Raw genomic sequence first — 72,089 nt, 5'->3', positions numbered from 1 at the left:
AAAGGTGGATTATATTTACCCACGATATGGAGAAATAAAATACTGTAATTATTTTTGACAGATATTGCAAATGTGATATGATTCACAATTAGTTGGAATGATCATTCTTGCATCACAATTTTCACCCAAAAAACTTTAAATAAATGATGATGTGACATTTGCTGGGGTCTGTACCAAACAAGCATGTTGTCTAACATCTGGAGAAAATTGTATTTTGTACTGTATAGTGATTTTGTAGGCCAGGACATCCCTGCAGCACTACAGTCCTTCATTATAATGCTGTTTGTCACATGTCCTTTTACCATATTGCAGTTTTGATTATATTTTGATTAAGTGTGCAGCCCACAGTTAAACATGAACATACAAACAACTCTCAGTCATCTTATCACTGCGCTGAAAATGATTTTTGAAATAAAACTTTAAATACGACTGTGATGCCACTGGCAAATTACACAATAATAGAAACTGATTACAGTATAACCTATCAACTAACATTTTAATTGTTTAAAGTAATTACCTACGACCTTAATGAGAGTATTTTGTCAGTTCAATGTCGACCCTTTATAGACAAGTATCATAGACATTTGTGCAGAGAAACAGCAGTCCATGAGTTCCTCCAGCTCTGAAATTGCATGTACTAAAAATAAAAGCACTTAAAAGGCAAGCGGCTCTCTGCTGTCCTTAAATGGATAATTACCATCCACGACAGTGAGCGGCTGGTATTGTTTTCAGTCTGTGTGTGTGTGTGTGTGTGTGTGTGTGTGTGTCATCATGGAAAAATATGTGACAGGAGCACATTTTGCAGGAACCAGCCCAGCAGCATTTTTGAGTACAGGTGCTTCAATGTCTGTCTGTCTGTGGAAAATACCACCACCAAACTTTACAGGTGTTTATCTGAGATCAAAATGGCGGCCACGTTATAAGCTTGCTGTGGTCCGACATATGAGTACTGCAACACATACACATAAAATTACAACTGAATCGGATGATTGCCTGTTACTACCAAAACGACATATATCACCGTTCCCAAAACAACACAAGCATGCAGCATACCAGGGACAGGCCAACTGGACCTTCGTTGACAACTATTTGGTTAGGTTTAGGAAAACATGGTGGTTTGGGTTAAAATAACTACCATACCTATGTAACTTCAGTTACAAACATTGCCTACGTAACTGAAGTGACGTTATGTACAACTTCACTATGTTATTAAGTTAAAATAACTTGCTTCACTCGTTTATTTTCCCGGTTTCATACTGGACACAAACAGCTGCCTCCTGGGTGCCAGTCCTGTTCTTGTATAACCTCACGATCCATCCTCGACCTCCTCTCTTAATAGACTTTGTCGCTCTTTGTACTGCTTTGCCTGACTTCCTCCTTTACTGTGGTAATAATTACTACAGCCATGAGAGGTCGCCACCAAAACAATAAACATGGGTCATAATAAGCAGCAGTTGACCATTTGAGTTGTAATTCTGATGAGGATGAGTACTCTTGTAATAATGCAGTAATGACCACTGAGTACCTATTGTTGGGCAGCTGAAGCTCAAGAGGTAGAGTGGGTCGTCCAGTATCCGGAGGGTCACTGGTTTGATTCCCCGGCTCCCCTGGCTGCATGTTGAAGTATCCTTGAGCAAGATACTAAACCCCAAATTGGTCCTGATGAACAGATCTGCCATGTGCTTGAATGTGTGAATGTGAAGCACTTTGAGCGGTCAGTAGACTAGAAAAGCGCTATAGACTTCAATATGTTGATGAGGGCAACACCAATTACATAAACCTCATTTATTTTGGATTACATAGAAAGAATACACTTTAATTCACAGGTAGATAAAACTCATTTCCTTTGCTAATAAAGTAAACAACAGTAGAAAGAAGCAAAAACAAAAAAAGGACAACAAATACAATATTTTATACCTTACTTTATGACCAAAAAATGGCAGACACTGGAATCTGTAGTTGCCACTGGAAATGTTTGTCTGACTCTCAATTGACGTACATACTAGTTTAATGGCATATGGTTATACTTTGTTTATACTTGCTTTGTATTCTCACATCATAATTACAACAGCCACTGTCACTTAGTTTCTTTTTAAATGCATGGGAGCAAACCAAGAGACAGAAAGAAAGTCTGCAGCAGCTACAGTTGCACAGATGCTAAAAAACCAAATTCATTGTCATTTCCATCCAGAACAATTTGCCCTGTAATTCTAAAAGAGATTTTTTTTTTGCCTCGGACTGCAGAAACCCTTGATTGGTGTCCACAGTCTTTGTGGGTACTCTTAAAAAGCTACTGTAGAGAGTGCCCCATCCCCCCCCATTGTTATCACACTGATTCAGTCCGTAGGAGGCCTAGTAATGACTAAATGGTGCAGACTCCTTCAACTCATGGTACCCCTGGTGGTTTGGCTCTGTGAAGAGACAGAGAGGTCAGTTAGAACTAGTAAGTACCACAAATCTCTCTCTCTCTTTTAGAAATACAGGCAGTTCAGTTTGGTTCCAAAAAGAAAGAACAAAAGCAAAACAGTGACAGACAGTAAAGAGAAAGAACATGACTAAACAATGTTTAAATTCACTGCCAACAGCTGCAAATGTTTCTCAAACTGCATTTGGATACTACCCTACTCTGTATTCAGTGGCTGTTCAGTGAGAACTGCTTATGCTACCTTATATTTAAAGCACTTGCTTTACATTCTCAGAGCCTGTTGTCTGGAGGTCACTTAATAATTTTCTGCACATCCCAAATGATGTAAACAAATATAGCCACTAGCAGAATACGTTTGAGTGTGTAAATAAATGTTACGGTACCAAGACTCATATTCTCCTCCACAAGAGGCCTCTTCTCGCTGCAGTTTACCACTCTTCCCTGCGCTGCTCCCAGAATAGTCATGATGTCCACTAGGCTGAGCTTCCCTTCCTCCTTGGCCTCCTCCACCTCTCCTGCCAGCTCCATTGCAGCCTCTTCACGCTCTTCCATCTCCTCTTGGGTCAGCATTGCATTCAAACCCTGCCCTGCGGTGGTTGTGCCCACTTGTGGTGGCGCCAGTGAGCACAACGCCCTCACCTGCCCATAGGACTTCAGGTGTGCTACGTTGGCCCGCAAGAAGAGCAGAAGGACATTGAGGTCATTCAGTGGGCAGCCTAAACTACGCTGGCTGATTACATCCAGTGCTGGGAGGACCTCGTAGACAGAGATAAAGGTGGTGTCCCAAACAAAGAGCCGGATCAGGCTGAAGAGGACTATAGGACCCAGCAGGACGTAGATGGCACCGTTGGCCACACTTATCACTTGAAAAACCAATTGGCCAATCATTTTACACTGGACCAATTCAGGAACCCAGTTCTGATCCCGCAGCATGCCCGTGCGGACGAAGCAGCTGAACTCGTCCTGCAGGAAGGCGGAGAGGTGGAAGTAGGCCAGGTAGAGACAGGCAGCAGTCATGAAGGTCAGGAGGAGGAAGCCCCGCAAGAAAAGCATGCTAACGAGGAAGTAGGAGTTTTGTTTGCACTTCATGTATCTCTCCAGTAGAGGGTACTCAAAGTATCGCTTCTTCTTGGCCCTGCAATTGGATAAGGAGAAGAATCTCAGCATCATGTTCTTCGTGTTCAAACAGCTGCACACATTCCCAGCTGGGAACACCCCAACCCAACCACAATCTCGTATTTGGCTACGAGGAACTGCCCACCAAGGAGGTGAAATTTGCAAGGATATATTAATGGTAGTTGCTGAGGGAGAGGAAAATATAACTCTTAACTTCCCCAAAGAACATTTTCTCAGTCGATCAAGACATTCAAAATAACAGCACAAGATCACTTCTGTAACCTTTAAGCAATAATTCACACTGGAAGATAAAGTTTAATTTAGCGAGATGTGTTCTGCTTTGGAGACAAATCAACACTTATAAAATGGGGTGAATCAAAACATATATAGGTATATGGAATTTTTTTTTTAAATGGACACAAAGAGGAATGAATATTCCTGCTACAATCCAACAGTAGCTGGTGTCTTACCTTTGCAGTTCGGCCTGAAATGTGAGGGGGTTCTTAGTGTTCTGGCGCATGTCCAAAATGTTCTGGGCCAGTCGGATGGAGCGGTTGTACGACTTGTCCAGTTCGTCAATAATGAAGAGCAGGTCTGAGGCCAGCGAGGGCATGACGAGCTGGCGCCAGATCAGAGCCGGCAGGTACATCAAGACGGCCATGGCCATAAGAGAGTACGGGAACATCTGGACGGACAATGAGAGGAAAGGGTGACGGAGTGGATGGCAGGAAAAAGTTAAAAGAAGCAGATGAGTCACATAAACAATGGCCTCACAACCCAGTATTACAAATGAACACATAAATGGAGAACTACTTTTTTGTGATTGGGCCTTTAATGTCTACTTGGGTCTGAATACTTTGCAAATGTTTGAGCAACAAAAAGATAATCTGCCTCTTATTGAGCGGTATGCAGCCATTAGGAAAAAAAACACATCAACTCACATCACAGAGAACAGCAGTTTAACATTGACAGCCCCTCTAGGTGAGAATTAAGAGTTATGCAGTCTTGATGAGAATCTCTCAACTTACTTTGTGTACCCAGAGTGAGCGCTCCTCAAAGTTCCCGTTGCTATCGAATTCATGATGCATGAGAGAGTCCCAGCAGTACGTGTCTACATAGCTGGCCTGCTTGATGGTGAAATTGCTGGGAGGGAAACAGCTGATCTGAGGCCCTGCAGAATAAACAAATGTTGATCTATAACATTATCGCGAATATGTGGAATTATTTTCTGGAGCTTCCTCTGATCATACTTTATCAATTTACCTGTAAGCTGTCTCGAAGCATTTACTCTCTCTCTCTCTCTCTCTCTCTCTCTCTCTCTCTCTCTCTCTCTCCCTCTCTCTCCCTCTCTCTCTCTCTCTCTCTCTCTCTCACACACACACACACACACACACACACACAGTATTGCAGGTCCAATACCAGACATGGGAGCTTCTGCATGCCCTTTTCTTTTCAGTTCTTTACAGAATTCACTGAACAAATCATATGTTTACAAATGGCAACCTGGCATTTAAAAACCCTGGGTGACTCCATCGGGCCCCTCCACCTTATATTTAGTTCACCTTGATATAACCACATGTAGTCTAACCACTTGAATTTATGCTCTGCACCCATCTGTCATTTCCAAAGGATGCCCCACCCTTAAACAGAGAGCTTGGGAAGAACACACGGAGGGTGTGCCCCACCTATTTCTGAGCCTTGCAACAGAAACATGGAGGATCTATTTTTTACAAGCCGCCTCCACATCTGCCCAGCTGTAAGTAGTAACATACTGTCTGTAATTTACTGTCAGGATGTGATTTCATCTGCCAGTCCCACTCATTATAGGCAACCATTACATGGTCCAATTATACGCGTTTGTGTGTGTAATTAATCAACCACATTCTAACATATTGATAGTGACACCTAAAATATAATTATGGCAGCTGTGGTTATGATGGAGTATATTCATTTTAAAAGTGACCTTGTATAGATATTTACAGAAAGAGGAAAGTACAGCCTGTATTTTTAGATTGACACAGAACTCAAACTTAACATGTGTATGTTGGTAGGTTAGCCATTTTAATTTTTTACTTTGATATTATTTCATATATAGCAGGTGAAAGCAAGACCATTCTTCTGCTTTCACCTAATCATGAAGACAGCTGCATTTTTCAAAACAGTGCACACGACATTTATAATAAATTTTGGGCTAATTTTGCAGTGACATACAGCATATTAAAACCCTACAGAGTGTGGCAGGGATGACGTATTTTTGTAGGCTAACCCGAAAGTTAGCATCACTTTGGTTCCCTCGACAAAAAGCCTTTGGAAATTTTCTATTTTGGATTACTGCAGAAAATAAGCTCTGTGGAAAACACCAGTTTATGATATGACACATTTTGTTCGGCAAGATAATTGTCACAGATGAACACCACGTTGATGATTTTTAAAATGTAATTGCAATCACCACAAGTAAAAGGCTAACGTTAGGGTATGAACAAATTACATCCCGATTGCATGAATTCAATGTCCCCACCACTAAGCTTCATACTACACTAAACTATACACACTTTACTGTAAATTGATCAATCTACAAGTTGAAAAGTTAGAGTAAGAATACTTTGCAGCTATAGTTGACCTGTTAAGACAGACCGAGAGTCTCATTTAGCCACTTGTTAGCAGCTGCCTTCTTTTTATAATTCAAATATGAGGTATTTACCAACACATTTTATTTTGTAGAAAAAAAAAAGGTCAAGAAAAGGTCTTAAGTTTGTGTCAGCCACAGACCTTATTTCAGGCATTTAACCGAAAACCCATTCAAAAATCCAGTGACTTAGAGAGGGAATTGGAAGTGCAAAAAAACATATTTGTGGGTTTTAGGACTCATTCCTACAGCACTCTTTTTTGAATTAAAAGTAGATTTATTTGGAGGCTCATCCATGATTTGCAGCTGCATAGTGAAATGTTAAACAGTAAACAGTATATCTTTTCTATTAAGGTTTTTTAAAGCTGTCGATCACTTTCTCTGTCCCCAAAGCTGTCAATTCACAACCCCCTGAAGAAATCACGGTGGAGCAATTCATATAACGTGCTTTCAGCTTAACATAAAATAAGTCAGTGTTAACTGATTTTAATGTGATTGGTACCTTTTTGTGACTTGTTACCAAATGAGCCAAGAGAACACAATGCTGCTGGTCTTTTGCTTTTAGGGCTTCCCAAGAAATCAACCTTAACATTGCTGAACTCTATAATGATGGGATCCTTGCTGGTACTTGCTTAGGTTTAAGTTACGCTGAGTATTACAGTTATAATACTAACTAACATCATTGTATGTTCTTGTCCTGCTAACTGTGGGAATCTATTTTTCCACTGTTAGTGCATGTGTGGGCGCATGTGTTGACAAGTCATCCTAAATACAAAACAAAAGCGTGCCTTTGCATGAAATCTTACAAAATATTCTCTCCCTCAGCTTCCCACCCCTGTGAGCCATTTAGCAAAGTGAGGGAACCTAAATTTCTGTCACTGCTCCTGTCTCCTACTCCCACTCCCCAATTAACACTGGCAGATCATCCCCACATTTGTGCTTTGTACAAGAATTCTTGGCTGAGAGTCCAGGTGCAAGGAAACCAGACTCCAGACAGCAGCGCAATCAAGAACTGTTGTGAAACTGACAGCCCAGCAGATAGGCAGCCAAGATCCATCAGTTGAGCCGCATACCCCGGCACCACATCATGTTCTACGCCCCCCCTCTGGTTAATCAACATATCCTCTCATTTGACTCAAATCGGGGGGAGCTGCCACAGAAGAACTTCGCCTTGTAATTACAGCGTGCCAGCGTTAGTGAATGCTGCTCTCAATCATCCCCCATGGCAATTAGCATCAGGAGCACCAGGCTGATTGCAGACCAGCTCAGAAGAGACAACGTTTAGTTCAAAGTCAAGGGAGTCAGCCTCCTCAGCAAAAGTCTTATGCTGTAGACTTGCCACGTATACTTTAGATTGTCAGCATTGCTTTTTGTGTTCTACAAATGATCACTGGCAGACAGGTTGTTGGCATGTTTCATATGAAAACTAACAAATTTGATTCAAAACTTGTTTTTTTCCACTCATGACAGAAAATGAAACACCACAACAGTCAAAGGTTTGAATGGAGTTGGAGCCAGTTGTGGTTCTGTGTTTTTAGTAATTTTGTGTTGCCATGTTATTGTTGTTGTTGTCGTATCTATTATGCTCAGAAGGTCTTAATGGAGTCAGCACTTAATGTGTTCCTTTTATGATAGGTGTTTAAATGTTTTGTTGTCTCCCTCTTGCTTCACAGCACCCTAATTTGGTTAAGGAAAGTGCAGTGTAATTACAGCTCTCATTGTTATTGCTCTTGATATTTAGTTTAGTCAAGTAGGAATTGTCAGGGATGAGGAGGGTGCCAAGATGAAAGCCTTCTAAGAAAGAGCACAGATATGCTCACTGTCACAGTTCAGGACTTTTAACTCAGCTTCACTCCTTTGTCTGGACCTGCGTGTTAACTTTGAATTAAATACCCAGTGCCACAGGAATAATGAGTGTCTTTATATTAGTATGTATGATATTCCTCAACTAAATGCAGTTTAGCAGGTAAATAATGAGAAATTCAAGGACAAACAGAAGACAATTACTTTCAGAGGACACTGCATAAAAATGCAGTTGAAACGCAGACAGTCCACAAAGCCAAAGCACAACCACAGAATAAAAGAAAAAGCACTCAGGAACATGGGGTGTAATTATGGACAAAAGCAAGTGGAGCACAAAAAAATGTCCTATCATAGATTTATAAAAAGGATAGGGACAGAGCGTTGCTCACCCAGGGAGATCTCGCGGGCGAAGGCCATGCACACCAGCATCAGCGGGAGTCCGACAGACACAAATTTGATGACCTTGTCCAGAGGAAGCTCCAGCTCCAGGTGGTGGATCCGGTTTATCCCGGGGCCGTCCTGCAGCAGGGCATCAGATAGCATGGCCTTGGCCGCCGCCTGGGCGATGGACATTTTGAACACCTACCCAGTGATAAGAAAAAGGTTTATTTTTTTTGACACAGTGAAGATATCGTGTGCTCTCACTGCTGTAAGAACAAAACAGAGTCATGACCTTTGTCACATGTCACTGCTTTTCTTTCTCTATCTTATGTTCGCTGTCATTCTTCACAACATGTGATACTGTAGAATAAGCTAGCATGCCTATTAATGCACAGTAACAGGACAGAACCTCTCAAGTACTGGATTGTTTTTTCCAATAAGCGGAAATGTCCTTAACATATAATGAAGCTATAACAACTTACCTTAAGTCTTCCAGCTTTCTTAGGTGATACTATTAGAAATACGTTTGCAGTGTGTTCCTCTAAAGGCCAGCGCTGTGTTGGAAAGCTTCTTAAGTATTCAGGGAGGGCCTCTGTAAATGAGAGGTTGGATTTGGGCTGGACCAGGCCGAGCCGGGTCTGGCTCTAATTACAGAGAGGACATCTGGGAGCATGTAGGCGCCCAGATGGCACTGACTGCAGCAGGACTCCAGTACCCAACACTGGGCCATGCTGTTGTGTGTGTGTATGTGTGTGTGTGTGTGTGTGTGTGTGTGTGTGTGTGTGTGTGCGTGTGTTTCTCTGGTCTGTCCACACTGTGAGGCTGTGGCCCGCTTCAAACAAGTGAACCATCGCCAGTGGCTTTTTCAGCCTCTGTCATTCTGAGACTATTTTTACTGCACTTCAGCCTCAGAGCTACAGCGAGCTGAGATACTGCACCATACAACAAGGGTGGCCGTGTTTCTGACCTTTGCAGTACATGTGTGTGAGAGAAAAACTAACAGTGTGTATAATTCTTTTTGATTGAGTGGATCCGACACCTCTCCAGCACGGTGTCTCTGAATCTGAAAACGAGCACAAATGAAACAAAGAACTTTTTAGCATTTGTCTACTGCATAGGATTTGTAATAATTTATCAGTAGTGCAGTTTGTGATATAAATCAAGGAGAGCCGCAGAATGTCCTCAGATTTGTCAGATAGAGTTCTTACAGATGATTTGTTGAATAGAATTAAAACATTTCGATTGCTGTAATCATTCCTCCTGTCCACACCAGCTTGTGAAGTGATCCCTTTCTAACCTGATGCAGATGCAAGTGATGCAGGACAAGATTTAGCTCAAAGAACAGGTCTATGTAATGATTCCTTGTATCTTGTATCTTGAAAAGCTAATTTCTCTTTTAGCTTTAAAGTTCTTCATTCTTCACAAAGGGAGATTTTGTTCTTCCATAACACCATAAACCAGCTTGAGTTGGCTCCCATTAAGTGTCACTTTGAACACTGACCACAGTCTTTCCCAAAACTTAAGGCGAGTAGTTTTAGTTTTAAACTTAAAGGTGCACTACGTAGTTTTGTTTGTTTAGGAATGGAAATCAATCAGTTAAGATTGTTCTCTTCTGATTAAAATTCCTCCCCCAAAAACTACATAGCACACCCTTAATTCAAAGAAACCTTAACCTGCGATAACACAACACAACACTGACATGAAGATCTTGTTGAATTCACAGTGGAGTTTACTGTTTCCGTGCACTGATGTCATTTTAGACAATAAAGTTTAGTTATAAAGTTAAACTGTAAAATATCCTGCCTTTCTTAGTGTTTGAGGGATCATTGCAAAAAATGCATGTATATCAGCCGATATACAGATAGTGGGATTTTTTTTACCCAAATATCAAATCTACATCAGCCCTAAACATGTCACCTTTTAAATGAATATGACTGACGTGCTTGGGGCGCCGCAGTTGCTCAGCTGGTAGAGTGTGTGCCCCATGTACAGAGGCTGTGTCCTCGCTGCAGTGGCCCACGGTTTGTATCTGACCTGTGACCATTTGCTGCAATCATCCCCTCTCTCTCTACCCATCATGTTTGTGTCCACCTAATCAACACAAGTCCTGATTCCACTGGGCATGGTTGCAACACTGAGGCTAGAGCTGTTACGGTCATTCTTGACAATACTTGTAATTCCACCAGATGAGACGCAGCTGTTTCAGAAGTGTCCTCAAAACAGCTCTCCACTCTGCAAAAATACGCAACTAGTGTATTTATGACGGAAACTGTGTCAAGATAGACATACCATATCAAGCCATGCAGCTAGTCAGACAAAGAATGACATAGAGAATCTGGTCATTTTTTTAAAAAAAACACACTTTGTGCAGACTGCCCATTGTATATCACAGCAAAACAGACAAAAAAAAAACTCCTGATCTGGCTCTTTAGCTAATAAATGCTCCACAAGCAACTTTGTCTGTCTGCTTATTGGACATAGATAGGTAGCATTCAGTAGGTTTTTGTTGAAAACACCCGCCTGCTATGGCTGGTAATGATGCTGAAGAGTGAAAAAAAAATATTCAAGTTGCGGGTCATAAAACCAAAACAGTGAGCTGAGAGATGTTAAAATGCTACGTAAAGTTTGTCACTATGAGCAAAACTTCCACAAAAAGTATAAGTGTTGTCAATAATAATTAAAAAAAAACAGAAAACAACAACAACAAAAGACTATTGCAGCTTTAGGGGAAGATGAGAAAACACCTGAATTGTTTCTGTACCTGGGATGGTTGGAAACAACAAACAAACAATCTGTCAGATCACACTGAAAGAGTTATGACATTGAAAGCAGCTCTGTATTAAAATAAACGTAAGGGGCTGTGTTGGATGTTATTTTGTGTACCAGTGAGATGATGAAATAGGATTCTTCAGTGAGTCCAGTTGAGTGATGGACCCATCAGTTTAACAGCTCATCTGATACCCAAGCAATACTATGAGACAGGATTTGGAAGTTTGAAAGTGACAACACTGCCAGACAAACAGCACAATACAACACTCAGGTCACATTTCAGTGACTCTCCCAGGAGTGAGAATGAGCCCTTGCATGTAGTTGATTGGACATCACAGCTTTTGCCTGACATGGTTGCAAATACCCGTTTTTGGCATTGCGTCAACAGAGTGGCCCCATTCAGATGAATGAGAATGAGTGTTTTTTTAAGCAGTGCTGTTGTCTGTCTGAACATTGCCCTGTGATCCACTGTTAGATACATAGATGAAATAACCTCTGTCTTTCGCATCATATTTCCACTTATTCACATCAAAAGTATTTTAGCTGACCATACTTGCATGATTAAGTATTGTATTCATTGAACTCTAAACTGGTCTGAACTGAACAACAGTATACAGCAGCAACCTGACTCTGTATTAATAGGAAATACACAAGTAAATGATTTACGACCACTCCTGCAGCTGTGGCTAGTGCCCTCCCATGATAAATGAAAACGCCTACCTTAGCTGCTGTATAGCATAGATTATTATATTCATATTTTATCCCACTTGAACTCGAACTGGCTACTAGTTCTCCGACTTTCTGCACAGAAAATCCTATGTGGAATAATGATAGAAGAAATGAAGTGTTGACTTCCCTCCCACATAAAATAACTTTTGAGCTTCGCTTCCTCATGGTAATATCAGTTACCTAATCACCTCATTGCATGTTGCCTACATCTAACATACAGTTTTCTTTTGAAGCCCTGCTTGGCCCTTGCGATTCAAATTTATCCTACTGGAAAATGTGTCTGAAGGAGGAGAAAAGTAGCAGAGGTCCTCTGTAACAGATATTTAATAAGTGTTGCTGCAATTAGAGATGAACCAGGGTACCAGAAAACAATGCAAGTGTGCAATTATAGACAGGCGTACAAGCTGTGTAAATATAATACAATGTAGCTCGTGCAGCAAAAACCCACAGGAGTGATTACCATTTAGTCCGAGGGAGCAGAATCCACATTTCAGAAGTTCAAAACCCCGAGCACTCTGTTGGGTTCTTTTATGGGAGCTGGTTGAAAAGGTGGGAGAGCATTTGGGTGGGCGTCTCCCAGCAAGTTAAATCACAGGCTAGCAGTAACCAGTGGGTGGGAGACTGCACATGTGACAGGAAAAAGAGGGAAGTTAAACCAATATTTAAACTACTAACTCTGTAATCTGTAAATATGTTACAATGGAGCAGAGCCTGAGAGGATCGGAAGTGTCGCACACACATAAGCCTTGCTCAGTTGTGTTCCTGGCTTAGATACAGCATGGCTTGTCAGGGAACAATGCTCATGTTAATTGCCTGGTGTTTTGTTCTTTTTGTCTAGTGGTGTCCTTGCAGTCCAATCACTAGAAACATGTTGGTTGTTGTATAATTCTGCAAACCACCGATATGTTGAATCTTTACATGTCTATGTTTCTTTAGGTTCAATCGTACATTTTATGTTGCCACTTTGTTGTGCCTATTGTCTGGAATGCTTAGGAGTAGATCATATTTTGGCTTAAAATATCTGCTTTGGTTGCCACAAACACTGATGAAGATGTCCTGACTTCACGTCAAAAATATCAGGGTTTTTTTCACCACAAACACAAACCAGAAATTGTCTCCTAAAAGTATCTCCTGAAAAATATCCAGTGTTGTCGCGCTTAAGAAGAGCCCGCCCTCATCAGAAAAATGACGTATAGATCTATCTACGTTTGTTGTTAGGCGATTATCTTGAGTGGCTACAGTAATTATTACAGCCGGATAGGAGCTAGTGATGAGTAGTATAAGGAATAAAAGCGTGTATAGGGAGGAGATCAGGGGTGGATGGTTGAGTCAAACAAGCACAGGTCCATCGTTCAGGAGACTGTTGTTCATGTCCAGTGCAAAAGCAGACGTCAACATTGAGTTCTTTTAACCTACTAATGTAGTGAAGCTACGTCATGTAGTTAACGAAACATAAGTTACTTAGATAACGTATGTATGTTTGTAACGGAAGTTACAGAAGTAACCTAGCGATTTAAACCCAAACCACAATGTTTTCCTTAACCTAACCAAACTGTGACCGTGTGAAGCAGGTCCAGTAAATGTGCTGCTGTTAGCTGCAATAGTCATGTTGTTTTCAGAACGGTGATATATGTTATTTTGGAATATGGTACGTAGCCTATGACACAATGTGACCAGTGGTTTAAAGAGCTGCTAACATGTTATCCTTCGACTGGGCTGTTTCTTTCCTTCTTCCCATGAATCAAACTGCCAACTTTCTGTTTTACAATTATATATGGTGCTGGATGTGTTCGCTCAGCGTAAACATAAGCAGAACTTTCATATCACAAAGTCAAGATCAGTACCTTTACATGTTTTAATTATTAAAATTGGTCTATTGAAACACAATAGATTATGACAACAAAGTGTACAAATGAAATAGAAATATTCCCTATTGTCTGTCACTTGCTCTGGAAGATCCATTTAAAAAAGTAATTGGGAAAAAAGAATATTAATGAGCAACATACTTCACAATGAACAATCAGAACATTCATTATAACATGTGTTTTCTTTTTCTAGACATCTTCACATTAGAAACGGGCGACTCCATTTGTGTGTTTTAGTACAAAACAGAGGGCTGAAATTGTTTCACAGTTTCTTCAAAAGCCTTCACATAAAATTGAAAGAGACGTTTCTACTGAGTTTTTTTTCCCCTCTTTCTCATTTTCTTCAAAATTGTCTTCTTCCTTGAAAAAGTTTGTCAGTAAATGACATTGGCTTTGTCGTGTGTTTCCAAAGTCTTGTCCCCTCCTCTGTGTGATTTCTCTCCATGTTGAGATGTGGGCGAGACAGTCTGTAGTGACTGGCAGTGCTTGCCATGCGTTTATTTTGTGACAGAATCATCCAGGGTCACAAAATACACAAGCAATCTTCTAATAGTTGATGGTTAAAGTCAAGTACGGGCATGGCCTCCAGCTAATACAATAGTCTTATTCAGAACGTTTGCAGAAACTATAGTAAATGCAGAAGCAGCTGTCATTGTCGTGTTGTTCCTTGAGCTACCCACTGAGGCCACACAAAATAAAAACTGAATAAATATGCAAACCTTCAACACCAGAATGCAAACATATGAAAAATCTAATATACATACTATATGTGCAGTCCGTATACACTGGTTTACTACAGATTTTTTTGCTCATGGGACAGGAAAAAAATAAACTAAGATCATTTCAAAAGTCATGCTGCAGCGATGAGTCAAGTGTTTCACTCATGAGGAAGAGACATGCCGAATGCGAGTGTAGTTCGACCTGAGAACCTATGAGTCATTTTAAAAGGCGTGAATGATGTCCCAGCAGTGGAAGCCAACATATACAGTCACTTCAGCAGATATTTGGAAAGCAATACACCTTTTTTTCCTCCTGTCTTTTGGCTCCTTGCTCTATTTTAGGAAGCAAAATGACACATTAACTGTGAAGTGAAAAAGCAGACTGTCAGCTGAACATTGAGAGACACATGAAATGAACAGTTAAAAAAAGCTACATCTGTTTTTGTAACTCATTTCATGTGGACAACATTTCTGGACAGATTCAGTTTCAATAACCATTCAGTTAAATCTCACATCAGTCAAAACTTTTCACTGCACAAAGAGTTTTCGGTCATCAGGATAAATGTTGGCAGTTAACATTTCTGCAAACCACTGATACTCTCACATGTGTACATCTCATAGGCTACGTACAATATTGACATTTCAACAAAATGTGTCTTACCACATTCGCATTTCATGTTAATGACTTGACTGAAATATTGGGAGGTGGAGGGGATGGTGGTGAAATTACAGGCGACCATGCTGGCAAAGTGACCACAGTTCGAGACTGTGTTTTCACATCTGTAAGCCTGACACCACTGGATATTTTTAAGGAGATCTCGGGACAATTTCCAGCCATGTCTGTTGAGACAAAAAACTAATATTTTTGACGGAAAGTTGGGACATCTCCAGCTGTGTTTGTGGCAAACAGAACAGGTATTTTAAGACAAAATATGATCTTTTTCCTAACCCTAACCAAGTGGTTTTCTGCCTTAACTTGACCCTAACCACCACAATGTAAAGTTGCAACATAAAAATATGTGTATTTCAACATCTGTGGTTTGCAGAAACATACATTGCCAACATTTCTTTGGGCGATTGAGTTGTTTTGTTGTCTTTAATGTTTGTGCAACTACCCAAGACGGCATTTCCTTTTTCAGTTAGACTGTAACGTGAATTCAAAACAATCTCAAAATGTCATCGCTCTCTGAAAGCATCAAACATAACCATCTACTTCTTTTAAACTTTTGCTCCAACAGTCCTGAATTTAAAACTGGCAATAATCTTCAACCTTATAGTTTCTGTGCCATTTCCTTCCACAAATGACAGGAGCACTGGAGTAAAAAAATGTGCTAATATCCAAATATTTCACTGCATGAAAACATACTATATCAAATGAAACAACACATATTCATCATTAAACTAATATTCGTCCTCTATAATCATGAAGGTCATTGTGTCAGACTCCATGGTGGCTCTGCAGGAGAGTCTCTGATGAATTTGGAGAAAACCTAATATGCCCTTAAATGCTCTCGAGAGTCACTAAGCATTAGCGTCGCGTTTAGATGAGGCCATACTGGAGGGACAACTGAGGTCAAAGTTCATACAGTCTTTTCCTCTGTTCCACTACTCCAGTTCCTCTCGGTGATCCATGCTCAGATCTCTCCTTCCTACGCTGGACATTTGCCTCCCCCTGTCATTTTCCTCCTCTCCATCCTCCTCCTCCTCTTCCTCCTCCATCCCTTCCTCCTCTTCCTCCTCCTCTTCCTCTTCATCCTCCTCCTCGGTGCCATCCATGGAGTCGTCGGCTCCCAGCATGGCTTGCTGCATGGCCAGGGTGGCTGAGTCGGACGACAGGGACTGGAGGCTGTCCATACTCAGCGGGTCTGAGAGGAGGCAGGGAGACAGCAGAGAGGTTGACACAAGATTATAAACCCATCCATTCTAACAAAACTGTATATAGCTGGATTAATACATTCACCTGGGCACTTTGGTAGTATTTATCAAGTTTTTCTTTCAGGCAACTAAGGTATAATGAAAACCAAACTGAAGAATATGCAAATATAGGGACAAATATCTGGGACCTAAAGTGGGCCTCGATATGAAAAACTAGGCATTTCCTTTGCATGACCACAATTTCTTTATCTAACTGTTCTCAAGAGAGTTGGACATGTCGTTTTAAATACACACTCAGATTGAATTTATTCCTGGAGGGAAAATGCAGAGTTTCTTCAAGAATTTGAAACGCTCCTTCTCTTGCTTTTATGTCTTCTCGAGTGATAAAATAAATGGGTCAATAGTGGCACCTAGTGGTTAGAATTTAAACATCCGGGATTAAATTTTACTTCTGACCCTGTCCATGCATGCATTTAAATAATATGCATAATCTTGGAATTTGGGGAATATCATTGGTGTATCTGTGTTTGTTATTTCTGGAGAAATGTTGGTGCTGACTTACTGTCTGAGTTGTTTCCTGTTTGAGATCTGTGTGTCTGCAGAACTCCAGCCACGATGGAGTCAGGCCAGAAACGTTGTGTTGGACGGTGCTGGGACTTCATCTTCTTTGCTTTAGGAGCTGGGTCTGGATTACTAGCATCCAACATAGGCTGGAGGATACGCCGACGAGCGTTAATGAACCTGTGAAAACGAGAGCGGGGTTGATGTCAAGATAATCATTTTAGCAAAAATTTACCTCATCATTTATTTTCATAAAATACACTATTTAATCCTAGTAAATACAGGAATTTACAATTCCCATTCTTTACCAAATACAACATCTTAACCTATCAATGGATAAAAAGGTAGCAAAGAAGCAAATTCTGCTCTTCATTTTTTGAAAAATTAGTCAGATCTCTTCCAAAAAATTATCCGTTCCTATATAAATAAATTGCCTAATACAGTGACTTTAAAGTGTCTCTCTCGCCAAAATGCAACCTAGGCTTTTTTTGTGAATGTACCCGAGTCAAACCTTTGTGTAAAAGCATAATTACGACGAAAAAGTCAATCCCCGAGTGCGGCGTAACATGGAGCTTTCTCCTCCATGTTACGCCGCACTCGGGGATCTACGCATCTCGACTGGCAGGACGGCTACTGCTACTGCTAACGTGAGTTGTTCAAAAACCTTCTTTTTAGTAAACTCTGTGTACACAAACAATGTTCTCAATGCTCATGTTCACGTGTAGAGACCCTGGTGATACTACGAGCAAAGTTTCATGTTGTGTCGAGTCTTCTTAGAAAAAAAGTGATTTTGATGCTACCATACAGCTGCCCCGAGCACGCAATTGAAAATGATTTTGACCCAAAAACGAAACTACGGTAAATCTTAAAAGTGGCTTTTTCATCGTAATTATGCTTTTACACGAAGGTTTGACTCGGGTACATTCACAAAAAAAGCCTAGGTTGCATTTTGGCGAGAGTTACACTTTAAGTATTGTAATTTATTACATGTATTATTTTTTTTTATCTATTTCTATTACATAAGTTCAATGTCACGTGTCACATTTTCTGCATGTGTTTTAGGTCAATGCATATAAATAAATAAAAGATTTGTGATTTATTAAAAGAGACAGCATAAGTGATTTAAATAAATGAATAATAATCTAATAATTGGTAAATGATAATTTAATTTAATCAGACTAAGTTATTTAATTTTTTTCACATTAACTCAACAAGATGGAAAAAATGTTTAAATGTGACACCTTACAATGAACTTATGTAATAAAATTAGATGGACAACTAATTAAAATACTTGCAGTCAACGATGTGACTCAAAGTCATGAGGCAAATCATTTTGTGTGTTTGTATTTTGAGTGTTAAAAGTAGAGCATGCCAAGAAGGGAGTCACAATTCAATCTCAGGTGTACTTGATATTAACCGCCAGAAGATGGCGCCACCGTGCCAGCAATACATTGATGAGCTCTGTTATTTCTCATGTTCAATTCAAGCAGCACAGTCTCCAGTCATTTTCCCACTATATAATATGTGTCTTTATGTCTACATGGACACATGAGGACAGCATCTTACCAGTTGTTCACTTGCAGAAGGGTTAGATTTGTTTGTGCTGCAATCTGCCTTTTCTCATCTTCTGTTGGGTATGGGTGCTGTAAGAAGAAAAAAATTCAGTACGGACTTTTCATGTAAAAACCAACAAATTAGACCTCTAAACACTGAAATGTCCTACTCTCTGACCAATCAGTAATCTCCATATACAATCTCCATACATCATTCTTTTCTTTTTTCCCCGCACTTCCCTTGAGGAGGCCAACAAATGACCATTTCAGATGAACACACACCCATACACACTAGACCTCCTTCTTTGCCTCACCATGAGATGTTGAAAGAGCCAAGAGCGCATGATGTTGGTGGCATGTTTGGGCAGGACACCTCTCTTATTCTTGGACTTCTTGTCTTCGCTGTCCAACAGGGATGACAGGTCCACGTTTACCTTTACAACAAACATAAGGGTTGGGAAAATAAAAGGAAGAAAGGAAAAGGAAGAACAGAGTGGATGGTAGGGATTAGTTATTGTTGCCACGGAAACAAAGAGAGACTACCAATTACCTATCTTTTTTTCAGTGGCAAGGGCAGAAACACCTCCTCAAGTGTCACCATGGTAACTGAATTTGAGTAATGATACTTAAAATATAAAAAAAAGCGGCCCCCTTGACTATGTGGACACACGAGAGGGTCAGTCTTCTGTTTGGTGCTTCGACGAGGACTTTGAAGAGTGGAAGGTCAGGCGAGCCTTCTGTCAGAAGTTTGGATTTTCACAGTTCGGTGCTGAATGAGTGAGGAGCTGGTATGAAGTGTGACTGTGTTTGGCTTCGTTTTTGATTTGTGTTGACCTAAGCCTGTCTTTGTGTTCAGTGAGAAATCATTATTCAGATGTTATTGTTTGGAGTGCTGAAGGACGGGATGCTCTCAGAGTATTGACAGTCTTTGACAGCCTGCGGTGTACATATGGATGCGTGTGTGTATGTGTGTGAGCCCATGTGTTTGGTATAGGTAAGCTGTTCCTGTGAGGACTGATAGTCCACTGTTCTTGTGATGGTCGTCAAAGGACTGGACTGTGGTTGAAGTCCAGGTTGAGTAAAGGTAAGTTTGGATGTTGGATTTCCTAGTTAAAGGTCCACTGTGTAGGATTTAGACTGCAAACAAATACCCGTCATCTCACCCTCCCTTATGGTGGCTGCTAAAACGCCATCTCTAGAATCAGTGTTTGTTTTGTCCGTTTTGGGTTACTGTAGAGAGAGGGCGGTCTAACATGGTGGACTCCACAGGGGACGACCCGCTCCTTCTGTAGATATATAAAGTGTTGAAGACTGATATTCTGGCTGATATTCTGTATTTTTCCTGTTATAAACAAACCTCATAGAAGATCTTAACAATGAATGGGTGTATCATTCTAACAAGTATTGTGTCAATCAAAACCTGACATACATTATATCCTCTTTCTCTGTGCCATAGAGCTCCATTGTTGTCCAAAAACACATCAATGAGCCATGCTGTTGCACTGGGAGACTTGTTTCTTCGTCAGCATTAACACACACACGCATATTGTAGTTTATTTTGACTCAATCCCACATACACCGTCCTGCTGCCCCAAATCCTTCAAATATGGACCACTAAATATGGATTAATCCACTGCTGAAAATAGTCCCCAAAACGGAATTAAAAAAAATTGTTCCCGTTTCAGTAATTATTGTTAAAAACTACCGTGGTCAGCGTTAGGAAATGAATGAGCCTTTAATTCAAATGAAACTACATATTTCTAGGCCATTTTCAAAGATTTGCATCTTCAGTAGGAAGCATTGTACCGTGTACTGTACTGTACTGTACTGTACTGTACTGTAATGTACCGTAGATGGATTAACTCATTGTTAGTTCTCTCCTCTTCATGGTATTTGACAGTAGGAAGAATATAAAATATCACCACACTTGTCCTTGTGTTCTTCTTGTGATGTGTTCTTAACTACCTTTTGTGTGTGTGGTAAAATGTATTCACACAGTCACATATGGAGACTCAACTCCCATCAAGGGTCAAGAGCTGGTGCACAAGAAGAGAAATGAGAAAAGGGAAAGCCCCTTGAGTGTCCAAGTTTACACTCGTTTGATGCAGTTTGGCCTTGTTTTCACCTTCACCAGTGCCATTAGAAACGTTTTATCAGACATATTCTTAATTAGAAGTGGTTGTATTAGAGAGAGCTGTGTCCGGTTTCCCTTTTCATATAAAGGATACAGACAACAGCCACCTGGTGGTATGGCGAGTTATCACTGCTCACTCAGGTGCAGAGCGATCAAGCTAGTCGTTGGCCGTAGTCTTTACAGCATGTTCAAGCTTTTTGGCCGGGACACAGGCGATGTGAGGGGACGCGACAGTCAGCCTTCATCGCCTGTAGTTTTTTGTTGTCGGTTTTGTGCCCTCAGACTAAAGGTTGGGGTTAGGAATGTAGTGGATATGGTGAAAGCTTAGCCCCAGATTCCTGAGAGAGAAGGGTTAGGGTTAGTCGATGTTCTCCTCAGTGAAAAAAGAAAAAACAAAACAACTCTGTGTGTGTTTCTTTGTCTACACTATAGTGCTGTATGTGTGTATTCATTTCACTGTGGAGATAAATGTGTATGTGTGCTCTGAGGCAGATAATATGAAACACAGTGGGCCCTCAACAGCAACCATTACCAAACCCTCTTTGACACTATCTGCAAAGAGCTATACCTCATATTCTGAATAAAAACACGTACCAGATAAAGATGTACACTCATACACATGCTATGAGTCACATGCCACACTGCCTGCATATTCATAAATATGTAATATATAATATGAGACAAGTCCTGTTAATCTGTCATTGTCATTGTACAGTACCAAGCAGTAACAGCAGCATTGAGTCATTTTCTGATTTTTCCTGAATGAGGTGCCCATTTGTGAAGGCTAACATACTTCAGAGGGGAGCATGCTAAAATTTCATATGCATAAACACTCAGGATAAAATGCATGAATAAATAAAAAATACAAGTCTGCTAAAGAATATAAAATTGATTAATTTTATGCAGAGCGTAGTAGTGGAAAGAATCCCGACTGTCTTGGAGATAAATAACAGACAAACCACCCTTAACACACAATGCCCATAAATACACATTCACACACGCTTAGATCCCCCCTCATACTCCCCACACAAAACAAGACTCATTACAGTTGCAGCTGGGTGTCACGTGGATAACTCTCCTCTTATCCCCCCCTCAGCCCTGGGAGTGCGTGTGTTCCGGGGGAAAGCGAGGTTGAATTAATTGGCGGTACCGAGCTCAGGAGTGTGATTACTCGGGGCTTGTCGTTAAAGCAGCGACGGGTCTGTGTTCAATTCCCAGCCCGCATGTAGCACTCTGCCTCAGCTGGGTCACGGCTATTCACCGAGGCCTCCCCTGACTGTCAAGCACAGAATTACCTGCCTGAAACTGAGCTGCTCTTCAGGCCACTGCTGCTGCTCGTGGAGCACTGTTTAAACTCCCCTGCTCCCAGTTTATATTTATATCTAAAGGCAGATGTTGAGACTACCAAGGCCAGACAAAGACTGGCCTCACCAGTGATGCGTTATATCCCCCTAGCATGTTGCTTTTCTGAGACATGCATATGTTCGGAATGTCTAAAACAAAAGGGAAAAAAATGATCAGTGATTTTAAACTGGATCATAAAAATCAATTTAAATTCCAACTTCATCAATCTGTAATTCTGAATTCTAATTGCCCATCCACTTGGACTGCAGTTTTGTGCTTAATTTTCATCCTAGTATCACAGACTATTAAGAAGAGAAATGTAACTGTGGTGTCAATTGCATTATCTTGGTTACATATTTCAATAGTACGTTGCCAATCAAGGTTGTGGCTCAATAAAACGTGATTTCTTTTATCAAAAAGTTAAATAAAAAATATTAAATTTACACGATAAATCCTGCTGAACAGCATGTAGACATTCATACAACTAACTCAGGCCATCCTACATGCACACATAAGACTTTGAGTCAGACAAATGAGTAGTACTTTATGTACTTTGTGTCAACAAAAGTATAGTAATGCTGTCTGTCCCCAACTGTGTCAGAACATTCTACATTAATGACACAAACTGTGTTAAAGACATGGTCAGTGCTACTGCCAAACACACCTTATTAGGGCCTTTACTTGGAAACTGAGCTCCTTATTTTCATTCAGCCACCTTTCATAAAGAACATTTGGTCTGCTCTGGATTAGTTAGTCTATTGTTTTGCCTTCAGTCTGCTGTGTCAGTCCTGTGTTGACTGTCTGTCAGTGAGTCAGCACCAGTTATCCAGGTCAGAATCTCTCTGTACTTCCTTCTTTTACAAAGCATTATAAATAGTCGTCTGATGGCTTATCGCTTGCCTGAAAAAACATGTAGGCACTATGAACAAACACTGCATTGTATGTAAGAATGTACAAGGAAAAAAAGAAAAAAAAGCTGTATTTTTGTTTTACGACTTTGCAAAAAGTTTGAATGTGTTATGATTTGATTGGGCTGTAATTAAATGTTCAGCGCGGAGTGAATGATAAAGTATAATTCACTGTATTAACATATGAGGTTAAACAGTGGTTCTCTACTTGAGCTCTTTGCCTTACAGCAGCTACATTTTAAGGTTTAAGGCTCAAAGTTAATTTAGTTGTCATTGAAATGCAAGTCATATTGCCTTTATGCTACGCAAGAAAAAACTAGGTTTTATGTTGGAGTGCTGAGGATGAGTTCAGGAGTCTGGTGACTGGTGGTACGGCAGTGGATACTTCTGTATCTTTTGCCAGACAGCAGCAGGGTGAACAGACTGTGGCTGGGGTGGGTGTTGTCTTTTATTATTTTTTTTTCCTTCATTTTTTCTGTATTAAGCGCAACTTCAGGGAAACCACTCTTGTTCAGTTGTCAATAGCATTGCTTTTGGCCAACTAACACTCTGGCGTAGAGCTGGGTAGTACGGTCTTAAAATAATGTTACATTTTTAGGCCATATTGCAAAATACAATATATACCTCAATAATTTAAAAATATCCTCAAAAGCACTTCATAAATTTAAGGACAGGACAACAAAATCACATATCACAGTATTTATATGATATCATGATATAACGATACCCAAAATCTAAGGCGATAACATATAGATATTAATAATATTAACGTATAAAGATATTATGTATATATTACCCAGCCCTAATTTGGAGGTGTCATTTCTGGCATGGACCAAAATTACAATCTCTTCCTTTGTATGATGTAGCATTCAGTTAAATGTGTAATTGTTTATTTGAACTGGGTATGAGGCTCATTCATCTCCATAACAAGGATAACAAGGATCCTAAAACAACTGCAGCAACCTTGTGAGATGGAAAAGTAATATTAAAACCTTTCCAAGCATTCATGTGGGTTTGACTGTTCTAAATTCTTTCATGGAAAAGCATAAAACAATTTGTGCTGTGCTTTACGTAGGTGTCAAAGGGTTGAGTGAGTATGAGTGAGAATGTTGTGTTTTACTTTTATTTCATGCGTCTGTGTCAATCACATCATCAAAAATATTTGATCTTCAGCGTGAATGAAGTTAGTCTTAACTGCATGTCCTTACATGACTTTAATTTGCAGTCAAGCTTGACAGGATCATGTAAACGCCCTGAACTTCATGAAAATTTCCATTTTGTCTGTCAGCAGGAGGCCTGTGTTCAGACGGAGACGATGAAAAGGCACCCAGGGGGGTTTCTATGAGATGTAAGGAGGTGCTTTTAATAATAACAAATCGAGAGCTGGTGGTGAGGGCAGAGAGAGAGAGCAAATGTGTCCGCCAAAGCATCCAGCAGTCGGACTCTTTTACCTGTGAGTTCTGGATCTGAATGGTTCCCGGCGGCAGCGCCTGCGTTAACACTTGCCCTTGCGATGTCACCATGGCAACCGGCTGGTACAGGGTCCCACCTGAGGGGATAATTTGCCGTCATGAGTATCAAGTGGCTTCAGCAGCTACTGGCAGCCACATCCGCACTACCACCAGAGCCTTATTAACTTCACGTCAGCCCCGCAAACAAAAACACAGCAAACAAGAGACAAAATGATTAGATTCAAGGTGCATTAACGTCCTTTAACCTCGGAATAAAAAGAAGAAGGGAGTGAGTTTTTGCTGCAGGCTTAATTAGTCTTGATCAAGATACTCTCATCACAGTCTGTTTGAGCTCTTCAGTGTGTACTGATCAAAGGCAGAGACATTGATTTATTTTGGGTTAAAAGGGATTTCCAGAGGGCAGGATTAACATTTCACTGTACAGGCTTGACATTATAAGAACCTATCAGCCAAGCACCCTGTGAAGGAAGCTATCATGGCTCTGTGATATACATATACACAAAACTCAGTCAGACGTATATAGAAAGAGAACACTGAAATACAAGTGTTTAAATGTTATATACTGTAGGATGGTGTATGCTGCATGTGCTCTGCAAAGAGGTGAACTAAAATAAAAAACATGATAACCAAGTATTCTTCATTACATGCATATATATATTTGTGGATAATATGTGGATTACTGATGTTGATGTCACATACTGTCGTAGTAAACTACTTTAAATGCCACATGCCTCAAGTTAAAGTTTGTATGTACACTTACAACAGCTTGTTTTAATCTGTTTAGACAGCAGCATTTTATGTGTCGAATGTCATTTCATTGCAACAGTGTTCTTGAGAATATGAATTATAATAGCCTTTATTGATATAGCACTTTTTTCAATGCAGTTACAGTTAAGTGTTTTACAGTTAAAACAACAAAGCAAAACAGCCAGAAATTGTAAAATCAGCTAAAATAATGAGGGAACAAGGCAGGGGAGAAGAATACAAATAAATAAACTAATACAAATTATGAAAAATATGACATTGAATACATTTGAATTAAAATATATTTCATTAATATTTTGGCCAAGCAGCAGCATTTTGGATATGTTGGAGAAGGTTACACCTGAACAATGTGGATTGCAGTAGTCTAAACTAGATAAAAGCACTGAAGTCTTTTTTTCAAAATCACAGAATTGAAAATGATTTCCTTTTGGCCTCAGCCGGAGAGAGCCTGATCAAACTTGTCAGTCCAGAGTCAAATACTGTATAAGGTCAGGTTGCATGCACTGATGACTCTGTTGTGACTGTACAAAAATGAGGGGTTCAGCAATTTTATACATAATGTATTCCTAGCTACTAATAATACTGGACAGGTGCAGAAATGGGTGCATTGTAAAGGTAAAAAATGGAAACTTTAAAATCATAATGTGTACTTCAATGTGAAAGCTCCAACGTCTGTGTGAAATCAAACTGCTTGTCTGTCATCAGCAGATTTTACTATGAGGAGTCATGAAGATATAGATCAAATAAACCTCCTCTAACTTTTAAATATGTCATGGCAGTAGAAAACTAGTACAATCCAAAAATGAATACTGTATGTGTATGTGTCAGTCCTCCAGTTTAAATGTTTGTGTGTAAAGTCACATGCTCACCTGATACCACTTGAGAGTTGATTGTAGTCATGGCGACATTGCCCTGTTGCAGACCCCCGGCAGGCACCACAATCCCTGAAGGGTTAACAGAGCTGGAGACAGAGGTCATGGATGGAGAGGAGGTCTGAATTAGTTCCTGGGGGGATCACAGAGAGACACTAGTGAGCAAATTTAAAGAGGTAGCTCTACTGTTTGTAACTGAGAAACTCCCAACAGCAAACTCTGCCTGGTGATAAATGACAAGGTGTGACTGCTGCTCAGAGAGGGATATTATCAAAGGATTGTAAGATCCAGACAAAGTTCATGACTGACCTGCTGCATGTTGAGACTGGTGTGTGATGGAGAATAGGGTCCTCCGAGGTCATTACGGAGGAGGTTGTCGCTGTGCATCTTGGTCTTGAGGCAGGTGATGTAACGGTTGCAGAAATCTTTACAGAGCTCATTGACCTTCTCTAACTCCAATAGGTGGATCCGAAGCACCTGAATAGCCTTTACCATCTGGAGGAAACAGAGACAAAACATAAACACATCACCTTTTCGTCATGCTACAAAACTGAGTCCCTTTATTCATTAATAAGATTGATTTACCCGTTCAATAATAGCGTTATTAAGATGTTGAACGTATTAATTGGAATTTAAGGAGATCATGGATTACTTAATGATTTCTTAATGATTTTAAGGGCGTACTACCAGCCTAAAATGTACCAAATAGCATTAGGTGAGCTAAAAAAAATAATAATGTACGGATGATTTGGGTTTAGCACTGAACTTCGATGGCACGGACTGAATTGCTTTGATACAAGCAGGTTTCTCCCCATTGTAGCCTCATGCTTGCTCATGAAGGGGAACTGTCGGGTCTCTGTAAATCAGTAAATGAAGTTGACTGAATGTTGGCATTTTACATTTCTTAAAACCACGGATATGTTCAAATTTGTACGTGTCATGTGTATCATGAAGAAGAACACACAGCCATCTTCCTGTCAGCATTCAAGTCTGCTGAAAGTTACAGAGCAGCCTTCAAAATCACAACCACTGAATTGGAGACCAAGATTACAGCACACCATTGTGATTACTCTTCAACAGGTAAAGATTAGCAAACATAAATATTTGACTAACTTGTACATGGTTGTTCACTGAAATTGAAGTTACTGTAAGAGATGTGAAATATACAGATGCACAGATGATCAGCCACATCAGCTCTGGAGGTTTGGCCACATTAATTGCACACTGATAAACTCACCATTAGATGTGAAACAGGTTAGATGAGGTGTTTACGGTCTGATTTTAAAGGGTGAGATGTGATGAGAGGAGGGGGCATGCAGTGATTTCTTTTATTGATGAGCAGGGAGTGACATTCAATTTTAATGGTTATTCCAGAAATGCATACAGAGTGCAAGTATACAGGGGGGCTGTAATCCTTTCATCCTTCACTCTCCCAAAGCCTGAAATCAACCAATCGAGCCTCTAATCTGCAATTCTGAGAGGTCAAACTTGATGCTTCTTCACTGTCTGTCTGTAGGGCTTTAAACAAGTAAAACAGGTTCTTTTCATCGTAACATGACAGTGAGGTTGAATAAATGTTATGTCTAGTTTATGGTTTTGTCTGTTCAGAACATTTCTCAAATTATTGAGAGAAAGACTGATCTGATACTTAAATGTGAACATTTTCTGGTTGTTTTATTCCTCTCTGACAGTCACTGAATATCTTTGGGTTAAGGACAAAACAAAACGTTTAGGTATGTCATCTTGCGCTTTGGGAAACACTGATCGTCATTTTTCACTATTTTCTGACATTGTAGAAACCACACGACTAATGATTAATCTAGTAAATAATGGACAGAATAATCAACAATAATAATCATAAGTTGCAGCTCTATTTCTTTCTCCCTCTCATTTATAACCAAAGACGTGCACCTCAAGGCCTTACAGTCACCTACAGAAAAAACCCTCTTTTCTCTACTGCAGAATGGAATCTTTATTATAGGTGACTTAAGCCACTGTATGACTTTAGCCTGTTTTTGACCTGATTTTTGATCTGCATGACTCACTTTAGAGTATTTAAAATTTCAGCCTCATCAGATGTTGTTTGCTGTGCAGTGTGCGTGGCAAATGTTCGTTTCAAGAGGCATGAACGGAGCGAGGACCAATCATCTGCTCCCGAACAGCCGTCGGACAGTCAGATTCATTTTCTGACATGTCAGAAATTTTGGTCGGCTGATGCAGGCTCTCGCAAATTTGAAGCAGAGCCACGAGTCGATTACACAACGTCAGTGCCTTTTTTCTTACTGCGCCTACGCAAAGTGGCAAACGGAGCATCTGAAAACGCCATGGCAACACGACGATGGACAGAAAATATGGAGGCCAGGTTGGTTGAGCTGTGGCAACAGCAAGCGTGCCTCTTTGATGTTTCCTCCTCCTCCTATCACAAGGATGTGTGCCTCTCGATATGAACAACAGGCACACAGGATTGCACAGATTATCAAGGTAGCACGCTTCTGCCTGCCTCTGAGCTTTCAAACTAATCTTTATTGACAATTGTCAATAGCCAGGACAATCCGCAGGGGCCGACAGGCTGTTTTTTACACGTACAGTGTGAGCTCTCAGGTCATGGCTCGACGATTGGACCATACATGTGAGCACATTAATCATGAGCTCTGGCTTTAAATCGCAGACGATTTACTCATAAAGTATGAGTTGGAATTAACAACAACATTTCTAAAATCGTACAGTGTATACGCTACTTTAGCAAGATTGACATGTTGGATTTTGTTGCTCACAGAGAGTCTAAGATAAGATTTTTCTCCAATTTGGTATTACGCAAGCAAATACCTTTAGAAATCCTATCTCATACCCTACATACTCAATCTAACGTGGTTACTTGTATCGCTATTACCTAGAAACTTTTCTAAACAGGTTAAACAACTTGTAACCATGGTGTTTCTCTTTGAAAAAATACTGAAGCATAGATTGAAATATACAAAGACATGTATATTCGACAGACAAGAAAGATGAGTCAGAGGAGTTGGTAATTTCTGTCGAGAAACACAAAGATGATGTTTGGAAACGTACAACAACATTGATTTGGGAGATTAAAGGGATAGTTTGGATTTTTTGACATGAAGTTGTATGACATCCTCACCATCAGTGTCGTGCATCAGCAGTGACTTTTCCCCCACTGCGTCCTGTGAGCCGAGGTCTGTCCCGCTGTTGTTGCTGAAGAAAGTAGTTCTGGCTAGTTTGCGGGGTCACTAAGATAAAGCGTTTTGCTTCAAAAAACAATATCCGTTCAAAAGAGTAAAACATTTGCATCACAAAATCGTTTACGACAAAAAAGTCAGACCTCACGATCACCTGGCACTATTTCCCCTCCCTTCATATCACTGCGCGCTTCCGCCTGTTGACACACCGCACCGCTCCGTCAGCTGTTTCACGGTGTTTACATGCTCGGATGTGCGAGAGAGCTAACGTGAGAGCTAACGTGAGTACTAGCGAGATTATTAGACAAGAGGATATATAAAAATGGTGCGGATTTGCGATTATCCGGGTTGCAACAACAAAGCTCACACCAAGTCGCCGTATATATTTCACCGCTTTCCTGTCACGGACATTGCTATTAGGCAACTTTGGCTTCTTGCCATAGGCTTGAACATTGAAGCGAGACTGCCAAGGGTGAAAAAGCTTCGTGTGTGTAGTGCACACTTCAGCAAGGACGATTATGTTCCTACACGCCCAGGAAAGAGGAAGAAACATGTTTTGAAGAGCGCTGCTGTGCCACGACCCCAGGTAAGAACAATTATCTACAAGCTAAAAATGGTGCCTTTTTATATGATGGCTGTTATTATTATTGTCAGCAACTATGTACTGTCTGTACAGAAACATATTTGTCACTGTCACTGTCACTGTTGGTAGTAAGTAAAATGTAAGATATATTATTACTATTACTGTGTGTTGTGTGTGTATAAATGTTTGTATAATACATTTGAGATTCTCTCTTGTAATCTACAACACAATATTTGATTTTATGTTTTTATGTATTCGGGTTCATAAAGATATCCCTTTGGCTCTGTGGTAAAAGGAATGTCTTCATCACTCGTTTTGTAGTCAGACATATTTACGTTTACCATCCGAGCATGTAAACACCGTGAAACAGCTGACGGAGCGGTGCGGTGTGTCAACAGGCGGAAGCGCGCAGTGATACGAAGGGAGGGGAAGTAGTGCCAGGTGATCGTGAGGTCTGACTTTTTTGTCGTAAACGATTTTGTGATGCAAATGTTTTACTCTTTTGAACGGATATTGTTTTTTGAAGCAAAACGCTTTATCTTCGTGACCCCGCAAACTAGCCGTAACTACTTTCTTCAGCAACAACAGCGGGACAGACCTCGGCTCACAGGACGCAGTGGGGGAAAAGTCACTGCTGATGCACGACACTGATGGTGAGGATGTCATACAACTTCATGTCAAAAAATCCGAACTATCCCTTTAAGAAAAAAACAAAAAAAACAATGAAACAAAAACGAAGCACATTTGTCAGTTGCACTAAAACCAGAAAGTCCCGTGTTGGCCTCTTTAATGCTCGCCTTAGTGGCTCGACTAACTGGAGGATCGTGGTCCGAGGTGGCTTGTATCTACTAACAAGGGTTTTGTTATCAAACTGCAACACATCTTTAGGGTCTGCCATAAAGTGGTTTGACACTTACTAATGCTGAAACGCAGTCTCAACCTGCGGTCACTGGCTTGGCAGCCTTCTCACCTGTAACTCCACCTTCCGATACAAAAGTCAGGTCATAAACATGAGAGTTTTGTTGATATGTCAATCTGGTACATATCCTGTGACACATCAGTGGTTTACAGAAACATTGTGCCAACATTTTGTTCTGGAGACTGGGCTGGGAGAGGAGAGCCGAAGAAATGAGAAGAGAGGAGAGGAGATGACTGGAGAACAGAGGTGAGAAGGAGAGACCTGGAAAGGAGGCGAGAAGATAGCAGAGTAAAGGAGAGGAAAATAGATGGCTGGAGAGGAGAGGACAATATAGGACCAAAGGAGAGGAGGATAGAGGGCGAGGGGAGATTGCCCCCTCGCAACATGTGCGAAACGTGTAGTTCAATAACAATTACATAAAAAACAACAAGGAGCAAACTAAATGTTTCATGCGTTGCTACATCAGATTCACACAGAGCGCCACATAAAACAGAGCGCCCCCAGTGGCTCATAAAACACACAGATGATGCTCAGAGCGAATCTGATGAAGCAACATGCAAAAAGCGTAGTTCACTCCTTTTATTTTATTTTTTTACTGTAATTGTATATGAACTAGTCTCAATCCTGGTGTGCATTTGAATATATAGATTTTTTAATCCACTGCGGTTTGCCCTGTACCGGCTGCTCCCAGAAGACGAGCACTGCTGTGCACGTTTTCCATGTTTAATATTTGAATGGTTTGTTTGAAACTATGAAAAGATTCAAATTTTCAGTTAATGAACAGTATCCATATTTTCTTCATGTCAGCAGTTATCTGACCATCAACAGCCTGGCTTTCCTCCACTCTGTGGCACAGTGGAGTGCACTCCCTCAAAGTCACAACTCAAGGTCAACAGAATGGACAGAAAAGTGCTTGGCCAAGGAGGAGATAAATCAGCTAATTAAACTGCGCTCACTTAATCAAGGGACCAGTAACTCTCTGCCCATCGCAGGCAGTCAGGCCCAGTGTAACATTACTGCCTTGTGGAAGAGTTAGTGCCCTCTGGGAGGGATGCCCGCACCCAGTGCCTCATAAAACACACAGATGCAGGGTTAATTGACTGTTCAGCACTTGTCAGCCTGCCGTCCCAAGTACTGTAATGGCAAGAGTGCACTTTTTTTATCTTGTCTCTGTCTTTGTCTCTGTCTGGCTTCAACTCCTCCCCCGCTTTTCTCAGTGAACATGATCAGCATCCTCCTTCTCTTAATTTGCAATTACTGTTAGCTGTTGTGCAATGGGAAGTGTAGGGGGAGGATGAGGAAGTTTACATGAAAGAGGAGGGAATGATTAGGAGTAGTAACGACGGCGTGCACTGTAAACTGACAAGCAGCCATTTCTACAGCTTTGTTCTTGAGTTTAGTTGAGCGGATTCTCTAAATTAATCAACTAATATTGCAGCATTGGTTAAAACATAATCGAAGAAGCACCACAATACAACCACTTCCTGAAATTATGTTGCAGTCCATGTTGTGTTAATGATTACGTCACAGCACTTTGCTCACCAAGTTGTCCAGCTCTGGATCTTCGCTGAAGAAGGGCTTGTGTTCTCGCTCCTGCTGATGCACAAAGTTTTCAATGTCCACATCAAAGCTGGCCGACGTGATGCATTCAGATCCCTGTGTGGCCTGCTCACATTTCTCAAACAACAATGCCAGCAGGGGGAACAATGGATGTCTGAGGAGGAAGAGAGAGAGAGAGAGAGGGGCAGTATGGATCAGTTTGTCTTTCGTTAGATTCTTAATTTTAGTCCATACCATTGGTCGTGCACTATTAGCAAATGTTGGGGTGTCAAGCCTGAACTGGAGCTTTGAAAATCCTCACTTCACTGCACTTCTAAAGTTCTGCAAGAACTTAATTAATGCAGTTTGAATTTAGTGATTTCATTCCTTTTCTCAGCCCCAGAGAAAGGGTGTGAACACAATCAGTTAAAGGTGGGCGTGCGGACATATAACAAGCCTTTTTTTTTGTGATAGTGCATGTGGAAGCAAAATGTCAGGCCAAGAAAACACTTGCTCCTTGTTGTTAAAGGGCAACCCCAAAAGTCTTACATCTGCCGTTTATGTTTATGTGGAAATTGTTACTATGAAACACTTTTAGATTATCTTGAAGTGACGTGACATTCTCATTGTTTGACCAGTTACCTTTGTCAAACCCAGAAATGCAATTTAGTACCTGTTTTACAATTGATTTTTCCTTGAAAGTAGAAAAATTAATTGGCAATTTATTTTCCATCATTCACTTTCCATCATAAGGCGAAGACAAATTACAAATGTTTCCATATTTGTCGGATTAAAATATCATGACCAAAATTGCCAAGGGCCCTCTGCATACACACTGGCCCACATAATGGTCCTCTCAGACACATATGTCAATGGCACTACTGTGCTCAGAAACCCATTATTTCCAATGTTTAGTTTAGGTATGAGGGTGAGTCGGTCTGAAAGGGCCTTAACAGGACGAGACCAAGTAACCAACACTATTTTGGTACAGTGTTTTAATCACATTTGAATTATGATTTGCCCATGTTATGCATACCAATGATCAAATTACATTATTAATCTTTAAGAATTAAAACGGAAACTATATATGAATAACGTAAATAAAGTATTGCCTCCTACCAACCATGAAAGAACAGTATGTTGATGTGTAACCTAATACAGACTGAGGTCATGGATCGACAAAGTAACATTCTGATTGACAGTGAGTGTCAGATACACTCTTAATGAACATTAGGAAATGTTGACTGTTTTGAGTAGATCTGAAAGAGGAGGCAAGCTCTGTCCATCCATCCCAGTATAGTTGGGTTTGGCCTCACATAGCAGTGACGGATTAATTCCATCGTCAAGTTAGCAATAATAAACATGCAACGGACGGTTACTCTTTCAAAATAAAGGCACCTAAACTACTTGGTTGGTTTGGGAAAACATCACGGTTTCATTTCAAACAACTCCTTCCTTAGAGCGGTCACGATTGACTATTGGCTTCACGCAAGACTTGACCCTGGTCACCTGGGTGAAAGTCCTATGTGAACCAACCAACCAAGGCCGACCTCCTCCAACAGTGGAATTTCAGGCTCCTTATATATTGTTTTGTCGTTTGCTCCAAACTCTCTGGCCCCCGACGCTTACACGTTGTCCTATAGTGGATTGCCGGGTCTTTCACACGCTGGTCCGTCAGGACTGTTGATCAGTTCTTCAGAGAAACATTTGTCCAAATCAGAGTGATATCAGTGTCTGCTCTCTCAGGAACACCACTGTCTGATTCTTCCATCTGAGGAATCTTTGTCAGTTTTTAAGTTTACACTTTGCCAACGCATATTATAAGATTCTCTCTTTTGGCACTTGACATCAGTGTTACATTATTTCCACTCAGCAAGCAAATGAATTGCTCATATTACAAATTACCTATACGAGCATTATGATTATATAACATTTTTACTAACATGTAAGGCTGCTCTCTTATAAACAGATTATGGAAACACTTCATAATAATCATCATTAAGAAATGGTAAATTTAAGTTATTTTCATGTTCACAAACAATACAAAGCTTTATAAAACATTTGTTAAGCCAGGAACCAGTTAGGGGTTCTGTGCTTTGCTCAAGGGCACCTCAGCAGTGCTCATGAGGTGAACTGGCACCTCTCTAGCTACCAGCCCACACTCCTTTTAGACTGGTCCAAGCTGGCCTTGAACCGGCATCCCTCCAGTCCTCAAGCCAAGTTACCCGGATTTCTTTCAGACATATTTCCACCCACTTAGAAGAAATCCTGATTGCTCAGGATCCCCCTGGACTACAGGGCCCTGGGTGCATGTCCATGCTGCCCATGAAGTACTTTGTCTATGGTCTCTGTACCGAAGACACATTAATGGACTCTTAATAGAGTCACTAAATGGAAAAATCCAATAGAAGAATTCAAGCCATAATACAAGCTCCACTCCAAAAGCCCTCTCCCTCCCTCACTGTACTGTTAATAGCGTGGCAGCTCCATGACATTCCCTAAAGGACATGCTGAACATACGGACAAGGTTCAGCTAGAGATCAAAAAAAGATCTTTAAGAGGATAGGATATGGTCCAGTGACAGCACTAGGCTTCTCAGTGTCACCTACTTTGTTACCATCTGCCTTTCATAGGGAATGTCACTCACATAAGATCCCCCAGATTCACTGTGCAATGGGCCATACTGCACTGCTGTATGTAGTACATGCTGAATTATTGAGCATTTCCACTTGGAAGAAATCTGCTGTCATAATGGTCAGGGAGACAGAATACTCCAATGCAATAAAATCTGAGAAACTGACTGAGAATTAAAAAAAATGGCTAAGATGAATATTTCTGCTACACTTTATTTTGGTGATTCCTGCTCTTCCCATAACTTTATTCAATCTAGACTCTGCGTGAGTTGATGGAATAGGCAGAGTTCATTGTCCCTTGTGTTACCTTTGACTTAAAGGAAACCCAGGAAAACTTTAAAAATTTGCCCCTGTCAAATTCATTATAATGAGGTCTCTTGGCAATATTGTATATAAGCCCTGTATAAGCTGCTTACTAGTGGCATATTTTATTATTTCCACATCCAGTGGCTTTAGCTGTACATGGTATAAACAGGAAGACGTCTTTAAGGAATGAAGCCAAATTTATTAGGAGTAACAAGCAATGAGAATTCATTATTCTTGTATATATAGTAATGTCAAGATTTTGAAAACAAGATAGTCATTCAAACACAGACCCTCAACACTTATCCAGGACAGTGCCCTTAGCATCAGACATTTCCTACTCTGATTCTGGGTAACCACCAAAAACTAAAAAACAAAACGCATGGTGAAAAAATGTAACCAGTCTGAGTTCAATTTGGTACTGGTTAACTTTACCCAGTACCAATGGGTTGTGTTGACTGAGTGTTGGTAATGATTTCAGATTTTAGACCCTGCTCATGCAGTAAAAGAGAAAAGAAAGTTTCTGGCATCCCTGCCCACTTTATCCAATCAGGACAGGGAACTTCATAAAGAGGCGGTCCTCTTCAGATCCGATCAGATCAGGATCCTCCTGTTTACGGCAATGCCACAAAAGGATAAGCTACCAGTTCCATCTCTCTCAGTGACGTAGAGTGGAGGGGAGAAGAACTGCAAAATGGAAAGGAAGTTAGCTAAAACATCGACAAAGCTTACGTTCTAAGTGCTGTATCATAGGCAACTGGACTTGTTTCAGTTTCTTGAAGACGTTTCACCTCTCAATCCAAGAGGCTTCTTCAGTTCTTCAGTAAACGACTGGCACAACACAGGAGGGCCAACTCCTCAGGTCAAGACTCTGCCGTCCACTTACATCTGAGGACAACAATGTAAACATCTTGGCCAGAGAAGACAGATGGTTTGAAAGAGGAGTAAAGGAATCCAACTGTGTCAAACTGGAACGACATTACTTATCACCCACCTACAATGCAGTACTGAGTTCCATCCCCAGACAGCTTAACAACCATTCACACCTGGGCTCACCTAGCCTTAGAAACCCACATGAAGGCCGGTTAGGTCAATGACCCACAAGTGGCCCTAACGACACTGAAACTCAGAGCTCAGAGTGTCCTTAACAACTCTGTAAGGACACTCCCACACAAAGTTTAAAAGCCTGCAACTCCCCTCCAGTTAGTTACAGCTGAAGAAGCCTCTTGGATGAGAAGTGAAACGGCTTCAAGAAACTCAAACAAGTCCAGTTGCCTACGATACAGCACTTAGAATTACCATGACCTGGATGACTGACAACCTTCATCAACAAGACAAAGCTTACAGCACATTCAGGTTTTTGAATATGTAAAATTAACTTTTGTGGAGATTTTTTCACCTCCGAGACATTTGCAATAATATGGGTGCTTTTACAACTAACCTCTTTAGTTTTGGTTCAAATGAGCTCTGGCCTGATTTTTTTTTCAGTTTGTTTAAGCTAGTGAGAAAAGAACAACCACAGCACTTGACTCAGCATGAAAACTTTTAAATCTATCTAGTGAATGTCAACTGTTTACCTTGCAAGATTATTTGGTAACTGTGGTAACACATATGTGCCTCATCATTGCGATATTCCCTGATGCATTAGAAAGTTAAACCAATGGTGTGTTGTTCTTGTGTTCTTTTATTTTATCAGTTCCCCAATTACAGAAGTGAGTAAACTGTTGAGACTATTTTATTCCCCCTGTGTTCTCTTAAAACATCCATAGTATCTCCCTGCATGCTTCTTTGTTGGTCTGTCTGTCATTATTTATGATGTAGGAGGTCCTGTTGCAGTCTCGATTATTAATTTTTACAGCCAGTCATTTTTTGATATGTTCTTTGTGACACCAGAGAAGATAAATAAACACGAGGCCCAGTATAGTGCTGCTTGACTGGCTGTCAGTCAGTGGAATTCAATTTTGTTGGTGGATTTTGGTTTGTTTGTCGCAAGTCAGTGTGAATGAAAACAGGATCAGAATATTAACCTGTAAACTCTGGATAAATAAAGGCTAAAGGTGTCCTTTATAAGTAATAGCCATAATTTGAAGGTAACTCCTAAACTGTAGAGGGCAGCATAACCGCTTACTGCTGCTCTGTATACTGTAGTCTTTGCTGTATCTCTTTGGCTTCAGTAACTAGGTGCCATTAGAAAGTAGTTCAGTTAGCTGTCGAGTTAAGTGAGCCTCTAAGCTGACGGGACGGGTCTGTCCGCACCACAACCTCAGATAACGGGGGAAGTCACCACAGGCAACGGGCCTCTGCTCCACCAGGCTCAGCCACCTCCCAGTGAACATGATGGGACACCAGACTGGGACTGAACACAGCCTCTGAGACCAACGTAGGACACGGCAGGAGGGGACAGGAGAGGCATAGAGTGGCATAGGAGAAAGAGAGAGTCGGGCATCAGCAGCAGGCGAAAACAGCATGTAGAGCTGGAATATAAATAAGGCGGTTGCATTTTTCTGTTTAATAAGGAATAAAAAGTGTAAAGATATTTCCTTACTTGACATTTTTTGAGGTTTTTTTTTTGTTTATTTATTAGACTTGCTGCTTTTACACCTTCCAGCTGAAACTACAGGGGTAATCAGACTATCGCCTCTTTGGGCACACAGTGGTATTACAAGATAGGACATGCCGGGGCTAGCTGGTTAGCATGCTAACTTCAGGAGGCATCTCTGTAACATAGTATATGGATGTCTTCGACATAATGTCAACCTTGTTGTTTCTTCAGACTCTGTGGATAATGTGGTGAATGTTTTAGACTAACATTCTGGACATATCTTACACATTGCTCCTTTAAATAAATTGAATAGAATAAATGTATATACTGTAGAATTGATATCTGCACTTACTGATAATTGTTTGCTTAACAATGATGTACTTGATGTCACATTTTTATTGTGTTGTTGTGCTGCTGCATGTGTGTCTATGTATGTGTGTGATGAGTATATATTGCAGGGGGCTGCTCTGACATGGAGGCAGACTGGGTCCTCTGCTCAGGCTCTAACCCATGGCTCTCATTTGCAGCCTTTAATAGTCGTCTATATTATACTCTAATCTGCCTGATCCCAATTTAATGTCGCTCCCTCAGCCAGACGTGGGAGGAATACTAAACAGGAGGGTCACGTGCAGAGTGGAGATCCTCTGCCTTGTCTGTTTAATGTCTGCTTGTGGTGGGGTGGGGAAGAAGCTGGGTGGGGGTGAAGGAGAGGGGGGGCTATAACTGCGAGCAAACAGGGTGACTGTCAACACTGCAGATGGTGTCTTAACAAGTTATTTATTCTCACATTCAGTCTTTGTTTTTTGTGTTATTTTATTACAGAAAGTGGTTAATTCTAGGGTGAGAACATTTAACTTTTTTTTCCTAGGAGTGTTAATGTCTATAAAGAAGAGAGAACATGACATGTCAGCCCACCATAATATCAACAAAATGACACTTTGTTTGAGTCGTGAGGTGCTTTCTAAGCATCACACACTAACACATCTATTCACAGATATCTGCTGTCAAGGAGATGTGGCACCGAAGGGCCTGAGGACCCAAGGGCATTGTGGGTAGAGCTACAGTACATAACACTTTAATTGGCTGGTAAATATATACACTACTGAGCCGAGTATGACAGAAAAAAAACATCAATAGCCAAGCTAAAAACAAAGCAAATACACCAATTAAAGGTGATAATACCTATGATTACAGAATGCTTACATGTCCCAGAAAGACAATGTCTCATTAAGAAAAACTGTGTCATGAAGGTGTTGATTTGCTGTGCATCAAACTGTTGCCTCACACAACATTTAAAAGACAAGCACCTTTTTCATTAGAAGATGTATTAGAGTCATTGACACACATGTATATGTGATTGCATAGCATATTGCTAAATAAGATATTACTAGGAAATTATTATCATGCTACATATTGCTGCCACTCAACAACATATTTACTTGTTATAATGAGCCCTTATTTTCTTGTTATTACTACATACCAAATTATTCTAAGAAACATTTCTTGTCATAACATCACATCATTCTATCTCACTAACTTTCTTGTTAATTCACAAAGAACAAGAAAACCCTTGTCATTATAACATAACAACTTTCACATGTTGTTAAAATTGGGGGGGAAAGTCCAGTGCCGAAAGAGACGATATTACAGCCAAGAAAATTTGACAATAACTGTTTTATATGGTTTGATAAAAGTTATATTGGATGCTTGGAATGAGTCAAGGTTCATGTCCTAATGTCATCTGGCCATGGGCTGTTGGGAGAGAGGGTGGCAGAAGGGTTGGACATATCTCTACCAAGTCGTAGCCCGGTTACTGACACCAAACACACACAATAATTATGCATAGCCACACAAAACAATACAAAACACATCCACACAACGTGCAACTTGTCTAGATCATCATACAATACTTCAAAAGGTTACTATATCTCCTCAGGCACTGACAGGATCATTTTTTACTCAATTAAAAACATTTTTCTGAGATGGTTTTGAGATATATCAAGATAAATTTATATGTTGTCATAACAAACACTGAACCATTTGCTAAAATTGAATCATTTGCCCCTGTATGTAGTTATAATGTGAAAACAAAGTCATGATAACATAAATATCTTTTCATAATGTTAAAAAAGAAATTATGGTGGCACCCATGTCATATGCCAGATTATGCCTCTGGGATTGCTCTGTAAAATGTATTGAGGACAATATTTGGATAATGCTTTGCTTTTTTGCCACAATCAAAAATCAGACTGTTTTTTTTTTGTTTTTTTTACTTTCCACCATAGTACAGCTTATAGAGGCAACTGACAGTACGTTTTTGTTTAAATTTGCTTTAAAATCAACATATTCTGCTCTGGTGTTTTATTGACATTATTTTACTGTTATTTCATGCGACAATTGAACTGAGAAGTGAGAGTGAACCAAGTGAAACTCATATCTGTATTTTATCATAATTGCAGATTGCTATGATAGACAATCCTCTCCACTATGTTTCACATTCTGCATCTTTAATCCAGTCCAAATTGAGCCAAAGACTTTACAGCTAACAAGACAGCTACCAAGTGAGCCTTTTTGTTTGTCAGCTGCTGTCTGTTGCTCCTGTTCTTAAAGCATGTCTTGTCTAATGACTCTGAATTTAATTAACATTCAGAAACAGTGAAGTACATTAAAACTGAAAAATGCATTTGTTCAGCAGACGATTGTGAGCTGAAATGTTACTGAAATCTCTAAACAACTTAACACACAGGGTGAGCGCTTGATCAAGACAACAGAATGTGAAAGCTTGATGTGGACCATTTGCATAGCCTATATTATATTTGTAATTCATTTTATTTTTTGCTCATTTATAGAAGTATCAACAAACATATCTTAAATATAATGTGTGGAGCCATTAAAATACAATTGCTACAATTAAACATATTAAAGTAAATGTTTGTCATTTTGCTGTTTAATTGGAGAAAATAATATATCTTTAGGTTTGGTGTGTTTTGCAAAACTGATGGTATTTAGCCTCAATTGAGACATTTTGCACTGACAAAGAGCTAGGAACAAACATCTTTTGAATTTAATGTAATATGTTGAATATCATTATGTTTTTTTTTTAGAATTGCTTTAGTGTTGATGCTCTATGGGAATTGTAAGCTCATCCTGTCATTGGTGCGCTGCGGCTAACAGCCAGATTTGGAATAAATGATGTAAAAGGCTAAAGCTATCAAGGCAATCAGGGTTTGCATGAGAAAACATCTATCCTTGACGGCATACCATTGCGCACAGTTGGACCTCGCCAACTTGGAGCGAGGTAAAAACACTACCCTTCGGCGCTTTCTATGACCTTTACACAGGAAGTCAGGATTAAGGTAGATGGGGTGTGAAAAGGCATGCATTTTTATGAACGTGAACATATCCGCATGTGTCTGCTAGTGTGTGTGTGGGTTGGTACGTGGTCACACAATGTGTGTTTTCCAGTCTCCCACTACCTCCTGCAACTATCCTGAGCCCCCCCTCCATGTCGGCTGCCAGAAGCGGCAGGTTCTATCTGCAGTGCGACGGAGTGGAGATTGCCGGCTGGGGGATCATTACAAGGGCCATAAAAGAGCGATTTACAGGACGGCCAGTGAGTGGAGTCAGCACGGTCCCCACCCTCCAGCACTGCACCGTGCTGGGTCACCAACGAAAAGCCCAAAACGGAGAATCAGAGGCCAGCGGGGGAAAGTGATGACTTAAACATGAAGGTGAGGGACGTGGCAGCTCCAGTGACATCTGCTTTATGGTGGGTGAGTCAGAGGCTGAAGAAGGAAATAAGGTGCCACTTGATTTTGATGTTTGATAACAGGCCAGTACACTTGATAAAGGTAAAACATGACATGCTTTCAAATACTTGCTCTTGTTTAGTGAAAAATTTGTAGCTGTTCTGAAGCTGAAGCTTTTGGTAAGATTTTTGTCGTAGGTCAAGAATGAGTTTTCAATCTAAACATTCAAGTCAACATGCACATTAACAGAGTAGTCTATCTCACTGTCAATCAACATATCGACCTAATTGTTGTGAACAAAACAAGCTCTCATGCTGGGTTGTAACCCCTTTCTTTAACGTTGTATGACAATTTAAGCAAAATGTGCACATTAAGTTCCTGTTCTTCTTGGGAGAAGAGGTTGTAAAGAGTTAGTAATAGTTCACTACAGCAACTATTTAACTATTATTACTACTATTACTGTATTACTGTACAGTTAGAAAGCTTTATGACACTGTTTGACTTGAGTAAAGCCTGATTAAAACTTATTCTAAACATTAACTTTAAGTTTTTTAGCCACTTGTGGTCAGAGGATGGTGAACTTGTCAGCAAACTGGTGCTTAATTACACATTAATCAGTTAAGTAGGAACATGATTTATTTGGTCATGTTTTTGCCCACCCGATGAATGAAAGTCCAACCCCTTAAAGGAAACTAGAGACTTTAAGAGGCTAGAAAATGAAAGCAGGGTAATAACGTCGTGCTACCAGGGTGACGGTAGTGCATGTAGATTCAGTGGCCAGTAGCTCCCTCGAGCTTCTCTCATAAACAGACCCCAGACAGTTCGGATGGGCAGGTGCACCACTTCCACTCTAATGCTCAACACCGGAGCCCCCCACGGCTGTGTGCTCAGTCCCCTCCTGTTCACCCTACACACCCGTGACTGCACTCCCAGACATCAAGAGAACTCCACTGTGAAGTATGTTAACGACACCACCGTCATCGGTCGCATTACAAACCAGTTCATGTCGGGGGGGGAGAAAATCAACCATCTTGCAAAGTGGTGCACAGAGAAGAATCTACTGCTCAACGTCAGCAAAACCATGAAGCAAATTGTTGATTTTAGACAAAAGGAGGCAAAGATACACACCCCTGTCTACATCAGTGGAGCTGAGGTGGAGCAGGTGAACAGTTTCAGGTTCCTGGGAATCATCATCTCAGAGAACCTGTCATGCTCCTCACACACAGCAATTGCTTTATTTCTTAAAAAAAAAAAAACTTTAGAAGGCTAGATTCCATTGCCAAGGTCTCACCAGCTATTACAGGGGAGCAAAAGAACGCATCCTGACTGGAAACATCACAAACTGGCATTGTTCGTGCATGGCCCAGGACAGGAAGGCTCTACAGCGGGTGATTAAAACCACCCAGAACATTTTTGGTACCAATCTACAACAGCATCTGTGACATCAGTGAGGTGAGATGTCCGCACAGAGGATACTAAAAGACAACACCCCAGCCACAGTCTGTTCACCCTGCTGCCATCTGACAAGAGATACAGAAGTATCTGCTACCATACCACCAGACTACAGAGCAGCTTCTTTCCTTGGGCGGTGAGACTCCTGAACTCATCCATATTGCATTACAATATAAGAAACAGCTTTATTTTTATTAACTTACTTATTTACTAATTAATTATTAATCCATTTATATAATTTCTTAGCATCAATAGAAGCTTAAAGGGACTACAAACTATGGTTTGTTATACAACCTTGTGAGGTAAAAGGATAATAAATACATATTGTATCTTGTATCAGAGACAAAGGACAGAGAGCACAGAAAAAAAATGACATTTGAACATCTATTATTCCATTACATGTGCACCTCCACCTACTAAATCTGCTCAACTAAAACCTCCAGAACAGCTACTAAATCAATTTGTCAACTAGTATGTCAAAGAATGACCTTCAATCTCAACAGAAATTACTATTCTCCACCAAAATTGGAGTTATCAGGTTTTCTGAAGACTATAAAAAATGTCAAACCTGCAAATGCAGCGCTTTGCATGAAAACAAGCTCAAATCAAAGCAGCGTCGTCATCTATGGAGCAAGTCATGTTTGCCTGCTTTTGCAATAATCTGGCAGGCCACCAAGGGGGTACAGAAAGAGGTGGGGGTGGGGTTTGAAGGTATGCGAATGTGTGTGTGTGAGTTCTCTCTCTTTGCTCCCCACTGTTTGCCAGCCTAATCAGGCCTGCTGTACCCCCGTATATTAGAAGCCAGTTTGTGGTGGAGTCCTGCTGCGTTTGCTCCCGACAAGGCCCCAGTTTCCCCAGGCTACATGTCTGAAGCACACCCTGTGTAAGGGTTTGGATGGGGTTGGGGTACATACACGTACTGTACACATGTGTGCACACACACACGCACACACACGCGCGCGCGCACACACACACACACACACACACAAAGAACCCCCCGGCACTATCTGAATAAATCCTGTCTCCCTTTCTCTACTTTTCAAACTCCCCTTTTCATTCTCATGTCTGATCCTGAACTTCACTTGGGGTTTTGTTTCTCTGAGGCCCCCTGAACCAAAAAGCTCCATCTAGTCTTTGGTTTATGCAACATCTCTTCCAACACCAACCATAACCAGCAATGCAGGACCACGGTTGCGTGTGGAATTCTGGCTGAAGACACAGCACTTATACACAACATTAAAACCACCTACTTAATATTGTGCAGGTTCCCCTTGTGCAGCCAAAACAGCTCTGACCTGTCAAGGCATGGTCATAAGACCTCTGGGGGTGTCCTATGATGTCTGGCACTGGGACATTTGTAGTCGACCCTTTGGGTCCCGTATGTTGGGGGGTGGGGCCTCAGACTTGTTCCAGCACACTTCCCACAGATGCTCGATCAAATTTGGACCTGGGGAATTTGGAGGCCCGGTAAATGCCTTGGGCTCTTTGTTGTGTTCTTCAAGATGTCCTGGGCAGTTTTTGTGGTGTGTCAGGGTGCATTGTCCTGCTGGGGGGCCACTGCCATCAGGGAGTGCCATTGCTATGAGGGGCTGTACTTAGGTGGTGTTTGTCAAGTGGTATCCAGATAAATGCCAAGACCCAAGGTTTCCCAGCAGAACACTGCATTGTAACGAGATGATCAGTATTATTTACAGTACATCACCTGTCAATGTTTTTAATGTTGTGGCTTATGTGTGTACAGATGGGGTATGAGTTTAAACTGTAGTTTTTCCTCTAATTAAAAGTACACACAGAGAGTGAGGGGCCGGCTGCATTTCCTGTGTGTGTGAGTGTAGTGGAATTAAGGCAGGACAATATGCAGGTTCCACAACACCAGCAATGTAAAATGTCAGTTTCAAAGTGAAAATGCCAAAACTCTGCGAAAACACTAACGTGGCTGCCACACATGTTGTCCCGAGCAGAAAAAAGATTCCAAACTAAAGAAGTTGCTGATCACTTTTGGTGGAATTACATGACGTAACTGCCACATAAGAATAAAGCATTAAACCTTACATGTGCCCACATATTAGCCCTATCCTACACATGATCTTTTATGTTCTTTAATAACATAAGACCACAAAGTCGACAGAAATGTTGGTGAAAACAAGCTCAAATAGCACTTCACAAAAATATATAAAAAGAAAACAAACTATATCAATATGTTAAACATATAATAAAGGTAGGCCCTCCCAACACCTCCTAGTACAAATATGAATTAATTATTAATTCTGACTCAACATTCTGTATAGAAGGTATGATAAGGAAATGGTTCTGCCTTTAAGCCAGCAGTGGAAGTAGTAACAGAGCTGAATCAACGTCTGTTTAATGGAGTGAGCCGGCAACCTGGCAGGACGGGATAGGGACATAACATTTTGATAGCATGTTATGTGTGTGACCCACCTTAAGGGGATTTTAAAAAAACTACTAGCTGCTAGCAGCAGTTAGCAGCTAACTCAAATTAACAAAAAAATAAATCAAAAATGACTCCAAATCAGGCAGATAAAAAGGTCTGGGAGCTCCCTACCCTTCAAGCAGAGGACAAGATCAACCGCCATATAACAGGGACAGTAAATGATTGTTATTGTTCTGTATTGCCATTGGTATTTTTTACAAAGTTCTATCCATCTCCAATGTTATACATCACACCAGATGCCGAAGCTGTTGTCTTATATGTCTTGCCTCTTTTGCTTCCAGAATGCCAGCATGCTAGCTGATACCACACACTTGGACAGCATTATACTGCTGTTTGGTTCAGTGTGAAAAAGCAGAGCTGCTGTAATGAAGAGCCTCTGCTGCAGCAGTATTACTGGATTTCTTGTGCTTCAGATGAGTGTATGTACATTTCTATCTCAGGTCTTCTCTCATCTGGACCGTGGCAGCTGGACAGCAAGACAACAATGTTCATTGAGAATTAAATAAGATAATCAACTAATCAGTACATGATGTCAAAAAAGAACCTTTAAAAAATGCACAGTCATCTACAGATTCTGCATCCAGCAATAGTTCTTTTCATTGGTGAGAATAAGAAATGCAGATAAAATTTCAGTCTGAATGGATGGATTCCAGAGGGCATTACTTGACAGCTGTGAAGTGCAAATGGTGTTCTTTTCTCTTCTATGTATGCTGTAGGCCACTTCTGTGCCAAGAAAAGATAACATGGATTACTAAGTTGCCCAAGTATAAAACAAAAAAAGGAAAGAAAATTGTAGACTTCCTTTCTCATCCAAAGTCAAGCAGTGAGGAAACTCATAAAAAGGGGTATCTGACAGAAACAGCCAATAAAACTACTTGAGCTTTGACACAGTTTCCTGCATTCAGCAGCAGCCGAGCACCAACACACGCTGACCTGCTAAATGGAGGAGGCACGGCCTGTTTTAAGCTCGTCAGACAGCGACTCTTTGCGCTGCTGGAAAAGCAGCACAGTGGTCGAGGATGCATTGATGCATTGTGTCAGTGAGGATAAACAGACTTTATGGTGCATTACAGAGGCAGACAAACACAGAGGCGAACACAAATGTGGATAACGCCGTCCTTGGAGGTGTCAAATTAAACACACTCCCTCCTGATGTGTACGACACGAGAGGTCTTCAAATCTTCACTTCTTTTATGCCATTAACAACAAGTATACACACAAGCAGACACACCCGAGGCTGAATAAATTCTATTATTTCTTGGAGTTTGGGGAATGATAGCGTGATGGTATGTTAACCTACCCACAAATACACACACAAAACCTTAAATCCAGTCTCAATGCAAAATGCCCAGGCTGACCAGCATGAGAGAGGCTTTCAGCAAAGACCCACTATGGATGGGAGTGAATGATAATATGCACCATACAGGGTTCTACGCTGCAACACTGGCGTCTTTGTAAAAGGATCTCACCACTGTCAAAACACAGAATAAATCCAACATTATTCTTTATAGCTTTCTGTCACTTCCATTTACAAATAGATTGTGTTAGATATGATGAACAACATTCTGGTACTTTTAAACCCAGGCCCTATATTTACATGTTTTGGCGTGCAAATGATTCCTTTTCACTTGAAGTTTTGGAATCAGTCAAGTAGATTGCCTCAGCTGGCAGCCGCGAAACGGCTGCAATGGCTGCAATGTATTCCTTTGGGGCAACTATGACAATGAAAGTTGCGTATACTAACTGTTTCTGTCACTGACAGGCTGGGGTTGTTATCCTGACAACATAATGGAAAAAGCTCCTACAGAGATAGACCTTTTTGATCCATTCTTTTACCAGAAACACTTGTTCAAGTAGATGTCTTGCTCTGAAATCTCGAGAGGTGAGTTGTTACGGGCGTTACCTCATGTAGATTGTCAAAATGAGTTAAATATTATAAATTCTTGCCGGCTGTCCCTTTAGGTAAACTCCAAACTTCATCTCCGGCTTTGTCTCACGTTACCAACATTGTCTTCCTGTAGCAACTCACCTCTCGATATCACAAAAAGACCTATCCTTGAACAAGACTTGTGTTTTCAGTGACAGAAAAGATTTAATTATTTGACAGAAAGGTCTATCTCTGTCTGAATCATTTACGTAATGTTGTCAGACACTCAGAATAAACAAAACTCAGCCTGTCAATAGCAGACAGAAGCACTTTTAGTGGAAGGAACTTTGACAGTCGGAGTTGCCCCAAAGGATTACCGTGCATCTATTGCAGCCGTGTTCCAGCTGCCAGCTGAGGCGATCTACTGGACAGATTCTAAAACTTTTGGTAAGTATAAATCATTTACACACAAAAACATGTAAAAATACCTGAATTCCTCTTTAAGCCAAGAAGAGTTCAGTATGTTTGATGAATAGGTTCTTGTAAGAAATAAATCGACAGAACATATTGTGTCTTTTTGAGACAATCAAGGTGAGAGCTGTCTTTATGGAATAGTTTGTAGAGGAAATGTAGAGAATACAGCTCATACTGTATTTGTAATACTGCCTGAGAGAACTTCTGAAAACCACACTTGTCTTACTGCTTATCAATGATTCCCCAAGTTCACTGCATGTAAAGCAAGCGAGCAGCTAACTCAAACAAACGTGTGACCTTAAAACAGCGTGTTCTGGTAAACACAACTCTTCTACCCAAGCTGTTTCTAAGCATCATAAGGACATTTCTGTACTGCATATAAAAAAAGGACTATTATGATGTCTCTTTTAATTAAGTGCATGTTTCCATTCTGCGTTGAATCAGCTTCCATCAGCTGCGAACATTCCCAACCTGAAAAACAAAAGCCTTGCTGGCTTTTTAATAAGATGCAGAGAATCCAGAAGGATCTTTATAGTAAATGCCACAACTCATTAGGCTAATTACCCTATCACACATTTACTCCGCTGCTAATAACAAAGTAGGCAGAGAGACAGAGAGAGGGAGAGAGGAAACCACACATCTCCTCATAAAGTTGGCATTCGAGCAATTAGTGGAAAGAGACATTAAAGCCCACACAGACTTCCTGAGCAAAATAATTAAAGAAAAATGGGGGAGATGTTGATTCTTTGCGCTTTTCTCTTTTCAAAGCCCCCATATGAGCACTGTGTAGAGGCAGCAACACTGGCAGGTCAGACTTCTATTAAAATAAGAGTGCTGTTTGTGTCTTTTTGCATAATTTGACTCACTGTGGGAGACATGACTTACGAAGTCAAAATTAATTGCGTTTATAACAAGGTAACAAGGTGCGTTTAGTCATTAGCTCCTTGCATGGGCAAAAATAATTCCAAAAATTCGAATGTGCTCGGCCTCCTCTGAGTACAGAACAGCAAGGATTTCACTTAACAGCTACAAATAATCATATTTTAACAACACATGCTGCTAAATCCTAAGTTCTTGTTGCTCCCTGAGCTCAGTGCTGCCTCTGACACTGTTGATCACAACATTTTAATTGGCCATCATACACATTTACAGACTCAGCAGGCCTACAGTATATTCTCCACAGCAACATTTAACTGGTAAGTAACTCAGGTTCCCATCTTATTTTATTCTCATCCTCTGTGCACACTGATAACGTAGCACTTTATTTGCCTGTAAAACTAATAATGTGGACCCTGATACTCTTTAAAGGAATTGAGTGGAAGTGCTAAAACTAACTTTCAAGAGCATTTTTGAAGGTGACTAATTATCTTACTGACTGATAGTGCTTTAGAGGAGATGAGCACAATAATAATCCAAACCAAGTTAAGTACTGTAGTGAACACTCGCCTATTTGATTTTGTCTGTCCATGCAAACTCTTACACCTGCACAGATAAAGACAGGTAAACGTAATACGTAGAAAATTAACACATCATACATACGGTATATACAGTACAGTGTACAATATACGGTATACCAGAGTATGTTACTCCAATATTCCTGCACTGGCGGACTGGTAGTGATTTATGTGTTTTATGTCAACCAGCAATGATTGATCTTCTGGAGCTGAGGGGAGGGGCGACCATAGTGATAGAGTGGGCTACAGCAAATAGTAGTGTGGCGGTGCATATGGCATCATGAGCATATCGACAGTGTTTGTGTAATTACTCTCACCGTCAGTGTAGGGAAACAAAAGTTCCGCAATGCAGGTTTAACAATAACTTTAATTCATTCACACATAAGTGCTAATGGAGTTACAGCAACGTAAGGTACTTTAAACTCAATTGGCAAGAAAGTATGCATACAAATGTATGTTCTGTGTTGCACTACCAGATAGGATATTTAATTAACAGGGTGCCATAATAATTGGAGGCTTGATTCATTTATAGTTGAATTAAATTGCTGCTGTTATGTTGAAAAAAAAAAAAAAGAAATAAAACACCTAGTCATTTCTGTCATACTACCACCTATTTGGGTTTTTGAGACACAGTTACAGTCACATTAACAAAGCCACAGAATCAAAATGTGTTTGAATTCAAGGGGAACTTGTTTCATTTTAATGAAATGGATTGTACTTTGTATCTGCTTGTTTGTGTGTATTTATCTTGGAGGCATATTAAACTTTGTTCTGGCAGCTTGCACTGACTGAAATAACCCGGCACAGTAGCCTCCATTTCAATTCCTCTCTTCACACGTGGGCACTAATTATTATGAGATCATACAAGGTCATATTTACTGGTATTTACAAGAGCCTTGAATTTATATTGTTGTCTATTTGTTTGATTATCAAAAAAAACATACAAAAGTGTTGATTTAATATACAGTAGGGAAAGCTTTCATCAGCTTACAGTGAGTTATATTATATTATTATTATATTTAATATTTTTGTTAGTGGCCAGATATGGCTGTTACTTGCGTTACTGCTGCCATACATAGTTTTGTGTACTGGTTACAGGAATGAATTACCTAATTAGAGAGCTTTAGAGATTTTGGATTTTGAGACTCTGAGTCTCAATGCTAAGCTAACGTAGCCATGGCTCACTGTAGCTCTGCAGATTGTAAAGCTCCTCTAGGTAAAGTGTGAGTTGTGATACACTTTTACCACCGCACACCACAAAAACAAAACACACTGCTGCAAGTCCTCTTCTACAGCGCATGTATAAAACTGTGTTACATTCATTGACACACCTAAGTATGGATACACAGATCCCTGCCTTTATAGAGGCACTCCAATCAAGAAGCTAATAAAGTAAATTTGCATTATTAACATTAATGTATTCACTATAAAAGACAACACAAGGGTAAGACAGCTCAGACACCATTTAAATATAATTAAATAATGAATAAGTCTGTATCAATGCAGCAAATGTTCTTGTTGTGTTTAGCTGATACTGTAAGCTGCCTCTGTTCTTGCTTCTGAAAGGAAGAGGAGGAAAGTGGAGACCCAAATAAAAGAAAATCAGGTAGAAGTGCAAGAGGGGCTGATTTGGACTGAGACTACACCCACTAACACCAGCACCACCACCACCAGCACCCGGAGCTGCTCCAAACACGGCTGCTCACATCAAAGGCAGCCTTGCATCTCAGAGGAGCTGCTAAGGACTTTACAGCAGCTCGCCTCAGGCCTGCATGCGGGGGCTCACACCTCCTCAGACAGCACTGGTGGATACCCACGGGTGAGACCTGAGGAGCCAGGACAGACATCCCAACATAGTCTGCAGTGTCATCGTTACAGGACGGGCTGCGCCAGACAGTGCAGGCCAGCTCATGTCTCGTTCAACTCAACAAATCTAGTAAGTTGTTGGTTTGCTGCCTACACCCAGCTCGATTAAAAATGTCTGTATTTTGAATAATTTACTTCATAAATAGATAATACAAGCTCATTATAAGGGTGCATCAATATTCTAGTGATAAGCTGAGAGAGGAGTGAGGTGTTTTTTTTTACTAGAGTTTTGGGTTTCACCCAGCAGTGATTTTATTTTTTATTTTCTATACCTAACAAGGTGGTGCCTTCAAGGGCTTCTACATCCTAAATAAAAGAATCGAATTTGGAACAAATGTCAGCAGGGTGATGTGTAAACATCATAAAAAAGTGTGACAATAAAAAGAAAAAAAAGGCAACAAGCTTGTATACAGTAAAGTGTAAAAATGATCAGATACATTTCACAAAGCTTTCACGCAGAGCTTGCTGCAAATTAATCTCAAAGAAAATACATTAATATTATGTTTTTCCACACCATCTTCAGTAAACTGGGATGTATTCATTTTTGACACATTTTGAAATCACAAAAGTGCAGTGTCCCCCTCTTTATGGTTCTATTATAGTAATATTTGGACTTTATGTGGACTAAGAAGTACAGCAAACTAATAGTTTAATTCCAAAATGAGAGAGTTTTCTACCACTGAAGAGTGATGCTTACCTTTGAAAATGACTGTTGGCGTGAAAGAGAAATAAATTGTGTTTTAAAATGTAAGTCTGGAACCTTACACAAAACAACTCTGTCTGCCTGATGAACATGTTTTGGCTTAAATGCTTTTTTGGTTTCCTTCAGCCCTCTTGTTTATACAATGAGTGAAAAGCATTTTTAATTTAGCTATGCATTCATTTATTTTCTCATCCTAATAGTTAGAATCATAAGAGGCCAGAAACTTCTGTACAGTATACATTGTAAAGAAGAAGCCAGTGTATCAAATGCTTTTTTTTAAAGTCAGTGTATTAAATTCAAACAGAAGGATATTGAGGGCGCTTCTGGTCGCCTTTGATGACTGAAAGCATTTACTGAAGGTGCTTGTTGCTTTATGAATGAGTCGATAATTGAAGAAGGCACCTTTCAAGTACAACTTTCAAAGGTTTTAATGTCATGGTTAGTTTAAGGAAACACCGAAAAAAACTTGAGTGCGTGTAGCCTTTATGGGCAGGAAGCACATCAAGTCAATTTAATGCAATTTCATAAAGCCAGCATGGGGTTGGAGAGAAAATGCAATAATTATTTCAAAGGAAGAACACTGAAGAGAAAACACAGGGAAGACTGGCTTATGGTCAGTCTTATGTTTACCGCCATGGTTCTGATCCTGGCAAATATTTTTGATGTCAGATTTGTGCATAGTTCCTCCACATACAAACCTAGACTATCATGACACATGAACCTCTAATTGGATATTGAACCCACCTGTAAACAGCCCTCTTGTCAGACTCAAGCTGGGCCTGGGGGTCGAGGGTCACACTGACAGAGGTATTTCCTGCTGCAGAGGCTGCTGGGATATGGACCTGTGGGGTCTTGGTGTTCTGCTGAGTGGTGCCCGTCATCTGGGAAAACATAAAAGAATCACAAAATGACTGCACATTTAAACTATTTTGTCATCTTAAAGGGCCGTCTATACACAGAACGATCACTACAACGACAATGATCCACACTGATGAACGATGCAGAAACAGTGATTCCAAGCATCAACTTCCAAGACCCCATCAGCACCAAAGACTCAGGTTAAATTCAGCTTTTTTATTTGTAATTGGATCCTAATATACATTATATGAGTCTTTGATATTTTTTCTAAAAACCAAGACTGAGTTATTAGAGTAGACCATCTAAAAGTGTTTTATAAATGCCATCAATTAGCCTATATAAAAGAGGTAGACGACAATATAATAAGCAACATTATTTTGGAGAGAAAATCAGGCTAATTGATGACCCTGTAAATTCAGATGGATTCTGATTGGCCGTCAGTGTTTCAATCATTCATCGAATCGCTCTGAAAGTGATCCCAACGATGTCCCAGCGATATCAGTCACCCCTGTCCTTGTCATTATTATAATATTGGTATGGCTGCGGACTCCGTTATCCACCTGAGTTAGAACAATTTTTAAATGATATATTTAAAGTTATTGTTCTTGGTGTTGACAGTCCTTAAAAGTTGAAGTAGGAGAGATTCAAATGAATACTTCCCAGATAGTAATAAACAACACCGAGAGTCCACAGACATGCTAGCCTCTAAGAGGCCGTACTTGCACTGCAGTACGTATGCTAACACGCTTACAGCGACAATGCCAGTCTGTTAATGTTTAGCATGTTAGCATGCTACCATTTGCTACTTAGCACTAAACACATTGTAAATCTGGGAATCAATGTCTGTACCAAATTCAATGGCAATCCGTTTCATAGCATTGATTTTAAATAGAACTAGGTAGTAAACCACAAGATGGCGGCCATTCAGTCCGATGAGTATCGCTCGCCTTGCGCTTACACTTAAACATTTTTCTAACTTTCTGAGTTAACTTCTGCTTGTCCCACCGACAAGTCCCCCGCTCTGCCCATAGACATTACATTGTGATAATGTCACATTTTTTTAAATCACTTTTCTCGGCTCAGGGAAAGTTGTTAATATAAAACCTTCATGGATCAAAACTTCATGATTGAAAGAGTCATAATTGATCTTGTTTGCATTTTGAGCTGTCCTGTCAACAGTTTTACAAATGTCTTTTACAAATGTTTTATAGTGGTGCTCTATTGGGAAAATGCTTTCGGGGCAGCAGCGGTATTTTTCAAATTTGGCCGCTGGGCAAAACTGGAAGCAAGGCTGAGCTGTTGTGTCCAGGTCTAAAAGACACCCGTGTCTAAATAATACTTGTTTCAGCCTGAGCCAAAATGGTGGACTGACCAACAGACTGAAAGGCAGATTTCTGGGTGTTTCATATTACAGTATTATTAGTTTTTAGGGAAATCAAGATTGATTGAAGAAAGAAACAAGAAAGAAAATGTGTTATAATTTATTCATGTCTGACAAACCAACCCATAAGTTGTTTTTAATAAGCTTGAACAGGGGCTTTTCTTTGCTGATGTTGTTACCAGAAAACTAAACCAGTCACTTAAACCTGCTCCAGAAAACTACTGAGAATCGGGACAAATATGAATATCACATGACCAAAACAGCAGGTTTATCAATGATGGAAAATCCTTCTTCTTGTCTTGAACACGCAGCTGCTTGTCAGTTCTAAGTAATTTTTAATCACTTTTCAGAAGCAATAAGGTGCAACATGCATCTGACGCCGACAGACTACAGATGAGGATGTAGCTGGAATGAATCATTGTTGCCTGACAGGTCAGTAGCCTTGTAATGAAGCTGTAGAGCAAAATTAATTATAGGATATATTTAGTAATTGAACAAGGCATATATAGATTCCTGTTAAATGATAAATATTCATTTAGCAGTTGAACAGTGTGTTCACAACTGGCCATAGAGCTGAAGCATACATATTGCTTAGCTGGTGGTTCAACATGGAATCATTAGAGAATCTTTTGATGTTATTTGTGCTGGAGGGTGGGCAGGAGAGTGACACGCTTTACGAACACAATCCGTTGTCTTCTTCATCTTTTACCCCACTTTCCTCTCTCATTCGTTCTCTCTGAGGAAATGAGTCTAACAACCCCCCCACCCTTTTTTTGAGTCGGGGTGGGATGGGAGGAAGCTTCAAGTCTTAATCCCAGCACCAAATGGGAAATAAATTAGCTTCTTCACACTTAACTAGCTCTCATTTGCATTTGCCGAGCGTGCAGACTGCAGCTCAGGAGCTCTCCCCTGGCACTAATCCTCTGGGTGAAAGCAGACAGAGGTGGTGTGGACAAGGAGGAGGGTTAGGCGCTCAGATGAACCTGCTCTACCTCCACTCCATGGGACGGTCTGCAGTGTTAGACATAACCTGAGTCCAGCCACAGTTAGGCTACATTAATTACACTGACCTGTGTGAGGCATCACGTATTGTGTTGAACACCGCAGGCTGGGGCTTGACCTCTTATTATACACTTTTACATGCAGTATGTATCACCCTTGCACTCATGTCTTAATTATAAAATGCAAGTCAACCTCAGGAAGCATCATTTTATCATTCCTGTAGAGACTTACATTATGTTTGATGCTCAATTGCTGCTATTACTGTACCTTATGATATTATTTTTACGTTAAGATACTCATTATATCAATATTATTGCTTTACAGTTCACCCAAAAATAAGAGCCTTTACTTCACAAGTAATTAACTACTCGACACCATGCCGATGAAAGGCTGGGTGAAGTTTTGTAGTCCACATATATTTTTGGAGCTTCACAGCAAAACAGTGTTGCAGCATTCTCCGTAACAAATGAATGAGATGGGGACTTGTTTTAAAATGTAAAACTGAAAAATAGCATCAAATGTCACCATACAGCTTGTCCTGGGTCATCAAAGCCCTGAGACCACAAATTGATTTGAAAAGATGTTATTTAGACCGTTGATGCAAGGTCGAGCTTGTGCACTCACTTCAGATGGGGAAGTCAATTTTAGCTTAACAGCCACAATACAGATTCCATCTTTAAAAACAGGGTGTAAATAATGTCTTGGATCTCTGGGCTTCTGGAGACTTGGAATACACTGGAGGAGCTGTATAGAACCATTTTATGTTTCTATTAGTTGCTTTTTTTTATGTTTTAAAAGTCTCCAGCTACAGCTCTGACTTTGTATTAACATTTGAAGTATTGGCTAAACATTAAATACATTACCCGCAATGTAATTTAGCCACTGTGACATCATTGGAGGTGATTTGTCAGATTGCATGCATCTTCCTCTGCAGCCACAAAAAGCTTACTACTTTTTTACTTTTTTAACTACATACTTTTTTACATATGCAAAAGTGCTCCCCAAATGATCAACAGTCATCAGATAATGATTCAGACTTTAAGAAGAGAAACATGGCGTCATCATCTTTTTCCAACTGAGCCTCGCCCACTTCAAACAAGTATGAAGCAAAGGTAGCACAAATACAAGAATAAATCCAAACATTTGATCAATTCACCTGTTTTAATATTGACAGAAGATAATGTATTTGTATAGGAGCCCTTCAATCTAAGTAAGAAACTGAGAAAAATAGGTTTTCAGGGCCTTTAACATTCATTGTTAAGGTGCAACCATGTTGGATCTTTAACCATGGAGGTAAATTCTGGTAAAACCTCTGACCTGTTGGCTCTCCTGGTACGATGGTGGAGGAACGCTCTGGGTGGCCATCATTGTCACTGCAGGTGCTGGGGACACATGTTGCATCATGGGATAGCTTCACATTGAGACTGAAAAGACAGAAAAAAAGAGAAACATAAATCCAGTGCCAGCGATTGTAAATTCTATTACAGCAGCAGCCACCAGGTGCTGCTATGATTAAATAATAGGAGATGAGAATCTCACGCAGCATCTTACTCTTTTCTTTCACACTTCTTTTTCCCCGTCTCCATTTACTAATTCATTTCTCTGCTCTATCTCCCACTGCATGTACTGCATAGAGCTGACAGAACGGCAGGATGATGTATTAATACTGAGTGATCTGACAATGCTACCAAGCAGAAAGAAAAACAAAGCAACGCACACTCAATCATGGAAGCCTTTACAAAAATACTTTACATACCAGCAGGTTCATAATGACACCGCAAACAAACCCGACTACTTGTTTACCAATTACAGACAGCTACGCTTGTTTGCTAATTACAGTACAGCTGGCTTTAAAGTAACGCATCATGGTGGAGTCACCTTGGTCGTCTCTATGTGTTTGCTGCTGGTGTTGTTGTTGCACTATTACCAAGCCAATCAAGAGGGCTAATTAGGGCTCTTGTTGCTGGGCTAATTGCTATTGGCCGGGACCCCACAGGGCTGAGGGCTGTACCCTGTGGAACACCACTGTAACCATCACCCCCACCCCCACTGAAGGAGCTAATTGGTTCAGGGTTCCATTACACACATACACACATACACACACACACACATACACACACATGCAGACCCCCTACCATCACCCCAACTTACTATAGGCAAGCACAGCAGGGGCTCCATCCTGAAGCTACATATAACCTATGTGTATATGCTGCATGAAAATGTCCTCTAAATTAACTATTTGACCTGAGGGGGGAGAAACATGTTTGATCAACTTTACTATACCTTTTATTTGTTAAACTGTACTGCTTTTAAACATTTTATAACTATATAGCAAGTAATTTCTGTCAGTCTGTCTGTTGGTCTGTCTGTATGTTATTTGCATATCTGGAGAACCGTTCATCCGCTGTACTACACACTTAACGGGTTTGTTGCTGAGGACCAAAGGAAGTGCAGCGTTTGACACACGACATGCTCAAAATGAACACCGCTCTGTGCAGCAGTGAAGGCGTGGCTTCAGCGCTCTGACTTCATGGCTATGCAGACTGAAGCTGACAACCTCACATGATCTCATGCGCAAGCAGGTGTAAACAAAATGGAGATTAGCGTGAGCAACACTTAGCTGTAGTAACGTGTTACAGTGAGAGTAAAAACAAAAGCAGAAGGTTAAATGAGTCTGGATGAGTGGGTTTCTATTCTTCAGCAAGAACTGAAGGTGAGACTTAAAATTTATATCAACAGTAGGATGCTAGCAAACATTAGCCTCAAGGGCTGGAATGTTTACCGTTGCTTGGCAACACCATCAGCTGCTCCAGGATCCCTCTCTAATTGATTACTGTGGTCCAGCTCAGGAAGTGCTGATGTAATCATCCAGATTTTAAATCCCAAATATCCTACATGTTGGACATTATCAGGGTGCTCCGATCAGTTCAGGAGGCTTAGGACTTGATCTGTAAACCCTTCATATTATCAGATACTCTGTGCAGAACAGCATGTTTTGAACGGTCAGTGCACTATGAAAACGTAAATGTTAACCCTGATCTCACAGATCAATGTTTATGAACAATACAATGTCCAATTTAGTGCTTTAAACACTGATGCAGACAGTCACATCAGCTTCTGTTCAGAGACTAAATGTTCGCTGGATAGCTTGAGCCACTGGACTTATTGGAAAAGAGCCTTTTAATGCCACATACAGCCTTGCGTGGTCATGAAAGGCAGCCGGCAATTACACTGGACTGGTGCGCTTGGGCTGAATAGTATTGACCTGGAGGAAAAGGCTTGATTATAAATTGGTGAAATGGAACTGGAACATCTGAGCAACATCTCTGCATCGGTTGCAACATCCGTTCAGAGCTAACGCCTCAGGAAATAAAAATGTGCAGTAAATCCACCTGACCAGTGAAAGTGAGGATTTAAAGTGTGCGACTCTGAGTTGTGACTAATGGTCTTATGAAAATGTAACAATCAAATAATTTTTACAACAATGCCAACAATGTAAGTATCTGACAGGTCCAATAAAGATCTATCATACATTCATATCATACAAAAAATACACTATGAAGTATTAGAGGCTCCCAATATACTGTATTCATAGATGAACTGCACAGACACAGTTAGCAGAAATATCACTGGAACATTGCTGGAATTGTGTGTCTAACTCTTTAAGCCCAGCTCTTCACTTTGGGTTGGTCACACAATTCTGTTGCCAGACAGGAAGTGATGTGAACATCTCACCCCCCCTCCAGAATCAGGACAATACATGACAGACTTTTCCCGCCAGTGAGCTCATACCCCACTGAGACCCAGGCCCTGGCACTGTCTCTGAGTGGAAAAGTCAGAGACAAGACAACTGGCTGAGACCCTTCTCGGTTTAAGTGGCACCCGAATCCACCTCTGCTGCCAACACTTTGACGTTAAATGCTGGTTTAGTTCCACTGACGAGTTCTAATTTGGGGTTTTAGCTGCAAATCTGCATGTTCTATCATGTCACACTGTGCTTGTGTTTGCTGTGTATGCATGAGTGTGAGTGTATTCAGTGCAGCATTATATGAGCGTGACTGTTTGCACTGTGTGTGTTCACACTTGTTTGTGTGCCATGTGCATGTCTCTGCGAGTCATTTTGTGTACTGATTGCGTCTTCTGGTTTCTGTTCTCATTCCAACTGGTATCAGCTGAAAGGCATCTTCTCTGTTATCAGTCCTCATTTTAATTGCAAATGCAGTGAGCGTGTTAGTGATTAAATGGAAAATTGCACATTAATTGATGAGACTGAAGATAAAGCAATTCCAATTACTGCACAGTATTTTAGGCGGCCTCTCAAGTTTCGCCATCCCTCGAAGGAACGAGCCACCAAACGGCAAATTTGAGCAGGCAATCGTGCATCCATAAATATACACACACAGAGACATAATGTTCGCACAAACACATACCATGGCTGTTGAAGTGTGAATGTACATACAAGAACAGAAAATAATACTGCAAAAACACCAGCAAATAAGACATTTCATTTCAACAGTGAAATTAAATACACACAAAAAATCTTGCCTCATGAAACCCAAAGAACAAATCTCCGAAAAAGGAGACAATAACTGTCTGGAAACAGCTCCCTCTGAACTCACCAAAGGTGTACGGTTACACAATAAGTCGTAAAATTCATTTTGAGGACAAATGACGTGTTTGTTCCTCAACAAAGGCCTTTGAATTATTACAGAGTTCATAATGCATATCAATTGAAAAGTGCCTGTAGTCGCAATCAAAATTCAAAAGCAAGCATAAAATGGAAAATGAGAAGTAGGCATAAAATTATTCCAACAAACATCAAAGGGTTTTGTGAATTTGGATTGGAGGCAGTCGCACTCTTTCATCGGATTCTGTGCAGTAAGAAACACTTCCATTCAGCATTCAATTTTCCAACAATTCTCAGGCGTAGAATGGGCCTCTGCTGTATTGATGTAAGGTTAGTCAGTGGCATAGCTGCAGTTTCACCCCGTTTACCGCCGGCATTGAAATGAAAATCCATATCTGGTCACATATGATGTGATCACTGCCTCTGGCCTCCACACTTCAACCATGTCCAAAGCTTTTTTTCTTGTATGCTTTGGTTGGAAGGTGAATTTATTGTAAAGTGTTGAACTTCTATTAAATGGGAATGGGTATGCTTCCGTCTACAAAACGGATCCTCCTTGTGATTTAAACACAGAAAAGAGTGTCATGAAGAGCATTATTCCACTCCAGGGATCTGGGTTTTGCAGCAGTTCATTAAAAGCAGACTTGACATAGATGTGACTCTCTCATGTTGAATTATCAACACTTATGAAGACTGATGAAGCAGTGAACAAAGGTGACAAGTAGATTCAATCCTTATGGAAAACTGAAAATAACCATGGTGATGTCTTAGCTGATTGATGCAACTTTGACTGAGATGTTCTGATTTTTATAGAGATGTTGAGCAGAACTCAAGTCACTCTCCTACCAACCAAAGATGGGTGAAGCCTGGAATGGCTGTAAGGCTGTACTCTGTGTGGTGGTGCTTTGAGCTTGATACTGATGTCAGCTCGCTAACATGCTCAGAAAGACAATGCTTACATGTGGTATAATGTTTGTACTTCTTAGTTTGATGTATTAGAATTCAGTTGAGGCTGATGGGAATGCCATTCATTTTTAATATATGGTCATAAACCAAAGTACTGAAACAGTCAAAGGTTGGCCTGATGATGGCGCTAGATGAAAAGTTTAGGGATCACCAAAGATTTTACAATTCATCCTGACTGGGTTTACAAGCCTGCACAAAATGTCATGGCATCACTGTCGAATGTCACCCTTATCATGGCACGAAAAGAAAAGTTGGGCAATCACCAAGGTCATTAGGATTATTAGTCTGGGAACCAGGAATGATTTTTTCATAAAAAATGATATCAACCAATACTTGTGAGTTATTTCAGTCTAGACCAAAGTGGTGGACAGGACAACAGACCAGCATCGGCATCCCTCGAGCCATGCCACTCGCAAGGCCAGCCTGCTCTCACTCCCAACGCATCAAATAAAGCAGCTTGGTCAGTGGCACTGCGCTTCTTAGTTTAACGCTGTAGTTACTCTCTTCTTTTGTTTTGTAGTTATGTTATATAAGTAAGTTAATATAGATAAGTCATGTATTGTAGGCTACGTAAGTGATGTAGAGGTGGAGGTAGAGCATCATAGTTTGAAGCTGAAGGCCACTGACCATGCTGGTGTATTTGACAAGATGGAAGTGAGAACGTGCTGGAAAGGCTAACAACACACTTGGTCCTAAAAATGTTGAAGTGAATGTTTGATTATGATTTGATTTGGAACATGCCTTTTTGTTTTTGCATATCACTCTTTTTAATTTGATGTCATGGTTTTTGTTTTGCACTTTAAGTGACATGTATTTAGATGTGCTGATACAGGGCGGTTTTGGGGATGCATGGACGGAAAATAAACAAATGATAGCTCATCTGAATCTGGTGGATTCTCAATTCAGACGACTCTCATTAAAGTGCTGATCCATCAACTAGACCTTCAACTAAATCATGTCGATATTCATGTGTATATTTATTTACTACACTTAGTATTGATTAAAAATTGAGCTCTTCTTGGAGCATGCAAAAACTAGTAAAAACCTCTCAAAATCAAATGAGAGACAGGACAGTGTGCAATTCTGAAAAAAAACCCACAATCCCCATGAAGCCTATTTCTTAAAAACAACAGTGCAAAGGCTTGTCTGACTTAACTAGTGATCAATTGGATCCGCTTCTAGAATCCTGGAGCTTTCCATAAATAACATCCTGTGCATATTCATGAAAACAGAGACAGTATCAGAGATTTACACTCAAGGCTAGATTCAAATCCACTCTCTAAATGTTGAAACCGTGACAGATTGAAGCACTTTAACCTATTCTGATACCTGATCTGATATCACATGTTCATGCATGAAGAAAGGAGAGATCCAGCTGAACAGCCTACCTGTGGATATATGGAGCTGAGGAGCTGCAATTTGCACATCCTCCCCTCAAAATCTCATTTAATCTGTCCTGTTTGAGTCTGTTGGTTAAGAGGCTGACCTGCAAATGCAATGAATAACATTTGGGAGTGGGTATGTCACCTTGGTCAGATATTATGCATCTTGATGCCGTGCAAGAGAGGAAGATGAATAAATAAATCAGGTGTTTTTGAATGTGAGTAGGATCTAATCATCGCCTTATTGTCAGGCCTGATTTACAATGCAAACACCAGGAGGCGAGGCCTTGATGGCGTTGAGTAAAATGGTGGAGGGAAGGGTGGAATGGTAATGAGATTGGGGCAGGGGTGTGTGTCTGTGTGTGTTGGGGGGGGCTGTGTACACATTTGTGGTTGGACCCAACACAGAAATTTGGAAAACACACAGATCAGTGCGCAAACACCCCACTCACAAGTGGGAATGGGCATGCATGCAAACACAGGCATGTATATTAATGCACAAATGCCAACATTAAACACAGAGATAGCAAAGCTTCAACCAGTGTCATCCTGAGGGCAGCATCACACACACTGTCTCTCACCCTAATGCATAAGCAAACACATATCCTTACACACACACACTCAAAGGTGCAAGTGCATACACAGCCGGAGGCGAAGATAGTCTCACCAGTGGTCTTAGGGCTACAAATCCCCCCCAGGCTAAAGCGAGCTCCACACACAGTGCAGCCAGGACCCAGTCCACACTCCCAGACCACCTCATTAACCTGAGCCAGCCGCCCTCCCTCCACCCAGCCTCGCAACACCCTGCTCCACACCAGCCCACACTTACAATTCATACTAGTATTATTTATTCATCTGCTCTTGTTGATTGAACTCATCCTCACCCACAAGACAGATATGGCATGGATTTAAAGCCCGGTGAAGGATGTTTCAACATTGTTGTGGACATTGTTAACTCAGAGTTCAGCTAGATCATGGCGAAAGTGGACTGATGTAGGCCGTTTTTTTTTTTTGGAAGGGTTCGTCTCACGGGTCAAAGGAGAGAAGCTGGTATGTGATTATATATCTCTGCAGTGATCTGGAAGTTCCTCAGTTTTACCTTGTTGCAAACACTGATACAGGGGCAAGATGCCCTTTTGTCGAAATAAAACACACAAAGAAAAAGTGAGAGCTTCTAAAATGAAAACACGCGTTGAGCATGCTCTGATTTAGATGTGAATCAAGTCACAGGAAGCAAAATGCAACTGACCAACAACAAGACTAGGTCAAAACCTAGTATATGGCCGGACAACGTGCGAAAATGTGGCGTGGTGTGTAGAGTTGAAATGCTCGTGCAAAAAGACAGCAGAATATTCCTTTGTCAGCGCGGTAAGGAATGAGTTGAGCTGTTATTACATTCACAAGTTACATTCATAGATTTCTTTTTGTTAAGCCTACATATTTTACTCATTATTAGGACGCCTAAAAAAATATGTATCACTGAGATCTACAGATTATTTCAGTTTGACTTACTGACCACATTTCTATTTAAACTTAACAATTCTCCCAGTGTCACAGTTCATGTTTCCCTTGTCTTATTTGCATTACCATTTACAATTTCTTCTTTACAAGTGCTTTCAGTTTGAGCATGTCCTTTCCTGCTTTTGCATTTCAAATGTAATTTATATTTATATATTTTACATTTAAAGTTTGTTTCTTCCAATTGACTTATTCTTCCTTTAGATTATTTATGACCTGGTTATTTCTAGTTGTGTAGTAAAATAATAATCTTTTTAACTGAATTTATCTTGCCTTTAATTTCTGTTTGGTTCTGAACAAAAATATCCTCCATACAGACGATGGTCTGACTGATTGTATGAACGCACCATATTTATAGCTACGATCACACAAAATCCTGCATTGAGGCAGCTTCCCGCGGATGTTTTTTTTATTTTTTTAACCTTAGAACATAGCTGTCACACAATCAGAAAATAAGGTTTTATTTCTCTAATTAACTACTTAACACAATACCACAGCTCTCTCTCTTCATTCACTCTGTAGCTCGCTCTACCACTGCTGCTCTGACTCTCTGTCTCCCACGTTGAGGTGGGGAGTCTGTGCCAACTTGTAATAGTGTTTTAATTAACGGTGAATGACAAATCCTGCACAGTGTGCCTCTAAATTAAGGTTTAATAATTATGAAAAGCATCACCTTCCACCGCCTTCTCATTTCTGCCAACACTTTGGTCACTTTTCATACTTTCACTGTCAGCGAACTTCTGTGTAAGGGGATGGCATCAGTGTTGTGACCTATGTGCAGCAGCTGAGTGGGAAACTCCCCCCGGTGATGTAATAACCATTCACACAGATTAATTAGGGACTTTAAGCAGCGGCGGTTGAAGGGATGGCTGTGGCGTTTGAGAAAAAAACAAAAAGCTCCACACTGCACATGCACAATTCCTGATGTTGTAGCACAACAGTCTACTACTACTACTACAGGTAGTTGCAGAAGTAGCCGTTGTAAGAGTGAAATTTTGCCTAGCAATATTGGTTTTAAACTACTACAGTTACCCTTTGGAATGTTTGGCCGATGCCGTAGCTGTCCCTAAGTCCCTAATTTTGAAAGGCCAACGGCCAATGAGCAAATGCTACTTGACTGCCTTGACCAATCCTGTAACTTGGTCGCTCACTCACTCACACACTCATGGACGAGACCTTGCACAAAATCAACATAATGTCTTGTTACTTGCTGCCAATTAATTGTGTCGACTTGTGGCTGAATTGGCCATTGAACAAGCTGAAACTAATTAAATGATCACAAGTTAATGTCAGCAATAAACAAACTGGAATGTTCAGAATTTGTTATGGCTCTACAAGAGTAAATCTGCTTAAGGCAACTCCCCCCTTCAGCCAAACTGACAAAGATCACATCAAAGATTTTTATTTTAACTTTATTTTTACTATTATTTTAATGAAGTCACTAAGTCACATAGTCATCGTCAAAATCCCAGTGAGTAGGGCTCCACGATATGGTAAAAAAATAAAAATAAATCATATTGTGATTATTTGACAGATATTGATCTTGTGATGTGATTCACGATTTGTGGGAATGATCATTTTTGCATCCTACTTTTCATTTTCATTGAAAAAACTATTAAAATCATGATGATGTGACTTTTGTTGGGTTCTGTGCTGAACAAACCTGTTTTCTTACATCTGGAGAACAACATTTGTGGGCCAGGGCATCTCTCTAGCACAACAGTACTCTGCTGTTTGTCACACAGTTTACACACTTTATCAAAACGTTTCAGCTTTTTGCAATTTGGAAATCTGTTCTTGGCCGCATTGTGATTTTGATCGTATTGTGATTAATTGTGCAGCCCTACCAGCGAGCATTTTCCTGTTGAAAAACAGCTACTGTCACCTGTGAAAAGACATTCAAAACTGGTTAGAAAGTGAAAATGCTGAAAAATGTGTGTGGTTTCTTAGTTACCAAAATTAAAGCATGAAAATGTCTTTATTGCAAATCTTATAATGATCTTCTTAGAAAGTTATTTAATCTTGAATATGGTTGTATTGCTGGGGCTGGGGGTCGAACCAGCAGCTTTCACCAGACGCTCTGCCTTCTAAGCTTCAACCAACCCATGTTTTTGTGTGGCGTGAGAATTTGGATTTGTTTTTCATCTTGTACTCCTCATTCCACACATCCTGGCTCAGAGCTGTACCAGTATAAGCACATTTTTTTGTTTACATTATTGTACTGAACTGCTCTATTATAATGTCTTCAAAGCTTCTTGTTAGCATCACACATTTTCAATAGTTCCATATTCATGACATTTAATATGAACATGAGCTGAACGTCTTTATGTAGACCACACTTCTCCTACCGATGAAATCTGAGTTTGGAGAAATACCTTGATCGCCTCTCTTTTTAACCTAACTGAACAAATAATCCAAATTATGACACAAATTTGTCTTTTGTGACACGTTTGTTTTGTAACCACAGTTTAGCTGGTTGCTGAGAGGCTGACTGAGCCCCTTTGCCATTTTCCTCTTCACACTCACTGAGCTGATTTTACTCAAAGCGTTCCTCTGACTCGTCCTTATCAATTTCCAATGACATTTTGTGCTTGAATTTAAATCTATAACCTTTCCAGTTTATTCTCTCATACTGAACTTCTTAATGAACGTCCTTCACATATTCAAATTTGCCTCACAGCCATAATGAAGACACAAGGATTTCCCTGGGGTATGACAGTTTGCAAGATTCATTGCTTTCTTTCTAACTGCTGACAATGGCGTCAGTGCTCCAATCTGACTGCAATTCTTGTTTTCTTTGTATTTATGCAAATGTTTGTTTGGATATTACGGATTCCGGTTTGATTGTGTTCCTTCCTGCTTTTAAAAATCAGATTAAAGGCTCAAGTAAAATGGATAGTGGTAAAACTACAGTACAGTGGAAATTTTTTGTAATTCCCCAAGGACAGGTGGTTTGCATGCAAATAACCTTATTAGCATAGCTAAAAGCCCTTATTATAATGAGGTTAGTTTTTTTTTTCTGAAGAGGCTAAACATATAAGACAAAGATAAAACGAATATTCAGGCTGCAGGTAAATGATTGTACCATCTTTAATCATCTGTATCAAGAGGTACCTGATTTGTAACCTCTTTTTTTATTTAGTTTTTTACGTATATTAAAAATGTAAGAAAGAAGAGTAGAGCTGGAAAGTTATATTCTATTCTTGTTTCTTCAATTAAAATATAAAAATATAAAAATGTGACAAATCTCCCAATATGTGGGATTTAACAAACAATTTGTTTTATTTTAACAGGTTTCTGCATTATATTGATGCTTTATTTTATTTGTGTTCATTTTGTATACATATGAATATTGACTCATACAAAGCTTTGTACTGAAATGATGACTGAAAGTGGTTTCATTGTCATTGTGCCACTGGAATCAGTCTCCAGGATAAAATGTTTGCAGTTAAAGTTGCAGCAAACTACTGATATGTTCACATTTGTAAGTCTCATAGGCTGTCATATCACGTTCACATCACATGTTGATTACCTGGCTGTCATATCAGGAGATGCAGGGGATAGCGGTGGATTTACAGGCAAGTGAGTTGTCAAGCCAGTGACCGCAGTTCAAGACTGTTTCAACATTCAAAGCATCACACCACTAGATATTTTATAGGAGGAGAGGATTAAATGCTTTTGATAATATCTTTAACGCAAAATGTATGTTTAATTTTCATAATCATAGTTCAGTAATATATATACGTTTTTAGTTTGTTGGTTATTATGAAGATATATCCGGGTTACGCCAGAAAATAGTTAAATGCAACAGTTTCTGTTGTCATGTCTGAATCATTGTCTTTGTGTTGTGTAGTTATCTGAACTGTTTTGTCATGTCATGTAATACTCTGATGGCATTCTTTAAATAAAAGATTTTAGAGCTTAAATTGGCTTCAAAGTCAGCAGATACAGCAGAGCATTAAACATGTGTAGTAATAGATTACTGTATATCAGATGGATATTGGAAAATTGATGTAAAGATTTCAACCTAACAATTAAATCAAGGCACGCAGGATTATCTGTACTTACTTACTCATACTATACTAATTATATGATTGATCACTGTCACATATGATGAACAACAAATCATATCCTTAATTAGAACACAGCTCATCTTTACTGTAAAGTAAAGTGCCAAAACACCCGAGTGAGCAATCATTTATATGGAACCAGCTTCCCATTGGCTCCAGCTCAAAAGTGCCAGCGTGGTTTGTTTCCTCCCAGTAGGCTGCCGTACACGCCTCAATCCTCCTACATAAAAAATGATAATAAGAACATGGACATGCTCCACTACATACACAACGCACACATGGCAAACATGGCACGTGGCGACCAAATGGTTGTCGGACCTGCTTCAGTGAACTTATTTTTGTTTCAGCTCTGTCGTGGATAAATTTACACAAACTGGCACTGCATCATTTCCTAAAACAAACACACACACTCATACAGGCACATGAACACACACACACTCCTGGGAAGCAGGTGGGTGGGGTGGGAGGAGAGTGCCAACATTGCACTCCCCTCCACCAACAAAAATAGCACTGCAACAGCGTCTGTGTGGTGCAGAAGACTCAGAACCACGGATGAGATGATGTTTAACTCTCAAGCCATATTAGTTTAAGTATTCTACATTTTCCTTGTCGTCAGCAAATCCAACAAGAAGACCCAGACCAACAATGACAAGTAGCATGTGTGTATCCAAAGCCTGACACATTCCTCTGTACACTGTTAAAAACTTCACACTGTTGCAATTGGTGACATATTCCTGAATGATAAATATGAGCATTGTAGTTTATTTTGACTTAGTCCTACTCCTGCTTCCTGAAATACTCATCAAATCAGAAAGCACATCAAATCAGAAAGCTAATAGTCCCCAGCAAATGTACTCATGTTTTACTCCTGTTTGTAGGGTTTGCTAAAAACTGTTGTACTCAGCTCTTTACAGAAATTACTGAGCCTTGCTTAACAAGAGTCTACATGATAGTGAGGCTGTGCTCAGATACAGAGTTAAATGCTCGTCAGCATGCTCCTCTGACTCACCGGATGTAGAGAATGTGTACCATGTTCACCATCCTTGCTTAGCATGTTAGCCTGCTAATGCTGCCACTTACCACTAAACGCAAAGTAAAGCTGAGAGTGATGAGAATCGTTAGTTTTGCAGGTATTTGTCATAAACCAAAGTACTAAAATATTTTTGCTGAGCTGAGGATGGCACTAGAGGAAACATCAGAGGATCACCAAAGTGATTATAATGCATCCATATTTTATACAATAAACCATCTGGACCAAAGTGGTGGACTGACCGACTGACAGAGCTATGTGTCACAGACCGGGTTGAAGAGTCAGGAAGAATTTAGCGACTCACACATTGTTGGTTTTGGTCTTTTAATGAGGTTTGTTGACAAAGGGAAAAATAAAAAATACTGCCGCCCTAATCCTTTAAGGTTGGGGTAAATGATAGGTTATGAGATGACCTGGAAGCTCTTCTTCACATCTACAGCTTCCTTAATCATGTCTTGATTAATAATGTCACTGGTTTCCTTTACTAAAATAAAACATGTATGTCATGAACACAGAGGAGAGCTGATGTTATTCAGGCCATCCTGTTTTCTCAGCCAAAGACATTTATGGGTGTTTTAGCATGAAATATGTGCATATACAGCTGTACTCCCGCATGTACCTTGTGATCCATTCATCTGTGTTTAGCCAACTCCAAGAAAAGCAGCTGAGGCATTTTGATGTAGAAAGGTGCTGCGGGGCAGAGTGTCTGCGTCCTGCGGTCGGCACACACACAGGAGGAGCATTTCCTCCGCTAAGCTGATAACCATCAGAACACTGAAGGTAGAAAAATTCAGGCTGAAATTGGAACGGCCAAGCTCATGGAGAGGAAATGTAATCTACAAGAGTTTCCCGCTGAATCCTCCCCCTCCCCCCACCACTTCAGTCCTCCTCGTCCTCCGCTGTCATGTTTGCTGGCACATACATTGTGCAGCTTATCTACTGTTGCATCTGCAAGGTTATTTTTTTAAAAAGGATACCTCCTTATCACAGCGAGTGAGCGCCATCCGTGTCACTCCAGAACAACTTTAGGTACTGGTGAGGCGACGTGACTGACAAGTGAATGGCAGTGGATGCTGGGTGGCTTATTCGCTTTAACATTTTACTCTGTACAGACTAAATGATACAATCTGCTGGGTGTACCAAGTTTGTGCTTCATGCAAAGAGCTGACAGCTCAAACTCAAAAGCATTTGAATTAGAAATAAAGTAACTGTAACTAATTCTTTCCACACTTAATTGAATTGATGAAGTAGAGTGGCTTGTTTGACTTCAGTTTTTTGAGTACAAATGTAACAGTCTCATCTGAAGTCTGCTTGATCTGACTATAAAGACTGTTTAAAACACGCACAGGGGAGTTGGCACACCATCAGCTGGTGCTTCTCCAGCTAGTTGCAATGGTAAGACATAATCAACTGGGTTTGGAAATATGAACACCCACAGTATACAATACAATACAATTTAATATAATACAATACAATAATGATGCAAGAAATTAACCTGAACTAACAAATGCTCTGTCAGTGAGGCTGTGGTTTGTTTGTGGTATACTGTGTGGATTACTTTCACTTTTACTTACACAATTTTATTAAATTCTGAAAGAATAATGTATTCCATTGCTAATTACACACCTGTTAGCATATATTTCAGGGAGAGTAGCGTGTTTTGGCTGTGGCGAAAAAGTTAAACAGAATCAACTTTGGAGAAACGCAACCCTGCTTCACGTTGGTGGCCGACCATTGAAGCAAGCGATGAGACTGGACAGCTATCAGAGTGGCTAGCAATACTAGCAGCATGAATGACCAAAAACATAATGTAGTATAATAATATAATCACCTAGTTTGGTCTTGCGCACAAACTGAAATTTATTTTAGTTTATTTCAAGTAAATGTGTTTTTTTAATCTGTCAATGTAAGGCAGGCATGCTAGTAGCGTAGCAACATGGCAGTGTCTGCTTGTTTCAGGCTGTTAGCAAACTGCTTTAAGGTGCATTACTGTCACCTTCTGGATCAGCAAGGGTTAAAGCTCACAACATTACATCACACAAACAGCCACGGAATGACGTTCCAACACCGTCGCACAACCCCACGGCTAATCACCACAACACATGATTCTGTCTGACTGAGGCCTTCTACTAATACTCAGGCAAAGATAATCAGGGTTGTTCTGAGGTGGAAGCCACATATTCAGTTCATCAGGTGAAGCTTTTTGGCCAACCCTGTCTCATAAAATTACATGTAGTAAATATGTTTTGATGGAAACAAGATCGTTGGATGGATTACATTCTGTGGCAATGAAGTGCTATGGCTGTAGGGAAGTGGTTGGGGTGAATGGTCAGCATTTAAAGCGCAAGTCTTTGCCACCAGTGACCAGGGTTTACATCCTTACAGGCTGGACACACTGGCTGCGTGAGCAGCGTGTGTGCATGGCAGAACGTCTTGCTTTTCATTTCAGCGTCCATGATAACAGGTAAGAGCACCAACACTGCCAGCGTGACTCGCACGTCTCCAGCGCGTGTCAAGCAGGGCTGCAGCAGTGTTTCATTTAGAGATACGGAGTCTTGCCTATTTTTACCGCAAGACACACGTGGTTCTCGGCAAAAATAGACCTGAAACAACCTGGTATGATGTCATATCAACATTAATGTCAATGTCATATCGCCATGGTACCAGAGTTTCACTGCAGTTTTAATGTCTGTGTCTGTAGAATACGTCACAGACATGAAGAGAATACACACAACCGATGAAGGGCGTTTTTTCTTCCTCTGCACTCTCTTTTCTTTCTCTTTCCCCCTCCCACTTTCTCGCTCTTTCAACGGGGGTAAAGGAAAATCACGTCATCATATTTATTGATAATTATCAAAGGTAAACTCCATGTAAGCAGATAGGGCAGGCAGAAGCTGCGCTGCAGCAGCAACGCTGCCTGTGTGGACACACACATGCCAGCGAGCAGCAGCAGCTCAGCAACACAACCGCCACGCAATACACAAGCAGCCAAAGTGGATAAAGCGTTAGCTTGTTGTAGGCGTTGGCAACAAAAGTCCTTTGGTTAAGGTTAGGGCAAGGTTGTGGTTTTGTTTAAATGTTAATAAAGTAAACATGCTGTTCCATTGCTATGAGTAATTTTCAATTTTTTAAGAATTAACTGAGATCACCATATTTCCCTAACCTAGACAAGTGCTCAATGTGCCTAAGCATAACCATAAAAACATCAATCATGCTCTCGTTGCTATGATATATTACATTAAAGAGCAGATAAAACCTTTGTAAACCTGTTGCAGATTTGTTCAGAACATTTTGTGACTTGGCTGATACACACAAGGTCCAGTGTGTAGGATATAGGGGGATCTATTTACATAAATGTGTTTTCATTCGTGTATAATCACCTGAGACAAGGAAACGTGTTTTCTCTACCTTAGAATGAGCCTTTTATATCGACAGAGGGTCCACCATGTTGCACCGCCATGTTTCTGAAAGGGCACGAACGGAAAAAAACAAACACTGGCTCTAGAGAACACTGGCTTTTTTGTGTTTTTAGTGGCCACCATAGGAGAGGGTGAGTCAAGGGGTGTTCAGTTGGTTGCAATCTGTAATGTACACGCTAGATGACACTA

The 72,089-nt window shown here is 40.4% G+C and overlaps 2 protein-coding genes across 6 annotated transcripts; both read right to left on the bottom strand.

The window, feature by feature from the left end:
- Positions 1 to 2,352: 2,352 nt before the first annotated feature.
- On the bottom strand, positions 2,353 to 8,543 carry LOC141007435 (pannexin-3-like). 2 transcript variants are annotated; one of them, XM_073479802.1, is made up of 5 exons: positions 8,360 to 8,543; positions 4,570 to 4,712; positions 4,012 to 4,226; positions 2,809 to 3,560; positions 2,353 to 2,411 (listed from the first exon to the last, which is right to left on the bottom strand). In XM_073479802.1, the coding sequence occupies exons 1-5, from the start codon at positions 8,541 to 8,543 to the stop codon at positions 2,353 to 2,355; spliced, it is 1,353 nt and encodes a 450-aa protein (XP_073335903.1). The 2 variants fall into 2 exon arrangements, with proteins under 2 accessions (XP_073335903.1, XP_073335902.1); XM_073479801.1 differs by lacking the exon at positions 2,353 to 2,411 and having other exon boundaries at positions 2,717 to 3,560.
- A 7,495-nt stretch (positions 8,544 to 16,038) lies between these two features.
- Positions 16,039 to 56,292, bottom strand: LOC141007433 (homeobox protein PKNOX2-like). 4 transcript variants are annotated; one of them, XM_073479798.1, is made up of 11 exons: positions 56,206 to 56,292; positions 52,392 to 52,528; positions 51,642 to 51,653; positions 32,156 to 32,327; positions 26,227 to 26,412; positions 25,915 to 26,050; positions 24,260 to 24,357; positions 18,737 to 18,856; positions 18,436 to 18,512; positions 16,871 to 17,049; positions 16,039 to 16,298 (listed from the first exon to the last, which is right to left on the bottom strand). In XM_073479798.1, the coding sequence occupies exons 1-11, from the start codon at positions 56,290 to 56,292 to the stop codon at positions 16,039 to 16,041; spliced, it is 1,464 nt and encodes a 487-aa protein (XP_073335899.1). The 4 variants fall into 4 exon arrangements, with proteins under 4 accessions (XP_073335899.1, XP_073335898.1, XP_073335900.1 ...); XM_073479797.1 differs by lacking the exon at positions 51,642 to 51,653; XM_073479799.1 differs by lacking the exon at positions 51,642 to 51,653 and having other exon boundaries at positions 25,915 to 26,038.
- Between the last annotated feature and the right edge of the window lie 15,797 nt (positions 56,293 to 72,089).

Source organism: Pagrus major, chromosome 13 (assembly GCF_040436345.1).
Source record: "Pagrus major chromosome 13, Pma_NU_1.0".
Lineage (NCBI taxonomy): Eukaryota > Metazoa > Chordata > Actinopteri > Spariformes > Sparidae > Pagrus > Pagrus major.
The sequence above is the reverse complement of the archived record's forward strand: the minus strand, read 5'-3'. Positions and strand labels throughout refer to the sequence as shown.

Excerpts from the sequence above, each read along its gene's own strand:
- LOC141007435 (XM_073479801.1), bottom strand. The coding sequence starts at position 8,543 with ATGTCCATCGCCCAGGCGGCGGCCAAGGCCATGCTATCTGATGCCCTG. Across the intron at positions 4,713-8,359 it reads CGCCCGCGAGATCTCCCTGG|GGCCTCAGATCAGCTGTTTC; the intron begins GTGAGCAACGCT and ends TTTATTCTGCAG. Across the intron at positions 4,227-4,569 it reads GCTCACTCTGGGTACACAAA|ATGTTCCCGTACTCTCTTAT; the intron begins GTAAGTTGAGAG and ends TTGTCCGTCCAG.
- LOC141007433 (XM_073479798.1), bottom strand. The coding sequence starts at position 56,292 with ATGATGCAACATGTGTCCCCAGCACCTGCAGTGACAATGATGGCCACC. Across the intron at positions 18,857-24,259 it reads TTCAGATCCAGAACTCACAG|GTAAACGTGGACCTGTCATC; the intron begins GTAAAAGAGTCC and ends TTTGTTGTAAAG. Across the intron at positions 18,513-18,736 it reads GGCTCTTTCAACATCTCATG|CACCCATACCCAACAGAAGA; the intron begins GTGAGGCAAAGA and ends TTCTTCTTACAG.